At 36.4% G+C, this 71717-nt stretch overlaps 5 protein-coding genes and 2 long non-coding RNA genes across 8 annotated transcripts; 3 read left to right on the top strand and 4 right to left on the bottom strand.

The window, feature by feature from the left end:
- Positions 1 to 16719: 16719 nt before the first annotated feature.
- Positions 16720 to 20492, bottom strand: LOC127242388 (uncharacterized). Its single transcript, XM_051261908.1, has 6 exons — positions 20177 to 20492; positions 19845 to 19975; positions 19453 to 19615; positions 18842 to 19366; positions 18536 to 18723; positions 16720 to 17022 (listed from the first exon to the last, which is right to left on the bottom strand). Exons 1-6 carry the CDS (start codon positions 20490 to 20492, stop codon positions 16720 to 16722), a joined length of 1626 nt encoding a protein of 541 aa, XP_051117865.1.
- A 9771-nt stretch (positions 20493 to 30263) lies between these two features.
- Positions 30264 to 48494, top strand: LOC127242138 (phosphoinositide phosphatase SAC6). 2 transcript variants are annotated; one of them, XM_051261539.1, is made up of 21 exons: positions 30264 to 30469; positions 30553 to 30706; positions 30825 to 30908; positions 32564 to 32691; positions 32783 to 32874; positions 38544 to 38601; positions 38770 to 38826; positions 38919 to 38952; positions 39032 to 39112; positions 41112 to 41218; positions 41608 to 41694; positions 41782 to 41859; positions 41995 to 42065; positions 42140 to 42238; positions 43632 to 43731; positions 44953 to 45061; positions 45307 to 45379; positions 46343 to 46436; positions 46694 to 46786; positions 47517 to 47583; positions 48179 to 48494. In XM_051261539.1, the coding sequence occupies exons 2-21, from the start codon at positions 30559 to 30561 to the stop codon at positions 48307 to 48309; spliced, it is 1791 nt and encodes a 596-aa protein (XP_051117496.1). In that variant the 5' UTR covers positions 30264 to 30469; positions 30553 to 30558; the 3' UTR covers positions 48310 to 48494. The 2 variants fall into 2 exon arrangements, with proteins under 2 accessions (XP_051117496.1, XP_051117497.1); XM_051261540.1 differs by having other exon boundaries at positions 30264 to 30465.
- Positions 48413 to 49563, bottom strand: LOC127242139 (dehydrodolichyl diphosphate synthase CPT3-like). Its single transcript, XM_051261541.1, has one exon. The coding sequence runs from the start codon at positions 49561 to 49563 to the stop codon at positions 48688 to 48690; it is 876 nt and encodes a 291-aa protein (XP_051117498.1). The 3' UTR covers positions 48413 to 48687.
- A 2945-nt stretch (positions 49564 to 52508) lies between these two features.
- LOC127242108 (uncharacterized) lies at positions 52509 to 53489 on the top strand. The gene is made up of 3 exons (XR_007836694.1): positions 52509 to 52725; positions 52790 to 52829; positions 52894 to 53489. It is a non-coding gene; the product is annotated as an uncharacterized LOC127242108 (long non-coding RNA).
- A 7460-nt stretch (positions 53490 to 60949) lies between these two features.
- Positions 60950 to 63266, bottom strand: LOC127242107 (uncharacterized). Its single transcript, XM_051261477.1, has 5 exons — positions 63050 to 63266; positions 62752 to 62966; positions 62307 to 62666; positions 62107 to 62232; positions 60950 to 62036 (listed from the first exon to the last, which is right to left on the bottom strand). The coding sequence occupies exons 2-5, from the start codon at positions 62866 to 62868 to the stop codon at positions 61410 to 61412; spliced, it is 1230 nt and encodes a 409-aa protein (XP_051117434.1). The 5' UTR covers positions 62869 to 62966; positions 63050 to 63266; the 3' UTR covers positions 60950 to 61409.
- A 1586-nt stretch (positions 63267 to 64852) lies between these two features.
- Positions 64853 to 65854, top strand: LOC127242109 (uncharacterized). Its single transcript, XR_007836695.1, has 3 exons — positions 64853 to 65110; positions 65175 to 65214; positions 65279 to 65854. It is a non-coding gene; the product is annotated as an uncharacterized LOC127242109 (long non-coding RNA).
- A 221-nt stretch (positions 65855 to 66075) lies between these two features.
- LOC127242106 (probable serine/threonine-protein kinase PIX13) lies at positions 66076 to 70684 on the bottom strand. The gene is made up of 6 exons (XM_051261476.1): positions 70351 to 70684; positions 69305 to 69642; positions 68113 to 68248; positions 67898 to 68040; positions 67125 to 67248; positions 66076 to 66751 (listed from the first exon to the last, which is right to left on the bottom strand). Exons 1-6 carry the CDS (start codon positions 70442 to 70444, stop codon positions 66321 to 66323), a joined length of 1266 nt encoding a protein of 421 aa, XP_051117433.1. The 5' UTR covers positions 70445 to 70684; the 3' UTR covers positions 66076 to 66320.
- Positions 70685 to 71717: the final 1033 nt, after the last annotated feature.

The following is a 71717-nucleotide window of genomic DNA, read 5'->3' on the forward strand; positions in this document are numbered from 1 at the left end:
TAGATTTAAGTTCAATCTCCACTCATATTTGATGAACACTGCACTCCCCACTTTATGAAAAATATTTGCTACTAACTTCTTGCCATTTCATTCTTTCCAATATTATCCTTGTCTGAAACCAAAATCAATTTTGTTCTCCAATTTTTTTTGTGTTCAGTTTTTTATTTGAATCTAAATCTTAAGCGCTAGAGAGAAACAGATAAGACGACAAATGTTCGATTCTAGACTTCGATATTATTTTGGTGCAATAAATTTACGCGTTGATTACGGTGGTATTGTTAGGGTTCGCAAAAGAGGATCATTAATCTTTGTCAAATCTGATTTTGCTCTCGTTCTGTTGAAGATGAAGATCGAAAATCAGGTATGATTGATCATCTTCACAATTATTTGTATTATAAATAATTGTACTCTTGAAAAGAAATTTTTGTGATTGATTGATGTTTTTGTTTGATTTTTTGAGATTCTTTTTTAGGTATAGACAAAATAGTGAGGTTTTCCAACAATAAGATGTTTCGATAGAATGGTACACATATGAAAAACTTTATGGGGGTTGTTGCGATTTCAGGCTAGTTTGCGTGCATATATTTACGGAAAATCTTTTTCTGGTGTAATATACCTGTATTTATTAATAATATACCCATATTCTCTGATATTGTATGTTGTATTTGTTTGAAAATACCCTGATTTTTGTTGATATATACTACGATTATTGATCTATGAACATTGATATTAATTTCATGTTGCATATATATTGGATAATATTAAAATCTTGTTTTCCAACAGTGTATGTAGAAAATATTAAAATTTTGGGAATAATTTTACTAGAGGTTAAGGTGTGTTCTTTATGTTGATAGTCAATAAAATTGGAAAGAATACACTTTTTGTTTTTTTAATAGACACTTGGGATTTTTAAAGTTCATTCACGCTATGTTTCTTGGAGTCTACCATGAATATTGTCTTTGATACCTAGTGGACAACTTTCATACCCAGGTATGTGTAGAATATATATGTCATTAATTATGATGTGTAAAACAAGGTGATTATATTTCATATAAGTACTGTCAAGATATCTGATGTACAACAATAAATGATAGACGTCGTTTCCAACAAAGCTGGTTATGCTCTCTTATGGAATAATTTTGAGCAACATATAATGTATGTTGCAAAGGCCATGTTATTTGCCAAAACCTTATTGTACAATCGCAGCCCTAGTGTTGGATGCACTCAGCAAAGTTATTGCTTTTTTTTTTTTTAACCAGAACGGCAAAAAAAAGATGTAGTTTCAATCACATCATGTGAAACAGTTTAAAAATATATGGTCGTTGTGGTCGTCTAAGACACAATCGACAAAGCGTAGATATTTTTGGTTTGTCATCTTGTTGCTAGAATTTTGTTTTATTTTTGAAATATTGTACGTTGAACGTAAATATATGTACGAAACCATTATTGAATGATTTGTAAATTAAATTATATTCCCTTGTATATTGTTAGGCGTACAGAACTATTATGTTAGGGGTACGTATCATTCCAAACTAATTATTTTAAAATAGAAACAAAAGAATGTAAATTCACAATGAAAGTACGTTACAAGTCATTGTAGTTATATAAATATGACCATGAGTAATCAGTATTAACAACGATAGTACATTGCACATGATATTTTTTTATTAAATTCTAGTAATACTTGAGGTCTTTTATATCTCCTAAGTACTCTTTACAGTATAACATGACATATTGTGTACCCCCAGCGTTTATCTAAAATCACATTAACATAAATCACATTTATTTATACATGTATTTAATTTTTGCGATGGAGTTATTACAATTACAATATGAATATATTGTAACGTTCAGATAATATACTCATTAATACTAGAGGTATACATATCCAAGTAAGAGGTTGCGTTATTTTTGTATGAAAGAATTCATATTCGTATACAAGTATAATTAATGTAAATATGAGCATTTAAGTAATAATCCATAATTTGTCATTGATTGTTACTGTATCAAACAATTTCTAGTTGATTACATCATACCCATTTTCTCGGAAGTTAGCGTGCATTAACGGATTTTTCTAAAAGAACTTATGAGATCACCTATTCATGTATTCAAGGGTGGATGAAAATATCACTTAAGATAGATATGATATAACATATCATGTGGTAAACCATAGTAATAGATATTTTGAAGTTAGTGCATAACTGATTATGCATAATGTCCTTTGTATTGTGATTGTCCGTACAACCATATTTTAAAGTAGGAAGAAACTCCCAACAAGGAGAAATGTGTTATAATATATAATAAGTAAATGTTACGCATGGGATATATTGGACCCTCTCATCCTATGGTGAACATATTAGTCATTGATGTGTATATGAAATGTATCCATTAGTGCTTTCAGAATATTTGGTGAGTACAAATCTTCTCAATATACATCGAATATGTAAAAATTACTTCTAAAGCCTATTCTTCAATATGAGTACATTTAATCAATTTAGAAGTATGTAACTTAGTGAAATAGAGGAATAAATATCATAATTGAGGGTATGTGGCTTCTACTTAGAGGTCTCTCGACACCTAGTCATGATTGTGGCTAGTTTAGACGGTTATAGTTTGAATATATTATTGCAATTTCATCGAATATTGGTGTCTATCAACTAATACTATAGAAACGATCATTGAGATTATTTGTTTATGTATTCAAGGGTGGATGATAATGTCATATACGGTAGATTTGACCTAACATATGATATTTGACCTAACATATGATATTATGGATCATAGTAAGAGATTTGTCCATATCAGCATTTTGTAGACTCCGAAAAACATCCATAACGAACAAATGTGTTAGAACGTATAAGAAGTAATGATTATACATAAGATATATTAGGACTATCCACACTATAAGTAAGTATTTTTTTTTAATTGAGGTGTACATTGAACGTGTTCATCGATGCTTTTAGGACAGTATAGTGAGTATACATCTTTTCATTACATGTCGAATATCTATGTAGTTATTGATAAAGCTTATTCTTTAATAGAAGTACATGCATTCGTGTCAGAAATAATAAGTTAGTTAAATGAGTAACTTATATATACATTGGGGGTATGTTGTTCAAATTTCGGAGTTTCTCCATACTCAATCATAAAATTTTGTGCACCAAAGTATATGTCATAATTTTGTGTTTACGTACCTCCAATACCAAGATTCATACTTATAGAGAACCAAATATGTCATATGTTAAATTAGAAATTATGATAATTCTTAAAGTTTTTTACAAAACATAACATTAATGACTAACTACCCAAATTTGACTACTATATGCTTTAAACCTCAATTTGTTCCCAATTCATGCATAAAAATTAACATACAAATCCGATAAATGATAGTAGACAACCTCTCTAAGGTCTCTTGATAAAATATTCACAATAATTTTTGCTCGACATATTTTGGCATCATTGAATTTGGTAGCTCATCTACTAAGCATGTAGGTTTTCGTGTTGCATAAAATGTAACTTTCAGGGAACATACACACTAGTGACCCATAATCATGTCTCTCATATTGGGCCTGACAATATTTAAAATAAAGACATAATTCTACAAAAGTATATACAACACCAATTTAAGTTTATGACATAGATATATAGGTATATAACTTTCTTATAGAGGAACGCCAATTGAAAATAAGAGCACACATTATACAATTTGTTGTAACCAAAAGTATTTGGAGGTATTAACACACAATAGTTAAAACAAACAGAATTTTCATAAATAAAAAAATAGATACATAAACAACTAACAATATGATACATATGTCAACAAACACCTCAAGTACTTAAAAAGACACTTCACATAACAAATTGGCACCAACAGTATTTGAAAAAAAAATTAAAAAAATCGAACTCTACCCACCTCATATCGCAACTATTTTACTATAAAATTAAACTTAGCAAGATAAAAATGAAGATACTTCTATATACAATGATGTTATTTATAATTTAAAACACATCAAAATAACCTATATTTGAAACAATGGTGGTTTTCGATGTTGAAGTAAGTCGATTGGCACATAAACTTATACAAACCAACTAAAGACACAAGACAAAAATTCGAGTATATTACAAATTCGAAAGCAAAAAACTAAAATATCGATATTTTCAAATACAAAAATTTTAACTTAATTCTTGAACTTCGTTTGAGAAAGGAGACCCTCATCGATATTTTGAACAGACTGTGCACTTTTATTTTATCTTCTTGGTTGGTCTTTTATCTAAAAAACTTTCAATGCAGCGGCAGTGATAATTTCAAGAATGACAGCCGGAGGCGACAACCGGAAAGTAGGAGGAGAAAGGTTTATGAAGAAAAAGAAAGTTATTGAGATTGTGTGTATTTTTAGGTTCAAATATTTTTTTTGTATTTATTTTATAACGATTATAGTATATAAATAATAAATCAAGGTACATCACTTTGCAATTAAATTTGTATAGCACGACCATTTTAGAGTACGTAAGTAGATAATATATGTTTACGTAAAGTAAACAGAAGTATATAATATATTTATTACATAAACTCATTATTCATGGGCAAAATTGGTAGTAAAGAGCCATCTGTAAACATTTTACAAAAGCAGGGAGTGTAGTATCTTTATATAGCATGTGAGGACTGAATTTAAATGTATTTTATTTGACATTGAATCAAAGTCACCCTTACAAAAAGTCAAGAAATCAAATATTTAATGTAAAATAATATTTTTATATTTTTTACTCCGTACCACAATCTAAAAATCAATTATCTGATTAAACAATAAAAAATAATTTTTATAAAACAAAAATAAATGAAATACTCATTGCAAAAAGTCAAAAAATCAAATATTTAATGCAAAATAATATATTTTATATTTTTGACTCCGTACCACATTCTAAAAATCAATTATGTGACTGAAACAGAGTCATTCATTATCTTTAACAACAAATACAATTATTATAAATTTATTACTTTTTTTCAAAAATTAATTATCTTTAACAAAAATAATTAAATATTATCCAACATTTTTTAAAAATTTTAAATTTAAAAAATATTATCTATAAATATATTTAAAATTTATTAACAAATTATCATATTTTATTTATTATATTTTAAAAGTATTCATATTCGATTTTAAAATAGTAAATTTTATTGTTTAAATTATTAAAATTTATATAAGTTAATATTTAAAGTTAAAATATAATATTATGTAAAAGTATTATTAGACAATAAAAATATATTGAAACATATATAAATAAATAAATAAATAAATTATTTATATATATTATTGCATAATTAAAAATACTGTAAATTGTAAATAAATCTCAAGTCCCTCAAACTATCTATAAACTCTCAATTCTTTTTGTCTTTTTCTAAAATTGGATACATATATTTATATTATTTTTAACTCTAAAATGTCATCTTTACCCTCTATTGTTTATAAATTTACAAAATTACTAAACTCATTTCAAAATCTAATCATTCGGTTCTACATTTTTGTCTTCAACCCCAGCTTAATTTCTACTTCGACATACCGTCTTCGATCGAACCCGACCGTCTGACCTTCGCCGCCCACTGTCGCCCGCCGCTCGATGCTCGCCGTCTATTGCCACCCGTCGGACCATTCCCTACAATGGCTCATCGTCAAAAGTAAGTGGGTTTTAAGTTTTGTGTTATTCTACATTATGATTTTAAGTCAAAATATATCAATTCCTAAAGGATTGTCTTTGTTTTGTAGGCCAAATTTTTGTATAAATACTTATTGCATATATTGGACTACCAACTAGCCATTCCAAAATCGGTTATTATGTTTTCGCGCCAACGAGCCACGGGATTAGTGGAATGTGGAATTTTTGTATGCTTGTAGTGTTATGTACACGACACGAAGACACAAGGAGGAAAGGACAAGAAATAGTTGTCATTGATGATTATTGGGTAATAATTGCGAAATGTATTCTTAGTGCAGCTAAGCCTTGTTAGTAGAACCAAGTTTAGTAAATCGGTATTATAGCGTATATTATTATTCATCTTGTAAATACTTTTTTCGTTGATTAAATCTTAAATGCAATTTGTTTGTCTCTTTTAATTGTGTTAAAATTTGGTTAAACAGTGCCCCGCAAAAAATTTGTTAGCAAATTTGCTAAAATCTATAATATAAGGTGCTAAAATATATTTGTTTACAAGCTAAACATGTATCGAATTATGTTGGTTTCCGTGGAAAGAGTGCATCTTTATGCGATCTCGCGGGAACATGCATTGTTTCCGCGAAAACCAGCAGGTTTTTATTCTTAGCCATGCATTTTTAGCGGAAAAAGATCATATCTCTTCGAGCTCTCGGAAACATGCTCTGTTTCCGCTAAAAATAGTAAATCTCAATTTTAAGTACATGTTTAGGAAGATACAAGTGCATGTTGATTTCTACGTAGGTATTACTTTGGGCTTGAGTAGGTGTTGTCTTCCTTTATTGTAGGTACAACCCTTTGGGTGCCATTTTTTCGAGCCAATTCGACTCCCTTAATTCAATCCACCAATACTACATATAGAAAATAGTTTCTTTTCACGTGTCTCGTTAAATGTGACGATAGATGTATTATAGCATTGTGAACTTCCAATTGGCTTAAAATAGGACTTTCAAATATAAGAGAATTTTCTTGTAATTTATGGAGTATGTGTTTTTTGTTGAAGTATACGTATAGTTCCATCGGAATACGGTGTTGACACGCATAGAATATCAGTTTTGTCCGCGAAGTACACGTTTCTTCTAGTATAGGTACAGGTTTGGGAAGACACAAGTGCATGTTGATTCCTACGTAGGTAGCACTTTGGGCTTGAGTAGGTATTGTCTTCCTCCATTGTAGGTATAACCCTCCACATGCCATTTTTTTCAAGCCGATTCGACTCCCTTAACTCGATCCACCATTGCTACATATAGAAAATAATTTCTTTTCATGTGTCTCGTTAAAAGTGGTGACGGAGATGTTATAGAATTGTGAATGTCCAATTGGCTTGAAATAGGACTTTCAAATGTAAGAGTTTTTTCTTGTAATTTATGAGGTATCTGCTCTTTGTTGGAGGATACGTATAGTTCGATTGGAATACGGTGCAGACATGCATAAAATATAGGCTTTGACCCCGAAGTAAAAGTTTCTTCTAGGGCAGGTACAGGTTTGGAAAGACACAAGTGTATGTTGATTCTTACGTAGGTATCACTTTGGGCTTGAGTAGGTATTACCTTTTTCTATTGTAGATACAACCCTCTGCGTGCCATTTTTTCGAGCTGATTAGATTCCTTTAACTCGATCCACCAATGCTACATATAAAAATTAGTTTATTTCCATGTGTTTCGTTAAATGTGGCGATGGAGGTGTTATAGAAGTGTGAACACCCAATTGGCTTGAAATAGGACTTTCAAATGTAAGGAATTTTTCTTGTAATTTTTTGGGTATGTGCTCTTTGTTGAAGTATACGTATAATTCCATCGAAATACGGTGCCGACATGCATAAAATATCGGCTTTGACCGTAAAGTATACATTTCTTCTAGCACAGGTACATGTTTATAAAGACACAAGTGCACGTTGATTCTTACGTAGGTATCACTTTAGGCTTGAGTAGGTATTATTTTCCTCCATTATAGGTACAACCCTCCGTGTGCCATTGTTTTAGCCAGTTCCATATTTTTTTGTGCCATTGATATATATATTTGTATGTACAATACTTATAAGCCCTTTTACACATAGATATTCATCTATATATACATTACATCTATACTTGAGTAATATTTATAAACACACTTACTAATACCATATCTTGTCGGGTATATTCCTAATAGTTATAAACAATACTTACATATACCTTTATATGTACGATTACAAGTTTCACGTTTACATTTACATTTATATGTACAAAAATACCAACTTATTGTTATGATTAAAAATATATATTTTTTTATAAATGCATTAAATACATAAGTATAATATTTCCAAGCATGGGGTAAAACACTTTTATTCTAAGTAGGAGATACTTTTATTCTAGGTATTATTTGATCTATCTTTAGGTACAATAACTTATTGTATTATGTATAATTTATAACACTCTTTTGCTAAAAAAAATCTTTTCTGAAATAATAAACTTATTAACCAACACACCACTCCAGTCGCCCCATGTTGTTTCCATCCACCGGCGACGTCCACCCAAGCCCGCACCCACTATCGCCACTGCGTCACCCATCATCGCCCTATTCGCCGTCATCCCCGCCCATGGTCGTTGTCGATTCTTTTTGCAAGAGTATAATATGGACTACAAGATGGAAACGGCTATTCGTTTCAAGCGGTTTAGTAGCGACAGAACCATATCGCCCTTTGCCCAATACTTTCATGAATAATGAAGAACCAAATGAAGAGAAAGTGCCTACTCTGCCAACAACTCGTGTGCACAGAAATTCTGATAGAGCCTCCGCCAGAAAATATACAAGTAATAGCACAACTTCAGTGCAAACTAACACCGGACGAGGGTTGAACGACTGCATGGCCCGATCAATTCAATGGAACATGCTCAGATCTATTATGGATAGGATGAATGCATCTCACTTTTCGGATGAAGATGGAGCTGGGACTTCGTGTTGATTTAGTTTTATTGTATGATAGTTGTACCTCTATTTTCGTATTTTAACTAACTCGTGGTTATTTAAGAGTGATGATCTAAGGTTCAAAATTTAACCGATGGTGGTTTTATATATATATATATATATATGCATTCTACATGTTTTGATTCAAAATTCTATATGCATTGTATATGTTTTGGTTCACAATTGTATATACATTGATGAATTGGTTCTACATGGAAATATTGTTAAAAAAAATTACCTGTTTCTAGCGAAAAACTGTTTTTTCGCAAAACATACTGTGTTTCCACGAGCTCGCGTAAACATACCTTGTTTCCGCTGAAAACAAAGATTTTTTACAGTAAAAATATATGCATATAGGTACATCCGATTAATCAATGCATATAGGTAGAAATAGGTACTTTTTAACATTAAATATAAAAAAAGTATTTCTTCCGTTCCGTCAAATTTACTCTCACTTTCTTTTTTAGCATGTCCGCTAAATTTACCCTATTACTAATTTTAGCTAAGTCAACAAATCAACATTTAACTATTATTCTCAATTCAATACTTATCACTACAAGAAAAAATCAGTTTTGTAACAAAATTTTTTTGTCTCTAAATCTACTTTTTCCGTTACTAATGACATTAGAGACGGAATTAGGAATGAAATTACGTTAGCTACATGAACTTTAGGGACAGAATTCCGTTACAAATATATTATTTTTTTGTAGTGTATTTACAATAAATATCACTGCATTTATTACATTCTCCATTCATTTATTTAATTGCTAACTAAATTTTTAAAAATACCCAAAATTACTTTCTTACTTTTATCACTTTTTCAATAAAATATTTTTTTTCTTAATCTTCGTACCGGGTCAAATATTCTAATTTTTGCAGATGGAGAAAGTATTAAAATAAAGTATGTAAAAAATAGTTGAAAAAGTGGTATTATTTATCAAAGTATGAATAATAAAATTACATAGTAAATAAAGTATTTTAGAATGTGCATATATACAACTATAATTAAAAAAAAAAAAAGTGTTGGAAATTACTTATGTATTTATTAAATTAGGAATAATAAAATTACAGTGAATAAAATTAAAATTATATACTGTATAAATGAATTATACATAAATTTTCCGGACACTCAATGCAAACAAATTTTTTTTGACATTTTTTAGCTCATTTATTCTATGATATTCACAACTACTCTGTAAATTGATGCAAATAAGTATGGTTAGTGCATGTAAAATAATTAAACAATACATATTTTTATTTAATACAACATAATTATTTACTTTAGTCAATATATATAAAATAAGCAAATAGAATTATATCACGTGCATTCAAATCGGCAACCCCGTAATCTCAATGGATAAAAAAGAAAAAAATAAATTGAAAAAAAAAAATTACAATAGCTCACATGGATAAAATTGAATACCCAAATAGCTAATCTTAATTTGCAATTCAAATAAAGAATATTAAAAAAAAAATTGACCAAAATGATATCATAATCGTCCCATGCGCCTACATGGTGCCATGCAATTAAGAAAAATAATATATAGTTGTCTTTGAAATAATTATAAGAAAGAGATGCATTCTTAGATTTTGTTATTTGGATGTTTGGATAAAAAAAAAATTAAATAATTAATATATAGATTTATATATATGTATATATACAATTCAAGTGGATCATGTGACATCTTAACTAAGGTAGATTTGCTTTGGCAGATCATTCGATTTATGATTCTCAATTTCTATCAAATCATTGCATTTAGATAGAGACGAAATTGTAGCTCTATATATGAAATTGATACATGCAATTTAGAAAAAAAAAGGATGTATTCAACTTTTTTTACTACAAAGAAGCCTTTTTAAATATTTGATTATTTAATAATTCTTTTATTAAAAGAATATAATTATAAGAATATAATTTCAATAATTAAATAACTTTTAGGAAAAATGCTAATGCTTATTAAGAGAATAAAAGTTTATTCTCTTTAACACAAAATTTTCAACATATTTTTCATTAATATTACAAAAAATATATATATAATATCTACTTACACTTACATAATTTATATACTCTTCTACTCCCTCGTCCCTTAACAAATTATTCATTTTTCTATTTTGGTCTGTTCCAAATATCTATTTCTTTATTTAATAACTGTATTATCTATCTAACATTACAAATATCTTTACAACTTATAATATATTACACAAATGTCATTACCTTTATATCACACAATACTAATAAGGTTATTTTAGTCATTTATACTTTATTCCTACTACATCATAATATAATACTAATATTTTTAAAACTCCGTGCAAAAAGCAAACATATACATAGATATGAGACGAAGAGAGTATTTTATTATAGATGGTCAACAATTATATATAGATTAGTACTTCCTCCGTCCGCCTCTAAGGGTCACATTTACCATTTCCGTCATTGTACTTAACATAAAAAATATCTTTATATTTGTATAATTTTTTTGTACAAATGTCTTTCTATTAGTATTATAAGACACTAATGGAAGTATTTTTGCATATTTTTTCTTAATTTGTACTACGTATTAATATAATAATTAATATTCAAATATCAACACGCAAAAAGTAAATGAGACCCTTAGAGCCAACGGAAGTAGTATATTTTTTATATCATTGATATATTTATCTGTATTTAATATAAAAATCATCCCAAACTACAAATTTAAAACTAACACACCTTAAATTTAAAGAAAATAAAGCAAATTTTTTATTTAAGACATGTAAAAAAGAAACAAAAAATAAAAATAAAAATCCATATCATTAGTTTTAGGGTGAATTTGATTTAAATCCTTGTCAAATAAAATACATTTAAGTTCAGTCCCCATATTAAGATACTGCATTTCATGCTTCTGTAAAATATTAACAGATGACGACTCCCTACTACTCATTTTGCCCTTGAATAATGAGTTTATGTAATAAATATATTATATACTTCTTTTTAGTTTATGTAAACCTATATTATCTACTTACGTACTCTAAAATGGTCGTGCTATATAAATTTAATTGCAAAGTGATGTACCTTGGTTTATTATTTATATACTATAATCGGTATAAAATAAATATACAAAAAATATTTGAACCTAAAAATACACACGATCTCAATAACTTTCTTTTTCTTCATAAACCTTTCTCCTCCTACTTTCCGGTCGTCACCTCTGGCTGTCATTCTTGAAATTATCACCGCCGCTGTATTGAAAGTTTTTTAGATAAAAGACCAACCGAGAAGATAAAATAAAAGTGCACAGTCTGTTCAAAATATCGATGAGGGTCTACTTTCTCAAACGAAGTTCAAGAATTAAGTTAAATTTTTTATATTTGAAAATATCGATATTTTAGTTTTGTGCTTTTGAATTTGTAATATACTCTAATTTTTATCTTGTGTCTTTAGTTGATTTGTATAAGTTTATGTACCAGACGACTTACTTCAACATCGAAACCCACCATTGTTTCAAATATAGGTTATTTTGATGTGTTTTAAATTATAAATAACATCATTGTATATAGAAGTATCTTCATTTTCATCTTGCTATGTTTAATTTTATAGTAAAATAGTTGCGATATGACGTGGGTAGAGTTCGATTTTTTTTTTTTTTTCAAATACTGTTGGTGCCAATTTCTTATGTGAAGTGTCTTTTTAAGTACTTGAGGTGTTTGTTGACATATGTATCATATTGTTAGTTGTTTATGTATCTATTTGTTTATTTATGAAAATTTTGTTTGTTTTAACTATTGCGGGTTAATACCGCCAAATACTTTTGGTTACAACAAATTGTATAATGTGTGCTCTTATTTTCAATTGACGTTCCTTTATAAGAAAGTTATATACCTATATATCTATGTCATAAACTTAAATTGGTGTTGTATATACTTTTGTAGAATTATGTCTTTATTTTAAATATTGCCAAGCCCAATGTGAGAGACATGATTATGGGTCACTAGCGTGTATGTTCCCTGAGAGTTACGTTTTATGCAACACGAAAACCTACATGCTTAGCAGATGAGCTACCGAATTCAACGATGTCAAAATATGTCGAGCAAAAATTGTTGTGAATATTTTATCAAGAGACCTTAGAAAGGTTGTCTAGTATCATTTATCGGATTTGTATGTTAATTTTTATGCATGAATTGGGAACAAATTGAGGTTTAAAGCATATAGTAGTCAAATTGGAGTAGTTAGTCATTGATGTTATGTTTTGTAAAAAACTTTAAGAATTATCATAATTTCTCATTCAAAATATGACATATTCGATTCTCCATAAGTATGAATCTTGGTATTGGAGGTACATACACACAAAATTATGAAATATACTTCGGTGCTCAAAATTTTATGATTGAGTGTGGAGAAACTCCGAAATTTGAACAACATACCCCCAATAAATATATAAGTTACTCATTTAACTAACTTATTACTTTTGACACAAATTCATGTACTTCTATGAAAGAATAAGCTTTATAAATAACTACATAAATATTCGACATGTAATGAAAATTTGTATACTCACCATACTATCCTGACAGCATCGATGAACATATTCAATGTACACATCAATGGCAAATGCTTACTTATGGTGTGGATAGTCCTAATATATCTTATCTATAATCTTTACTTCTTATACATTATAACACATTTGTTTGTTGTGGATGTTTTTCGGAGTCTAAAAAATGCTGATATGGACAAATCTCTTACTATGATCCATAATATCATATGTTATGTCAAATATCATATATTAGGTCAAATCTAGTGTATGTGACATTATCATCCACCTTTGAATACATGAACAAATAATCTCAATGATCGTTTCAATAGTATTAGTTGATAGACACCAATATTCGATGAAATTGCAATAATATATTCAAACTATAACCGTCTAAACTAGCCACAATCATGGCTACGTGTCGAGAGACCTCTAAGTAGAAGCCACATACCCTCAATTATGATATTTATTCCTCTATTTCACTAAGTTACATACTTCTAAATTGAGTGAATGTACTCATATTGAAGAATAGGCTTTAGAAGTAATTTTTACATATTCGATGTATATTGAGAAGATATGTACTCACCAAATATTCTGAAAACACTAATGGATACATTCCATATACACATCAATGACTAATATGTTCACCATAGGATGAGAGGGTCCAATATATCTCATGCGTAATATTTACTTATTATAATTTATAACACATTTCTCCTTGTTGGGAGTTTCTTCCTACTTTAAAAAATGCTTGTACGGACAATCACAATACAAAGAACATTATCCATTGCTCACATCGTGTCTCAAACCATATTTAAGATTTTAAACAAACATTGTGCCTGCTCATGATCTTATTTGATTTTCGCGCACCTAGGCCTTTTTAGCTCATTTGTAATGATAGGTCCTCCTTACTTTTCTCATATCGCGTCTCAAACCATATTTAAGGATTTCTCTTTTCAAGTCATCTCTTGTGTACAAAGTCGATAGGCAGAAATTCGCTTGCCCTACTGAGTATGGGAAAATTGAAACGAATGGGGCACCAATCCTCACAAGTCCTATCCGTTGTTACTTAGTTTAACATCGATGTTCGCATTATTGAAGAAGGTTCGAAGGACAATTACTTGGTCTGGTGTTTTTATGTTATCTAACTTTACTTTAAAAACATATCGCAGAGCTAACGCAGCGGGGTATCACAAGTATCTCAAATAAAAACACATACTTCAGATTATGGTAGGCATACAGTAAAGAAAAATTTCACTTGTTGCCAAAAAAATTGTTGTATCATTGATAATTTGTTCTTTGTACAGCCCTTGCCATTTTAGAAACTATGCACATTGAGGAGGATCTTCCTTTATTTTCTTTTCTCGTTTGAGGGTCCTCGTCCTTGGGGAAAATTTTTCGTCAGCTGCCGCACTAGATCTTCCATTCTTTGGAGACTTTGAGCTGTGTCAAGCTGTTGTTCCATGAGGATTGCGTTCTGCTAGGTGATGGCTGAGAGTGCCTTCAAAATCTCTGTTTGAGATGCACCCAGGCTTGCAGCTCGAGTCTCCAGCGGCTCCACACACGCTTCTAGTGCGGCACTTGCCTTTCTGCCAGTGGCCAGTCCCTCAGCCAAATTCCTTGCATAAGTGTCTATCAATGTTTGGGTCATCAGGTATTGGCTGAGCATGGTTGCGTCGAGTTCATCCAGTCGTCTCTCTAAGGTGTCAAGAGTCGCGCAGAAGGCTGATGTGCCTGCCTCCGCGGGTGATGGTGACTGTCCCTCAGACTCAGCTGAACTGATGTCCATTGACTCATCTTCCCTCGAGAAATCAGGTGTTGGCTCAGGGGTGACATCCCTCAGGAACACCAGTTGCCTCGCTGCTACATACTCCAGTTGTTCTGCCTTCTTCCGCTCCAAGTATTTTCTGAATCGCAGCTAGAGTTGGATGAGTGGCTTCCAGTATTTGAGCAACTTGGCCAGCACCTTCATCTTCATCTTCTTTTGGCGTTCACGCTGTCGCTTCTGCTCTAGTTGTTGTATTGCAGCGAACAACTGAGCTTGTTCTTCCCGAAACTTTCTTTCCTCTTTATCCTCCTTCTCATCGAAGATCGTTTTGTCAGATGTTTTTTAGGCCGGAGTCAGAGTGTCTGCAGGTGTTCCAGTTGTTATTGGCGTTCTGGGGCTGTGTGGAGACACCTGCAGAATGTGAAGATTTGTTATGACTACCTCGACCCTTTCAGTTTCATTGGGAGCTTCAGCGGTTGCAGCAGCGGGGACCTCGGCGGGATACTCTTTGTAGGACTCCACTGTGACATTGTTCCCGCCGATGGTTTCTTCAGTTATAATGGTCTCCCGCTCCTCCTATGGTCCAGCAGCAGTAAGCCACCGCTACCGGCTGGTTAACGGGTGTGGTCTCATTGTCTGGTCCAGCAGCAGTTGGCTCGCCTGCCCCCTACTGGTTGAAGGGGACAGGTTCATTGCCCATCGGACTCTGCAGCTCGGGTGGCACCCCCTCCATTGTTGGCCTCGCTAGTGAAGGTATTTCGGGTTGAGCAGTGGATTCTCTGATTGTGATCCCCTTCCTTAGCTTGGAGAGCGGGATCATGTCTTCATGCGCTTCCTCTTCCACCGCTTTACCCTTCCCATTCTCCTACCTTGTCGCTCGCCGAGGGGGTGTTGGACTTTTTTGTAGTGCCTTTTTTATCCTCGGTTTTTTGACAAGCTCTGGAGCGGGGTCTTCCTTTCGCTTGGGCCTTTTCTCACCAGCGGCTGCCCCCAGAGCTTTTCCCCCTTATCTCTCATGGTCTGTTCTACCCCCAAATAAATCCTCCATTATCTCCCAAACGAAGCGGAGAGATTCCTCCTCCTCGTCAGCGGAAGTTTCATTGGAGATGGTTCGTTCGGAGACGGGCTCTGCAGCGGGCTCTTCCGGATTGGTTTGGGGTGCCATTTCTTCCCTTATTATTTCCCCCCTCCCCACAACTTTAATTTTTCTTTCTGTTGGAGGGGGTGTAGCCACTTGTGCCTTCCTTTTTTTTTTTGTCTGGGGATGAGGGTGAACCCCCTGGACTCCAGCCATGCCTTGTGGAAGACCGCTGGGAGCAGCGGCCTCATCTGTAGTTCTGCGGCTGGAGTGGGCAGGTCGATGCCTGCGCGTCGACATAGTTCCATTATCAGAGTCCCGTGACCCAACGTCCTCTCCACCTTTCTTTGCACCCAGATATCTATGCCAATAATCGCGCCCAAATAAACATCGGTTGTCTCTTCCAAAATGGATGTCTATGGTGTGAGTAGTAATCATTATTTGGCTTAACGACCACTTGACCCATTCCTTTTTCTCTTCGCCCACCGACCCAAATTTAAGGTTTCTCTTATCATACTCGGGGGGGGGGGGGTGGCGAAGGTCTTATATAGAGTCTGCAGTTCAAGCGAGCTGCAGGTCTCCATTGCCTGCAACCTATCCTCCATCTCCTGACTGGGATAGTGGTGTTCCTAACCTAGGACCCGGTTGATCTTTCGTGCTGAGCAGTTTACCCATCTTCCTCGAACGTATACATTTCGTAGACTCTCAGCTTGGCTCTAGTTCGCGTAGAATTCCCTCACCAGTGATACATCCACTGGATCACTGGGATTCTTGATCAACCAGGTCAGGCCCCACTCTCTCAGCCAATCGGCGAGCAGGTCTGAGATCTTCTCGGGGTCAAATCCTCTCTCATAGAGGATCCCCATTGCCTTCGCTTTTTTGTATGCCGCTGTTGTCTCGATGTTAATAAAATGTAAGGAGTCGAATTGTTTGGACCTTAACACGTCCTTAGCAGCATCGGCGGCGTTCTTCTTCGAGATCTTCTCGCTCCTGAACGGTTTCATCTTCTCTTCAAAGTCCTGTCAGGCAAGTTTGTCCTTCAGCTCCTTCAACTGAAAGTCCCTTAACTCTTCGTAGTTTAACCACCAGTCGCTCACTGGATACCTTTGCTCTGTTTCCAAAGTATATTCAAATCTAAGGTAATCCTCCGGGAACTCTGGGATGAACTTTCTGAATGGGATGGACTTCAGTTCTCTGAGCTTCCCCCAGTCCTCTGTCAGCTCAAGTACCTTTCTTCTTCTGTAATAAGCCTCCGGCGGTACTGGTTCCACAAATTCAGCCCCCGAGGTTGTGGTTACTACTCTTCGCCCGTCTGCAGATTTAATTCTCTGAATACTCTCTTAGACTTTCTCCTCAACCTTCTTGAATTCCCTGCGCAACACTTCCCGTTTGCCTGGAATATTTTTTTAACTTGTTCTGAACCTAGGGTTTTCAGATTTATTGTTTAATTTGAGAAGTTTATGAATCATGCCTTAATAGTTCTAAAATGCTAACATTCATATACGGGCAATAATTTCCAAAGTCTCAGTGATTTGAACCCTAACACCTCCCCCTCACAACGAAACAGAACACTACAGTGAGTGTTTCGTTGTGAAAAAGGGGAGAAAATCACATAACAACGCCAAACATACAAATTATTGTAAAATTGATCTATACAAAGCAAGTATATCAGTTATTATATCTAAATCTAGCAGATAACAGACTTAGATTCACAGAAATTGAAGCTATAAACATTTTCGCAATAATGAAGAACAGACAGTTTTCGCGAAAAGAATTTTAGATTCTGTGTTATTCTGCGTTAAATCAGAGAAAATCAACCATGAAATCGAAGTTATTGACTAAGGTTAACCTAGATCTTACCTTAGATGAAGATATTATAGGCTGAAGAATCAAGATTTTGAAAATTTTGTGTGCGGAGAAATGACGGTTACTGAAGCTTCTTGAGGAAGTTACTGTAGGGTAAAAGTGAAAAATGGTTATGGACTAGGGTATTTATAGAGTTACTGGCGCTCGTATGGAGGGGTAAAAGGAGCGCTGACTAGTCCACTTGCGTATTAGTATAAAGGTATAAGGGTGAGTTTTCAGGACGGGTGAACGGGTAAAGCAATACTTCTAAATACCTATGGGTGACACACAAGCGGTGATGAAAGTGGTTATGGGTGAGCGATACTGCTCCTCCAATAAGTATCGAGTGGGACAAGCGAAGCGATGATTGGCTTGGGTCAGGCTTAGTTTAGAAGTTAAAATTCTAACTATTTTTCTACATATACGAAACGTTAAACTACTTCTAAAAAGCAATAATCCTTACTATTTAAAGCAATAATACTATTCTACGAAAAGCAATAACTAAAGCTGTAAATTCTAACTACGAAAGCGATAAAGAAAAATTGTAAAACCTAACTATCAAAGCGGAAAGGGAAAGCTGTAAATTCTAACTAGGAAAGCAGTAAAGGAAAGCTGTAAATTTGACGTTTTCAAAATAGGGCTTTCTGGATATCCTTTATAATTCTATCACGGGACGAGTTTCTAAACCTCCACCAGATTAATATCTGCATCGGCCCGCTGCAAAACAGGCCATTCGATATAGGGTTTCAGTCTCGCTTCATTAACAAGGAAGGAATCGGTTTCTCTGGGATTGTCCACATTGTTAATTCTTATGGCTCCACTTGGCAGAACTTGTCTGACGACATACGGCCCAGTCCACCGCAATCTTAATTTCCCTGAGAATAAGTGAAGCCTAGTATCATATAACAACACCTCGGATCCCTCAGTGAATTTTTTTTTCTTCAACTTCCTATCGTGATAGAATTTTCATCATTTCCTTATAGAGTTTTTTGCTCTCATATGCAAGATATCGAAACTCAGTCAAATCGAGCAGTCTTTTGGTGTGCTTCTCCTTCGTGGGGAGAAGATCAAAGTTCAAATACTTGATAGCCCAATACGCGCGATGCTCGAGTTCCAGAGGTAAGTGGTACGCTTTTCTATACACAAGCCTGTATGGGTACATTTCAATTGGAGTTTTGAAGGCTGTTCTATACGCCCACAATGCATCATCCAATTTCCCTGCCCAATTCTTACAACTTTTATTTACTGTAGTTTGGAGGATGTGTTTGATTTCTCTATTTGAGACTTCCACCTGACCGCTTGCTTGTGGGTGATAGGGGGTAGTAAGATGTTGACGAACACCATATTGTTGAAGGCAAGTTTGCAGCGCATTGCTTACAAAATGGGTGCCTTCATCGCTTATGATAGTTCTGAGGACCCCAAACCTTGGGAATATGGTATATTTTAGGAATCGGATCACGGATCGAGCATTATTAGTAGGGAGTGCCTGCGCTTCGACCCACTTGCTCACAGAATCCACTGCCACAAGAATGTATAATTTCTCATTTGAGTTTGGAAAGGGACCCATAAAATCTATCCCTCATACATAAAAAATATCCACAAACAAGACTCCAGTTTGGGGCATCTCATCTCTCTTTGAGATAGAGCCCAACCTCTAACACTTGTCGCAAAATTTGGCAAAAGCATCAACATCTTTCTGTATGGTAGGCCAAAAGAAGCCTGACTGCAAAACTTTGGCCGTTGTGCACAGGCCAGCGAAATGCCCTCCTACATGGGACCCATGACATTCGTTTAAGATCAGCGGGATCTCAGATTCCGCTACGCAGTGGCGGATTATCCCATCTGAGCCAATATTAAACAAATAGGGTTCATCCAAAAAATAGTCATTTTCCAAACTGAGGAATCTCTTCTTTTCCCGTTGTACTGTATGTGCAAGAAACTATCCTGTAGTTAAAATATTTGCCAGGTCAGCAAACCATGGCTCCTTCGCTTGTACCAGGAACAGCTTCTCATCTGGGAATAATTCATTAATTCCATGAGATATGTCCTCTGCATGCCTTAACCTGCTGAGGTGATCTATCACATAGTTTTCCTTTCCCTTCTTATCCTTGATCTCTATGTCGAATTCTTAGAACAAAAGCACCCATCTGATCAAGTTGACCTTTGTCTCATTCTTCTTTATCAGATATCTGATCGCTGCATGATCTATATGAACAATGGTCTTGCTTCTGATGAGATATTGCCTGAATTTCTCGAAAGCGAAGATAATAGCTAGCAGCTTCTTCTCGGTTGTAGTATAATTCTTTTGGGCGGAATCTAATAATTTACTTGCATAGTAAATGACATCCAGCTTGGATTCCACTCTTTGTCCTAATACAGCGCCAACGGCATAGTCGCTTTCATCCGTCATTAACTCGAATGGCTCGCTCCACACTGGTGGAGAAATTATAGGAGTAGTGATAAGCTTTTCCTTCAGGATGAGGAAAGCCTCCTCACACTCACTTGAAAAATGAAAGTGAAAATCCTTGCACAGCAACGTAGTGAGCGGTTGCGTAATTTGATTGAAGCCCTTGATGAAACTGCGGTAAAACCCAACGTGTCCAAGGAAACTTCGTACTCCCTTCTCATTCGAGGGCGCTGGCATTTTTTCGATTACACTAATTTTTGATCTGTCACCCTCTATCCCGGAAGCTGAGATCTTATGGCCTAAGACAATTCATTCATTCACCATTAAATGACACTTCTCCCAGTTCAGCACGAGGTCAGTCTCAATGCAGCGGAGAAGTACTTTTTCCAAGTTATTCAGGCATCTGGAATATGTCTTGCCATAAACCGAGAAGTCATCCATAAACACTTCTATGCAGGAGTCCAGAAGATCATTAAATATATGGTACATGCATCGCTGGAAGGTGGCCGAGGCGTTGCATAGCCCGAACGGCATCCTCCTATAAGCGAAAGTACCATATGGACATGTAAACATAGTCTTCTCGCAGTCCTCCGGCTTGATGGGAATCTGATGGTAGCCTGAGTAGCCATCGAGAAAACAGTAGTATTCGTGTCCTGCGAGCTTCTCCAGACATTGATCAAGGAACGAAAGTGGGAAATGATCTTTCTTTGTTGTAGCATTCAACCTCATGTAATCGATGCATACCCTCCATCCAGTGATAGGTCTTGTCATAAAGACCTCCCCCTCGTCGCTTGTCTGCTCGATAAAGCCTCATTTCTTGAGAACCACCTGGGTTAGGCTGACCCACTGGCTGTCACTGATAGGGTAAATGATTCATGCATCGAATAGCTTGATTACCTCATTCTTTACCACTTCTTGCATATTTTCATTCAAACGCCGTTGAGGCTGTCTGCATGGCTTTGCATCAGCGTCCAACCTAATATGGTGCATACACACCGCTGGGCTGATTCCTTTGATATCAATGATCTTCCATGCAAACGCCGCTTTCCTCCTTTAGAGAAGCGAGACGAGCTGAGCCTCTTGATCCGGCAGTAGTGAGGCGGAGATTATCAGCGGGTAAGTCTCCTTCGGGCCAAGGTATATATATTTGAGGTGCTCAGGTAACTTCTTTAGCTCGTCCTTTATGCAGGCATCGCTTGTTGGTTCTCTCTTGACTTCCTCAATAGACTCAGTGGGAGCTGATCTTTCACCGCTTGCCCCACTAGAATCCACGACAGCTTCCAGCTCAAGCGATCCATTATCTAAAATTCCTTCCAGAGTTTCAAGTGTTATACAATTCTCAGAATTTGATAATTCATTTAACTCATTGATAAAATCACAGTTTTCTTCTTGAGGTTGTCGCAGTGCTTCGTTAATGGAAAACGTGACTCTATCACCACCAAAGCTCAGTGTTATTTCGCCTTGGGCGACGTTAATGGTTGCTTGAGCGGTGGCTAGGAAAGGTCTCCCTAGTATGATTGGAATTTCACGATCTTCGCTCATTTCCATTATAATGAAATTTGCTGAGAAGAAAAATTTGTTCACTTGCACGAGTACATCACGGATAATTCCTTTCGGAAGTCTTATTGATTTATCAGCAAGTTGAATTACAGTTCTACATGCTTCTAATTCATAAAGCCCTAATTTAGAGAAAAACAAAAATCGCATAAGATTGATGCTTGCTCCTAAATCACATAATGCCCTAATCGGCTCTAAACTGCCTATAGTACAAATAATGATAAAACTCCCAGGATCGCTTAATTTCTTTGGGAGGTCCTTCTTAAATACGGCGCTGCACACACTTTCCAGCTGCACTGCTACCACTTCGTCAGGGAATGCCCGTTTTCGATTGATGATGTCTTTGATGAACTTAGCATAATGTGGCATCTGTGACAAAGCATCAGCAAACGGTATAGTAACTTTAAGACTACGGAAACTATGCACAAACTTATCAAATTCCTTGAAATTGTCATTCTTCCCAAATCTGGTAGGAAAGGGAGCCTTAGCCAAGGGCTGAGCGGGACCCTTCTCCTTCAGTTCAGGCACCCGAGCGGCTGGTATCGCTCGTGGCTAGGATGGAATTTCTTCCTCAATTGAAATCTGTATTTTTTCATCCTGTACAGGAAAGTTAACAACAATAGGGGTAGATAAAGAATTAGTACCTCTGTCTGACAAGGGTGGCGATTGCGTCTGTTTTCCTCCCCTTGTTTCTATGGCCTTCGCTTGGTTTGGGACAGTCTCGACTGTCCCAGGCAGCATTCCTTTCTGCTTCAGCTATCTGCCCGACCTGGATCTCCAGTATTTTGATCGAGGCAGATGTATTACGTTGGAACTCCTGATTTATGCGCGCTCTGTGTTCTTCCAGAGTTCCTCCAGACTCAGCGGTGCTTGAGCCGCTGTGGGAGGTTGGGCAAAAAACAGGTGCCTGCTGCGGAAAGTGGGGGGTTTCGAAGTACTGTTGTTGTTGTGGATAGAATCCCCCTTGGTGATATTGTTGTGCAGCGAACTGTTGTGGTCGTTGGAATTGTTGCTGAGGACGCGGTCCAGCGGGGTCTTGACTATGCTCTTTTTGGTACTGCTGGAATTGAGGGGCATTTCTGCTAGCCATATAAAAGACCTCCGCTGGGTTCTGAGCCTCTTCAGATGAGCACTCAGCAACCTGCGGGCTTTCTTGGTCTGTATAGGCGCATTCCTCAATTTACGTGGCCTCGTTCATTGCCTGTTTCCCTTTACTATCCAGGTCCTGCTTCACGAGCTTAGACAGCTCTTTAACTTGGACAAACAAACTGTCTATCCGTGCGTCGTGAGAAACTAAAGCAGGGACCTGGTACAGACCCCTTGATGACTCTGGCCTGTTAGTCTCTGGCCAACTTATCAGATTGGCTGCCATTCTTTCGATTAAAGCCCTCACTTCTGAGGCACAGCGCCCCATCAGCGAGCTTCCTGCCGCTGCATCTAGAGACATCCTCAGTTCAGGCTTGATTCCTGAATAGAAAATCTGCAGCTCCATGAAGTCCAGAATCTCATGATGAGGGCAGTTGCGGAGCAGTTGTTTGTAGCGACTCCAGGCTCTAGGAAGGGTCTTGTCATTCGCCATCTTGAAACTTAGTATTTCATTCCTCTGATGAATGGTTTTTGACACAGGATGATATTTACTCACGAAGACCTGCACTGCTTCCTTGAAGGTGACAGGAATGGGATAAAGGCTATCAAACCATTTCCTGGCTTCTCCTGTTAAAGAAAAAGGAAACAAGATTAACTTCGCAGCGTCCTCCGTGATGTCGTGCGATTTGGAGGTGGCAGCGATCCTGTTGAAGTTTTGTAGGTGCTCGTACGGGCTTTCGTTGAGCAACCCATGGAATTGACTCTGGCTCGCCAGGCTAACGAGCGCTGGTTTCACCTCGTAATGGCCAGAGCCTCTGGGCGCAGAACTTGTAATAAGTGTATTATCCATGAGGGACTGATAGTGAATTTCCATGGGGACTTCAACAAGCGGGCGATCAACAACCCTGTGTCCCTCAAGCCTCTGGTTAGGCTCAGCAGTAGGTGGGGGAGTGATGACAGCGGGTGTCGCAGCGGCGTTGGCAGCTTGAGCTGCTTAGGAAGCAATGAATGCTCCTTGAGCAGCTTGGGCTTTCTCCACCTGAGCAAGGTGCGCTTGTAGCCCAGCCATTCCCTGTTGAATGCTGCCGAGGGCTCTCATGAGCTGTTCCTCGGTTGGTGTCAGTGTGTGGGAACGACAGTTGGGACAATAGTGGGGATATGGAGCGGCACCTCCTTCGACGATGTAGATGTGGCAGAATTCGAGGAAGTCCCAACGGCAGTCTGGAAAGTTGGGACGACACTAGAGGGAGCAATGGCGTTTCCTTGGTTGGCCATGATTCTTTCTCTGGTTAACTCTCTGAACAGACGTCTCTGTGAGAAAGAGCGGGACTCGTGGAACGGTGAAAACGCTTTGGACCCCTATATAAAGATGGCCACACCAAAATAACAAGTTAGAACCAGAGTTAGTAAAAAAAAAGCAAAATTACAAGAATTAAAAGTAATTTATGGCACTTCAAAAGATCTTAACAAGAATACTTTTCATGAGTTTAAAATCCCCGGCAAATGCGCCAAATTATGATAACTAAAAATTTTGCCATGATTTATGCGTACACATTCACAGGGAATTTCCATTCGAAGAAAATAATGTGGTGAATTATAGAAAGTGAGCAGATATGATAAAAATTTGTGGTTGTAGACCCTGAGTAGTTATCATAATTATTTTACTTTTTAACTGGTGAGTTTCCAAGTCGAACACAGAGATTTTAAGTAATGAATTTCAAATCAAGTACAGATCTTATAAAAGCGGCAGGGAATGCAGTAAGGGACCCGCTTTGCAGCGGATCAAAGTTTTAATTCTACGGAAAGCGGTAAGTAAAAGCGGTAAAGTGGGCGGAGGCGAGCGGAGCGGAGGTGAGCGGTGGAGTGCCAGTGATGGTCGAGCGAACGGGACATGAGCGGATGACACAATGTCTATATGTATATATATTTAAGCGGTAAAGAGTGAAATAGAGGTGTTGTGTCTAAACTGTGCATTACTTAATGGCTAGACTTTCCTGGATGAAATGAGTGAGTGGTGATGGTGTTTAAATGGTCATATATATAATACAGAAGCAGGAGAAGGAGATGATGGAAATATCTAAACCATATTATAGAGAATCCTTATTACTGGTATTTGACCTTAAGGGATTTACAACAAGACTTCAATGACACCCAAAATTGGAACATTATAAGAAAAAAACCCTACTGTCACTAGGAATTTCTGCGACCTAATAGACCAGCCTATGCCCCATTAATTATTCCAAGTTCTGCCTCATTGGTGGCTTTACCCTTCTGTTACATCTTTTTAATCAAAATTGAGTTCAAACCAGTAGTTAAGCAGGTCGACAAGGCTCCCGCGTGCTTAACTACATTGAATTACCTTGAAAATGCTTGTGGCGAAAGACAAGGATTAGATAAACAATTCTTCTATGCTCTAAACCAGTGAGATGACATTCTTTACAATCAGAATTTATATAAGTGTGAAAAAGTATGAAAAAATTGGGGATGAAGAATTGATTGATATTTCATTACTTACTAGTAAAGCTGGAAGTTCTAATTCTACAAAACTGTAAATGAAAGCGATAAACTACACTAAGTAAGCAGTAAAGTATTGGCCAAGGGAGAAGGAAAATCCCCACTACCTTGGCACTCATGTGGAGAACTCCCTTACAGGGTTGGAGCTCTCGGAGAACAGGAAGACAACTAGAATGCACGGAGAAGTAATCGCTAGTATACTCTAATCGAAGTATATCTACATACAGATATCTGGCCCTATTTATAGCAGGTGGAAGTAACGGTTGCAAACAGTTACAAGGCGGTTTCAACCGCTAGGCAGTTAGGCAGTTGATGACAGTTATTCTGTTGAAGGAGTTGATGACCATAACACCTAGAGTGCTTGCTTCGCTTGCATGGGTTTGTAAGGGCGAATATCTTCCTCGATTGCCGGATGACTGGAGGGCATCACCGCAGCTAGGTGGGCTTGCTTGTGCTGGCTGGTAGTGGCATGGTTGAACTGCTGCAGTTGGGACACTTAGTCAATATTTGAGTTAAGTAGTCGTCACTCTGCAACGGTGAGTGTCTAGGGCGTCGCTCGCGAGCGGGAGAGGCTGCCACTTGTCTCTCTTGTCTTAGTTTTTTTGGGCGATGGAATCACCGCTTGCGAGCGGACATGACTGTCGATTGAATGTACTCATATTGAAGAATAGGCTTTAGAAGTAATTTTTACATATTCGATGTATATTGAGAAGATATGTACTCACCAAATATTCTGAAAGCACTAATGGATACATTTCATATACACATCAATGACTAATATGTTCACCATAGGATGAGAGGGTCCAATTTATCTCATGCGTAACATTTACTTATTATATATTATAACACATTTCTCCTTGTTGGGAGTTTCTTCCTACTTTAAAAAATGCTTGTACGGACAATCACAATACAAAGAACATTATGCATAATTAGTTATGCACTAACTTCAAAATATCTATTACTATGGTTTACCACATGATATGTTAAATCATATCTATCTTTAGTGATATTTTCATCCACCCTTGAATACATGAATAGGTGATCTCATAAGTCCTTTTAGAAAAAATCCGTTAATGCACGCTAACTTCCGAGAAAATGGGTGTGATGTAATCAACTAGTAATTGTTTGATACAGTAACAACCAATGACAAATTCTGGATTGTTACTTAAATGCTCATATTTACATTAATTATACTTGTATACGAATATGAATTCTTTCATACAAAAATAACGCAACCTCTTACTTGGATATGTATACCTCTAGTATTAATGAGTATATTATCTGAACGTTACAATATATTCATATTGTAATTGTAATAACTCCATCGCAAAAATTAAATACATGTATAAATAAATGTGATTTATGTTAATGTGATTTTAGATAAACGATGGGGGTACACAATATGTCATGTTATATGGTAAAAAGTACTTAGGGGATATAAAAGACCTCAAGTATTACGTAGAAATTAATAAAAAATATCATGTGCAATGTACTATTGTTGTTAATACTTATTACTCATGGTCATATTTATATAACTACAATGACTTGTAACATACTTTCATTGTGAATTCACATACTTTTGTTTCTATTTTAAAATAATTAGTTTGGAATGATACGTACCCCCAACATAATAGTTGTGTACGCCTAAAAATATACAAGGGAATATAATTTAATTTACAAATCATTCAATAATGATTCCGTACACATATTTACATTCAACGTACAATATTCCAAAAATAAAATAAAACTCTAGCAACAAGATGACAAACCAAAAATACCTACGCTAGAGCCTTCTTGCAACTTTGTCGATTGTGTCCTAGACGACCACAATGACCATATTTTTTAGACTATTTCACATGATGTGATTGAAACCACCTTTTTTTTTCGGCCTGGTTGGAAAAAAAAGGCAATGACCTTGCTGAGCGCATTCAACACTAGGGCTGCGATTGTACAATAAGGTTTTGGACAAATGGCATGGCCTTTGCAACATATATTATATGTTGCTCAAAATTCTTCCATAAGAGAGCATAACCGGCTTTGTTGGAAACGACGTTTATCATTTCTTATTGTACATCAGATATCTTTACATTACTTATACGAAATATAATTACCTTGTTTTACACATCATAATTAATGACATATATATTCTATACATACCTGAGTGTGAAAGTTGTCCACTGGGTATCAAAGACAATATTCATGGTAGACTCTATGAAACATGGCGTGGATGAACTTTAAAAATCCCAAGTGTCTATAAAAAACAAAAAGTGTATTCTTTCAAATTATATTGACCATCAACGTAAAGAACACACCTTAACATCTAGTAAAATTATTCCTAAAATTTTATCATTTTCTACGTACACTGCTGGAAAACAACAAGATTTTAATATTATCCAATATATAAGCACATGAAATTAATATCAATGTTCATAGATCAGTAATCGTAGTATATATCAACAAAAACCATAGTATTTTCAAACAAATACAACATACAATATCAGAGAATATGGGTATATTATTAATAAATACAGGTATATTACACTAGACTAAATTTTCCGTAAAAATATGCACACAAACTAGCCTGAAATCGCAACAACCCCCATAAAGTTTTTCATATGTGTACCATTCTATCGAAATATCTTATTGTTGGAAAACCTCACTATTTTGTCTATACCTAAAAAAGAATCTCCAGGAATCAAACAAAAACATCAATCGATCACAAAAATTTCTTTTCAAGAGTACAATTACTTATAATACAAATAATTGTGAAGATGATCAATCGTACCTGTTTTCGATCTTCATCTTCAATAGAACGAGAGCAAAATCGGATTTGGCAAAGAATGATCCTCTTCTGCGAACCCTAACAACACCACCTTAATCAACGCACAAAATTATCGCACCAAAACAACATCGCAGTCTAGAATCGAACATTTGTCGTCTTACCTGTTTCTCTCTCTCTCTCTTGGGATTTGGATTCAGATCGTTTTCTCTTTAATCTTGCGCGAAAAAACTGAACACACAAAAAATTGGAGAACAAAATTGATTTTGGTTTTAGACAAGAGTAATATTGGAAAGAATGGTACGATAGGGAGTTAATAGCAAAGATTTTTATAAAGTGAGGAGTGTAGTGTTCATAAAATATGGGTGAGAATTGAACTTAAACCTAAAAATAAAGATAGATATTTAAATCAAATTGTCCGGTAATTTTAAGAATTTATTCTTAAATAATAATTCTAAATAAAAATAGCATATTTATATATGAAAATAATGAATTCTCAAGTAAAACAACGACAAATTTATAAATAGACAATAAATAATAAATATTAAATGATTAAATGATTAGAGTATTTTACTTTATTCAATTGCATTCAATAATATGTAGATTTACATATAGTTTTAAAATAACAATAAGATATATGATGTGTTTTTTTAGGGGAGTTAAGGGGAAAATTGAGTTTGGGTTTGGTTTTTATTTGAATTTTGAGATGGGTTTGAATTTTGTTGTTTCTTTTGTGTTTGGGTTTGGTTGGAATTTAAGGAATTTTGATGTGTATTAATTTGATGGATAATGAATAAAATAATATAAATGTGTATTAAATTTAATTGATAAAATTTATATTGTATGATTTGATTATGAATTTATATTATACCCAATATATATATATTTAAATTTTTATTTATTTGTATTATAAAAAAATTTATTCTCTACAAAATGACATATATATTGTATATATATTTTTTTCATTTAATTATAATAATATTAAAGAATATTTTAATTTTTTTAAAAAAATAAAAATAAAAGCATGCACATTGTCTACATATTGGTGGACAATCCAAAATTTAAAGTTTTGGCTGTGCAAGCTCTGCAAGTATTTGTATAGTAAAAACCCCAAATTTAAGGTCGGACAAACACTCCCATAGATTTACATGTATCTAAAAACTCTTTAATACTCCCTCCGTCACATATATTTTGGGCGAGAATTTAGGTAAAGTATAATTAGTAGGTAATTAAGAAGTGTATTAGTAAAAATAATTATTATTTAGTAAAAATAATTATAGATTAAGATTAAGATTAAGATAAATAAATAGTTTAATTAAAATTTAAAAAATTATAAAATTTAAAATTTAAAATGTGATTAAAGTGTATAATTATATTTCTAGAAAATAAGGACATATTATGTGGGATGGAGGGAGTATTTAATATATGCTTTTAATTTATTTTAAACAGCTTGTCATATCATTTATATAATGAAATTTTGAAAATTTCAAAAAAATTCAAGGCTTTCTTTAGATAAACTTTTTTTAAAAAAATTATAAATTCTAAAAATAATAAAAAATTAATGTGATGAGGAAAAAAATAAATTTAACATGCTTTTCTTGAAAAATTGATTATTATAATAATAATAATAATAATTATTATTATTATTTTAACATTTTGTAAACAAAACCCAACAAATATTAAAAAATTGCAAAAATTTGGATAGGTTGGATGCTATTTCAATATCTAGCTAACTATACAATACAATATTTTTTAAATTGTTGGAGAGGAGTATAATTTAACCCATCACAATTCAATATAATTTTAGAAAAAAAAGAAAAGAAAGAGTACTAGTATATATATATATATATATATATATTTAGCCACATAATGTTTTCTAATGAGGTATCGAAGGTTTGATAGACATTGGAGATTTAACAATAATTAATTGAAAATTATACATCATTAAAATAAATTATTTAATTATATAAATTATTGTTTAAAATAAATTACATGTGAATACTTATTTGTGGAATTAAAAGTTAATTATTACATTGGGTTTTTTTATGAGCAAAAGTTTTGAGGAGAGAACAGCCCAAGTTCTGCGGAGTTTCTGTTAGTTTCGTTTTGTGACTGTCCGCACATGCACATCATTAATATCCTCCTCCAATTCCAATTCCAATTCCAATTCTTGCGTTCCTCTCACTCCTTCAAAAAAAATTGATTTTTCTTTTTTAATTTTTGAATTTTCAATTTCATCGTGTCTTCCGCAAATCTGAAGAAATCTCTGATCTTGTAGGTAAGGCTGATTGAACGATTAATGATTTGGGTTCTGTCGTTTCTTGATTCGCATCTTCTTGATTTGTCGCTTCTTCTTTCCAGTTTGTAATGATGGACAAGGCGGATCCAGGATTGAAGCTGCACACGAGAATGAGGCTGTGGGAATTCCCTGATCAGTACGTGGTGGAGCCAACGGACGGTTCCTCGGCCTCGTTTCTGGCGATCAGTCGCGTCGACGGCTCCATGAATCTAATTGGTGATTTCATTTTCTGTTTAATTTGATCCCCACTTTTGTTTTCGATGGCAGCATTGTTTGTGTTTGTTGAATCTCCGACTTTTATTCCCATTTTATTTCTTTCTCCCCTGCTTTGCAGATGAGATACCTCTTTGCAACTCGCTTCGTGTGCCTAAAATTCGGACTATCTATGGTGTCGTTGGGATGCTCAAACTTTTGGCAGGCAAGCTATTGAGTTTTGATTAGTTTTTATCTATGTACCCACCTTTTTAAATTGATTTGGAAATTTGTAGATATTTCCTATTTATTCATTGATTTATGTGGCGTGTTACATTGTTCGTCTGTGCACACATTGAATGAATTTAGCGCTGAGGATGTTTGTAATGATTGTTAGTCTGCATAGCTATTACTCGCACGGAGTGTTTTCAAAATGTCCTAATTTGCATCTTGGTTGCTAACTGAGCTTACTTTGCATTTTCCATTCCCATGTGTATTGTTGTGTTTCTGATGTTTGCATCCTGATTACTGATTCAGCAATGTGCTTCTTGGTTATTTATACTTGTGATAATCACTGTTTGGAAGACAATGTCCTTAACATCCTTAATGCTACAATTCTTGAATGGCATAAACTTAGGAGCAGTGGGAGCTTCCGGAGGAGATAAATTTGAGTGTTGGATGAATATGACTTTAAACGAGGACTGGATTTTACCATGTGTATGTAGATTAATTGTATATTGTACATTATCTTTTTCGTTGTTTTCATCCTTGAAGTTGTCATGAAACTTGATCATATAATGCCAAAGTAATTGGGTTTCTTTCAAGTAAGTCCAAGAACTATAGTTTTTAGGCATACCTAAACAATGGCATTGCTGGCGTATATGTTAACATGGGTTCCTAAAATTGGACGCCTCAAGTCTTTAATCAACAAACTTCACCCTAACAAGTTGAATTATGTTTCAGAAGTGTATGTATTCTTGTTCCTTTGCTACTTCCATATTACCACGAGTAAGGATTTCAGCCAAATGCTTGCTTGTTTGGTCCATGAGAATAAAATATCCAAAAATTTATTCCTCAAGCTGTTTACAGAAAACATTGAGCAGTCATATGGTTTAAGTGAAGGTGAAAGAAACTAAAGGTGTGCTTCTTTTCAGTTCCTATTCAGTTTTTTACTATTTGAACTCCATGTTCCCAAAAAAAAGCTACACTTTTTTTCTCTCACACAACATCACATTCAACATTGTATATATAAAAAACCCAAATCTCCAAACTTAAAAGAAACATTATTTAAGAGTTTGTACCCTTGTGTATTTATTAATATTTTTAACTATTCAATCTATCATTTTCCCTAAAAAGAATATCACATTCAACATCCATTTTCTATTCAAAATATTTCAACCTAAAAAATATGAGAACCAAAATACAAAGCAAAAGCAAAAACACAAAAGAACACACCCTAAATAACCATTTTTTAAAGTTCTTCCAAGGACGGTTGGAGGATGTGCTAACAGTGTTTGAAAGAAAAAGTGAATTCAAAAAATTCCTAGAAGTATTAAGCCAAGATGTCCATTGAAGTTTGTTACAGAGCAGCAGTTGTAAAGAGATTTAGAACTGAATAGATACTTGAATGATTCAGGTAACCTATGGTTTAAATTTGTTGCGACATGCTTTGCAATGATACTAGCCTTGTGCAAGGTGAAATATAAATTCTTCTATACTGCTCTGTGGCACTAGCAAAGGGAACCTTACCTGTGTGATATGTTCAATTTTCATGAAAGAGGATCTTGTAATATGCTGGCCTGAACTTTCCGTAGTCCTTAGTTTTTATTCTGGTTCTGCTTTCTATATTTCATGATTTAATCTTTTTGTTTACCTTTTCAGGGTCATACTTTATAGTGATAACTGAAAGTGAATGTGTTGGTTCTCATTTGGGTCATCCCATATTTAAAGTTACATCAATGAAAGTTTTGCCCTGTGATCATTCTCTCAAGAACTCTCCAGAAGAACAGGTATGCTATTTGAAAATCTCCATCTCACTTTTTGAGCATAAATAAACTTTATAATTCCTCATCTTCTGTAACATGTATCTTCTCTGAACAGAAAAAGACGGAGAGTGAGTTTTCTCGCTTGCTAAATGTAGCAGAGAAGAGTCCGGGTCTGTATTTCTCCTATGATGTGAATATAACTCTGAGGTGAAGCTTACTGTCCACATATTCTTTATTATACTTATGCTGCTCTATTTTAATAAATGTGTTGCCATCATGTAGAGCTTTCCTAGTATGTTCATGGATCATGAGGCAAAGTTATTAAACCCAAAAAACCTCTTTATATTAAAGATGACTAATTGATATTTTATCGTATAACATATCTTGATGAAAATGGTTAGGTGCTATTTGTATATCACTATTATAGGTGTGAGCATTCATAATGTGATATGATCAGCAAACAAATTCCTCATGACTAACTTGGTTGGAGTTGAGTAACCGACTGTTATTCAATTATTCTTATGATTATTATGACAGGAAATATAATCATCATCTAAATACAAGCATAGTTGACTAATTGTTGTATTTGATTTCAAAGTTTAACAAATCTGTCATAATAATTATAAACAGTATTTTCTGGTAGAGTAGAGGAAATTTTGATTAATTAAAGTAGAGATGAAAGATAGCAGCAAAGTGAGAAAAGACGCTAGGTATTCCAACCTGGAAAATACACTATAGGGTGTGTTTGTTTGAAGGATTTTGGTGGACTTCTACTATTCATCCCATTTTTCCCCCCAAAAATATCAAATCAAACACCTATTTTTTATTTTTTATATTATACTAAAAATCAATTTTACCTTCAAAACATCACATCAACCCCTATTTATATCACATCATACAACTATTAAAATTCAAAATTTTTACTATTCAAATCCCAACTCAAAATCCAAACCCCCAAACAAACACACCCTATGTTTACTTTAGAACTATGTTTAGCAAAAACTCCCCAGCCTCATTTGAACTATGATGATATGCTGGAAAATGATGAAAGGCAACTTTTCTATCAAATGATGGACCTTGTTTACGTTATAAATTAGCTTCCAAGGAGGGGAAGAACCTAAGATTCATCCAAGGGCATTGATGAGTTGCATTCAGCAACTATTGTGGGGAAGGGGTCTTGATGACTTTGTAAGATTGAATCTAGTAGAGCGCAATGGCAAGAATTTCAGCTACATTTGAATTCTCAATGCCAAATATTTGGAGAGAATGAAGGGGAAGTGCTTGTGATGATCCCTAGTGACTGCACCTATACCTTTTTATCCGGCTTAGCAGAGCGTGAGCCATCGGTGTTTTTATCCAGCAAGCTGGGTTTAGAGGATTCTGCATAGTCTTGAGTTTGGGTATTGAGGATATGTGGAGGTGTAGAGATGCCTTGAATATTGTTAAGCTTGAAAGACAGAATATCTTCATTGGGGAAATGAGCTCTGTACCGTTCATCAACTGTGGAATGACACAGAAAATGACCAAATTAACCTTGAATTCCTCGTTAAAAACAACTTTGTTGTGTGACTTTCCGATTCCAATGAAATAGCTCTACACAGTCTCCCCGTACCCCAGGATAGGTTTTAAAGCTTGCAAGAAAGTTCCATTGGTAGACAAAGACATTAGCATCCTCTTAACTGACAAAACTTTCCGAACGGAAAGATTGTTGTAAAGAAGTTTTTAAATAGAAGCTTTTTGAGGGGCATTTCAAGGACAAATAACTTTTCCATGGGGGTCAGGTTGAGTGTCCAACGAAATGATCGGAAAGAGAACGAGCTATTTGGGGTTTTGCTTCCAAACAAATCCATCTGAGTTACAGCACGATAGTAGCTGTGAGGAGAGCCTCATTATAGATTTCCTAGACCTCAATCTCCAATCTCAAATCAAGGGGATGGGGTGGAAGTGCGAGATATTGAAGGGTGACAAAATCTTTTGAATGAGGAGAATTGTTAGAAAAGACATCCCCGAAAAAGTGCAAGATATCTTCTTTGAGTGTTTCCTAAGAACATTGGTGAAATTTAAGTTGAATCCACCAGTCCTGGGGTTCTATTTCAGTCGCATGGGGAAAGAGCCTCTAAAGGGTCTTCGGACAAGACTCAACCAAAACATTGAAACAAATTTTGAAACCTGCGATGGAGTATCCTGGATTATCGAAGATTTTCGAGAAATACTGAAAAAGTCCATGTTTTTTCTCATCAACAGAATTCAGCTCAATCTCCACCACACAAAGAGAAATCATATTGTTTGAGGTCCGCGGCAGCCTATCTCACCAATTCATGATGAAAGGGGAGATTTTTGCCTCCCATGTAAATTCATTTTGCATTCTTAATTCCAAATAGAGGATGTGCAAGAGACATAGTTGTCAATAGCGCACTATAGCGGCACAATAGCGGCGTAGCGTAGCAAAAAGGCAATCTGCTGCTACGGCCGCTCCGCGATTCCGCGTTTACGCAATAGCGGTGTAGCGGCACTCTGCTACGTTACGCTATACCACTATTGTAGCTTATTGGATTATTTATTAACACGTAAATACTTGAAATCTTACTTTAATCTATAAAATGTATGTTTTTTATTATAATATAGACAAAAAAAACATTTATTTTAAATCTTAACTAAATTTTTAAATTCATTCCGAAAAAAGAAACAAATTAGAAAGTCAAAAATTGTAAGATTTGATTTATATCAAGTATAACCAAAATTTGTTAGATCATTATGGTAACAATGATGTGATTGGTCCTATTGTTTTGAATGATTCCAATGAGTAGTTAATTAAAGAAGTTGATAATTGTGGAGGATAAGTTAGTTTTTCACCATGATAATTTGACTAGGGGAGTTGTTGATGTTAATAGGTCTGCTATCTACACTAATATACAAACATCAATGAGAAAGAAAGCTATAGGTACTTCTAGCTCTAAAAAGGGAAATGATATTATACAAGGTGACAAACATACAATTGAATAATTGATGAGATTGAAGAAGAGAAGAAAAGATATATTGACAAAAGTAATTGAGCAGTGAGGATGATGAAAATGAGGAAGAAATTTTTTTATCAGATTTTGAATCTGATTAGTTTTGATATATATGTATTACACAATAGTGATCTAATTGTTTTTTCTTATATAACTATCTAATAGTTATAATCATATATATATTCACTTTTTATTGGTTTGGGTGATAATTATAAAATTAATTTATAGGTTTTTCTTATGTATTTTTTATATAATTTTGTATATACAATAATTATATATATATGCTTAAATATTTAAATAGCGGTCACACTGCTATCCGCTATTCCGCTATAGCATTTTAGATATTGACCGCTACGCACCGCTATCCGTGATTGACAACTATGGCAAGAGATAACCTCACCCCGTAAATCTTGTTTAATGGGGCTTCACGATAGTATGCTTTCCGAATTCATTGTCTCCAAGAAATGATCAATGTCTGCTCTAAAGCTACACTAGCTTTATAACCAATCCCAACCTTCGATGGTCCTTCAATTTTTATTTTTTTTGTCTTTTCTTAGCTTGAATGGATTTTGACTCTGAGATGGGTAGGAATTATGCACCATAAGATATTAGAATTCAATCCTCTAAATTTTAGGTCTTCAATCCAATGGTTATAGAATTCAAAGGTTTTGAACCAGCAGATTCATTCACTAACTTAAGTCAGATTGGGCGGTGGTCCGATGCAAAAACAATTTTGGGAGCATAAATTTCACTAGAAATCAGGAATTTGTCAATACTGCTTAAGAACCTGAGCCTATTTCCTATCCAAGTAAAGCTGCCACCTTGCAGAGGAAGATCCAAAAGGCCTAGATCCTTAACCAATTCCCTGAAACTGGTAGTTCATTAACACACTTCCCAAAGAGATTCTTCAAAGAAAGGTAACAAGCCAATCTCTATTAACTGTTTTAGATTATGCTATTACTTATTTGAAGAGGTTTAATAATCATTTAAAATGCTCAAATAGAATGAAGAATTAAATAAATTTAGTTTTTCCAATTGATCTCTCATTTTTATTGTTATTGATGTTCTAAATACATTTATTATTGATTTTTCTAATCTATGTTTACATTGATTATTAAGCATTTTATATGTTAGTTATATCAAGTCTATATCAATTATAAGGAGTTATATACCAATATTTTTATTTTTATTTTCAAATGACATTAGAAGAGGAATATACAATACTTACATTTTACCCAAGACAAAACAGTTGTTGATACAAAAAACATAGTAGAAAGACAACGTTTTATGGGTTAGATAAATTATCAAAGGAAGCTATATATATATATATATATCTTCAAGAGAAAGCATAATAATCATATGCATATTCTGCTAAGTCAACTTAAACAAAGGCAACTGTATTTTTTCACTTGCACTACAAGAAAAAATTAATATTGAATTTCAAGTATTATATTGAATGTGATGACAAAGATGTCGATACAAACATAACATACTAATAATTAAAAACTTAAGTACTAGAAAATAGATAACAATAAAAAAAAAAAAAAATTGAATTGGGAGCATAATTATTTGCCTGCAAATATTTTTCATGCATTAATTATTTGCCAAAAGGAAAAGCTAGTGCCTCTCTTGTGAGATACCTAATGACATGAAGCTCAAAATATCATGCTTGAGATGTTTTCTAAATTATTTTGTTAGCCTTATCAGATTTTGTCAACATTATTTTCTAAATTATTTTTCTAGCCCCATCAAATATTTTCAATCTTGGTGACTCCACTATGCAATATAGCGAAATAAATTCTCTCTTAAGAAACATCACATATAATACTATTATCTATTTAAAATATATATAAAAAATGATATTCTTTTCTTTTTTTTTTCCATGCAAAAGTCAAATTTAAAATCCCCCTAAAGATCCAAAACAAAAAGAATACAAGCCCCTGGATTAATATATGATAGAGAGCATAACTTATTTTGATGGATGTATCACATTTATAATGAAGAAAAGCATGGGATTATATGTAATGATAATCAGGAATCGTGAACTAAGAAATATCCGGGGGTTGCTTTATTTTCTGGCTCGAAATAATTTTTGAAGGAATTTTTGTGTGTTCATTTGAGACTGTATGGCTTTGAGGAGTATAACAATTCCTGATTTGGTGAAAAAATTATAGATTAAATCCACCTTAATCTGTCAATAGTATAATTTTTTGTTGTTACCATGGTAATGTCTCAATGATTTGATATGTAGTCTCTTGTATGTTGGATCGTTGGTTTGAATCCTCTAGGTGAGTCCATGCATCTTATGGCCTTATGAGCATGTATTCTTTAATAAAAAAAAATATTTAAAAAAATTAAAAGTAATATATAGTTGTTGCTATAGTTCCCATATGTCTCCTAAATTAAATACTTAAAGGAGGAAAATATTGGTCACTGGGAACAAGTCTGTATGATTGTCCTTTATGGGGGACAATGCTATTGACAACAACTACCAATGAGTTCACCTTTCTTGGATATTGATGTAATCATGGTTATTGCTCTTTTTGACTAATCGTAATGTATCACTTCCATTTTGTAGATTTGATCTTTTGGTATGAGGAAGCTGATTCTAACCATCAGCATTTTGTCTCTAGGAGGTTTTATTAGTCCTTCTCAATAGTGCATTATGACTGCCATCTACTATCTGAAGGATGCATAACAACTTTCTTGCTTTATTAATATTTTGTTGTTGAGACCTTCATGTGACTAACACCTTGATAAAATAATTATCCCAACCTAAAAGCTAACCCTTTCTTTTATGAGGAAAACTGGCTTTCCAGATTTTGATGTTTACTATATACACACTTTCTTTGAATTGTTTTGCAGTGTCCAACGGCTGCATGATTTAGGTGATGAATCAAAAGTCCTTCCTCTTTGGAGACAGGTATGTTTTTGAATGTATAGTGGTTAGAAAATAGTCTATGCTTAAAGCTTACATAATCATAACTTCAACTTCGTGTGTACTGTTTGTTACTCAGAGTTGAAAAATTACATTTGTTTCACTATTTCCACTCATGTAATCAATTTCTTTCTTTATAAATTCTTTCCTCAGGCAGATCCACGGTTTCTTTGGAATAACTATATGCTAGAAGTACTTATAGATAACAAGGTAGGCTCTCTGAATGAATCACAGATCCAACCTACCTGATGCAGTGTCATTTAGATGTTTCAATTGCTGAATCTAATTATGCCCTTGTGCAGCTTGACCCTTTCCTACTTCCTGTCATGCAAGGCAGTATCCTTATGAATGTCATGTTTTTCTTCATCTCATGCTACAAGTCTTATACACGAAGCAAATTCTTAACATTCTTTAGGTTTTCATAGCTTTCAAACTGCCATAGGCAAAGATATACTCGATGTTACGCTGATTGCACGAAGATGTACAAGGAGAACAGGTAAGTCCTTACTCAACTACCTGCTTTCTTTGTTTTCAATGTGTTTTCCTCCCTTGTCACAGTATAATACTTACTAAACAGGTAAAAAGCAGAGTGTAGCATAATGCTTCTATGCAGTATGTCTTGGACAAGGATTAGCCTTTCCACTATGATATGTTTTTAGCTATCTTGCATGTGTGCTTTGATCATGGGACCATCTTGCTGCATATATATTTACATAATTAAGGATGAAACCTGTGCATATACTTGTGTTAGGCCTATCATCAAAGTTTGCATGTACAATTTTGTATGTTTTCTCGAGATTGGATTCTCTTAATGGTCATATATTCAAGTCCTTGTGCCAGGTCTTTTCCCATGTTTACATTTACATTTAAGCTATCTTTGGTTAGAATTTGAATGCATACTTTGCTCTTGCTATAATTGTAACAATCTCGCCTCTTCGCAATAGTTCCGTCTTAGTATGCTTTGTCCACATTTGCTCACACTTGGCAAAACCTTCCATGAAGTTATCTTTTCAAAAGCTACTTTAGAACAAACATGTTTAGTTTAGTGTTGTTGGTGAGCTCCCCCAAAGAATACTACATTTCTCCCTTCTCTTTTGCTTGTTTTTCTTTTGGTACAATTTTTAGAAGTTATAATTTTGATAGTTTTTTTCTTTTAATTATTATTTTCCCCTACATTTTGTTTAGATATTTTCATAAATTGTATTTAGAAGGGTGAAATGGAAAAAATGGGTGTAATTAAAGAAAAGTTGCAGAAGTTTTGGGACATCTCAAATTAGAAATAATAGGAAAAGATTTGGGATGGAGGGACTAGTATATTATTGACACGAGTAGTCATATCAATCTTCTTAAAATATTCTCAAGTATCTAGTTTATTACACATCCCCACTTAAAAAATGTACTTTAAAAATGTACTTATTTATCTTTGCTCTGATAGGCTATTTGCTAGTTTATGTAAGTTGTTGATCCCACATATATACAACTTATATCTTTTAGTAGAGAAATAAAACCCTAAGCATAAATAGTTAATTCTAATCTAAATTCTCCCAATCCCAAGTCTGTTGTCAGGCTGTGGGTAGAGTTAGGTCTGGTCCTGGATTTTGTAAAACCTATTCGGGTTGGGTCTCGGGTCCTGTCCTATCTGACTGAGGTCATCTCAATCTGTAACACACCAGCTTCACCACAGTGGCCAATTATATATTTTGATTATAGCTAACCTCACAAATCAATATGAATGATTCTCAATATCCTTTGTTGTTAGTTGCGTGCACTTAAGGAAATTTCCTTGAGGTCACCCATTTTGAAGCTACTTATTGCAAAAATAGAGTTATTACTAGTTGTCTCCTGAAAAGGAAAGTACACCTTATGAACACGAACAAGTATCATCTTAATATATTTTCTATTATTTGGTTATTGCAAACTCCCGGATGATAAGTTTTCAAACTCTTTTCATAAAGAGTTTAAGAGTTCTAGAGACAATATACCAGCTACTTGGTTACAGTCTAACAATTATGGATGATCTATGTATGCCTCCAATCTTGAGCTTCAATTGAGTGTTAGTGTGATTTCCTAAGTTTCTAACCACTAAAGCAATTATGGTTTACTCAATAGTGATCAAGTTTCACACTTTTTACTCCTTTTCCTTGTGACAATCCCAAACTGAAGTTGCATCTCCCGAGTTGAATTTTATTTTTGTTCGATCAACTCCCGTTTGTAGATAAATAAATAAATAATGTGTATCCCTAACAGCTTAAGCTTTTAGGTGAGACGGTCATTTACATCATCTAATATGAACAATGGTAAAATATATTCACTTTAGTGACTGTCATTATTCATTGCATGAAAAATAACAAGAAGGTAAAGTTTGAGACGAAGTTTTACTTTATCAACTCATTTAAATATCTGAGGGTAAAGTTACAGTCATCAGTTTTGGGATATATTACAGCATCTGCTTAATATTTCTACTCCAGTTTATTTTCATTTTCATTGTTTTGAAGGCACTCGAATGTGGAGAAGAGGGGCTGATTCTGATGGATTTGTTGCCAATTTTGTGGAAACTGAACAAATCATACAATTGAAGGGATATACAGCATCGTTTGTTCAGGTGAACATAACATGTGCCTGTCTCTAGAAGAGTAGCTCCAACTACTTACACCTGCCACCAAATTAGTCTAAATGTTTTCATACTTACATAAATATTTAAGTTGGCCCTCTTTTTATCATGTCTCTTGCATATATATGATGCATGGTTGGCTTGAGTTGCTAGATAACCATGTATCTGATACTAGAGCATAGGTATCAATTTTCTATCACGAAAAAACAAAAATAAAAAACTCAATAAAGTTAAAGGCAGAAGTTATGCTATTGATTGAAATATATGTGCTAAATCAGTTTTTCCAAAGTCAATTATTATTTTATTTTATTTTTCAACTGTTGAAATGTGCTAAATCAAACTTATGCACACTTATTGTTGATTCCCATTCTCTCTTTTAGGTTCGGGGTTCAATGCCCTTTCTTTGGGATCAGATTGTTGATTTGACATATAAGCCAAAGTTTGAAATTGTGAAGCCCGAGGAAGCAGTGAGTGGTTTTCTGGTTGTTCTATTGTGATTGCATTCTAACACAAAGTATATGTTTTCTGACTGCACCCTATACACATCTCTGCAGCCTCGTGTAGCTGAGCGACACTTTTTGGATCTAAGGAAAAAATACGGAAATGTTATTGCAGTGGATTTAGTTAACAAGGTATATTAATCTTTCTTTGTGCTTGCAGATTATCATAACAACTTTATAATTTGCAATTTGTTTGACATTCATTTTGTTTATTATCATGATTGTTAAGTTGGCATTCTTGATCATATTTTTCTCAACTTCCAACAGCATGGAGGTGAGGGACGCTTGTCTGAAAAGTTTGGAAGTGCAATGGAAGCTGTTGCTGGTGACGATGTGAGGTAGACTTCCAATCTGATCAATATTCATTCAATGATTACATTAAATCTGGCTAATCTTCTCCAACAATTTGCAGATATCTCCATTTTGATTTTCATAAGATATGTGGACATATCCATTTTGAGCGCCTTTCCATTCTTTATGAGCAAATTGAGGATTTTCTCATTAAAAGCAGGTACGGAAACATTTTGAAAGAGCATGTTGGTTTCTCACCTGATTTGAACTTCATGCTTTTCCCATTTGTATAAAAATTTACTGCTAGTATTGTTTTAATCCAGTTCGTGAAATCAACTTATTTGTTTTTGGAATGCTAGTTAAGGTGTAATTCAGTAGCTATTTATTAACATACTTGCCAGTATCGTGGTATTTCCATCCTAAGTTTTAGAAGAGAGCTTTTACTTTTATTTTATATTTGTTTTCTGTACATAAATTGCCAGGGTATGGATGCTATCTTCACCCAGAATTGATCATGCAAAAAAATGACTATAAATTGCTCAAGCCTTCAAAGTGAAAGATAGAAATATATAATTGCACTAGGGCAGCTACATCCTTAAAGATTTTTGAAGAAAATGAGCATTAGTCATTGACATTCTAATATTTTGTGATGGTATAGTATACTGTATGTAGCATAGCTGATTCAATGAACTGTGAACTAGCATCTAGAGGTATCCCTTAGTTTTTGAGGCGTACCTCAAATAATGTGACATATAAAGCTTAATTTTTGTCAGAGCAATGTACTATTGAATCTTGATTGTTGAAGTCACTCGGAATTAAAAAAATTATGTTACGCGAATAATTCTGTCTGCCTACAATAAACCCACTGTCTCCTTGCACATAGAATCAGCACATTTTTATATAAAATATGATAAAAATCCAAATTGTTTGTTGTTAAATGTAAGGGGTCAATTAAGGCATCTATAATACACGCAAGATGCGAAGATTGAATATATATATATTTCCTATAGTCCTGTAGGAATATATCCAATGTTATTACACTGGTATTGATTAATTATTCTTTACAATATTCCACTTTATTTCATCTCAACTATTAATAGTGTAGCAGAACAAGGAACTTCAGTGTAAATGCATTTTATTTGCATTATGTTCTTATAGTGTCAGTACCCGAAATTAATTCATATTTATAGTTACAAGCCTATTTTCTTATGCTGCCCCTGTTCTCTAATGAGTGCATTTCTTGTGGCACTATATACAGGCAGTGTTTAAGCTATTTTAGGCTTGATTAGAAGTAATGTGAGCGAGAATAACAGGGAAGTGGATTAGAAAAACTGGAAAAGGAAGGAGTCAAGTCTAGGATTGTGAAATCTTATAGTCGCATGTGTAATAACAAATATTTACATGATGGCAGGATTTTGAGCACTTGAATGTCAGCAAATGACTAAGCTGATAATTGAGATGGTCCTTAGGCGCAGTTGAATATAGTAGTAATTTCAATGTGGTTTGCCAAGAACAAAGGGTTACTCACGTGGTTTTTAATGATTCATGATTCAAATAACAATTTGGGTTAACTTATAAGGGTTACTCATTGCATTATCTTCTGGGTGTTATAGGTATCTCTTGTTAAATGAGAAGGGGGAGAAACTTGAAGCACAATCAGGAGTCGTGCGGACCAATTGCATTGATTGCTTGGATCGAACAAATGTCACCCAGGTTTATCTTTTCTCCTCCTTGTTATATTGTGAATCTGTGAAATTGTTGCATGTAACACATCACAGGCATGTGAAAAGAAATATTGGACACCTACTTTCACAATCTCGATAATTTCTTTGGCCTTGTATTATATTTTACATCGAATCAGAAAACACATGAGTTCTTTGTCTAGCCGGTAAAGTATCAGAAATAGAAATCGATAGCATGGTTGCTACATATTCTGGATTGGAAATGTAACATGTTAATTGCCTACACATGGATGCAAACCAAAGATGCATGAAATAAATGATCTATAATGATCACTTTGGAAGATATTATTTCTAGATTTTTAATTTTAATTTTAAAGGTCTATTTCACTATTTCATAATATATTATCCTCTTAAACAATTTTGAATCTTCAAGAAAAAGAGCAATAGATTAAAATGCAATTGTGGGATAGAAAGGCCATGGGTTGTGACAATATTAAAACTGTAATTAGCATATATCAGATTAGATATAATTTTGTTAGGGAGAATGGGAGATTAGTCGTTATACATGACTTTTATTTCATCAATAAATATTATATATGATTTAAAAAGCAAAATACTTATTTCATATTTCTATTTCTATTTGTCACATTTGAAAAAGATAGAACATGGCTTTTATCTCTTATTATCAATGCCTAACGGTATTCATATTTCTCTAATCTCAGTGGTCTAAGTTGACACATTCATTTTTCTTGAGGACACTATTAGATCTAAAACAAATGATTTTTACATGTCTTCTATAACTTCTCTCACAGTTTTACTATTTTCTGGTTCAACCATAAACCCTTAACTATAATCTGGTAATAATTTGTCATCTATCACACAAAAGTTAAATTCTTGATGACCTATATATCATAGATAAGGTGATTTTTGTCTCTCCGTGTTATGAGAATGATTATGCATGCATGCCATGAAAAAGTGGATAGACTGTCTCCTATGGCTTTTTTCATGGATAATGTGTGACTTCATTTTTTGTAGTCATTATTTTCCAAGTCGAATAGTTCAATAAAAATTCCCATGTTCATTTTGAAAGGATTTGTCTACATAAAATCTTCTAGTATGTTTAATCATAATGAAAACTAGAGTATATTTGAAAGTAACTATTTGAATAGTTAACATTATATCTTGTATATTATATGCGTATATCATCATCTCTTCTACTTCACTTTCTGATTTCTTCTCCATTTTCCCCCAGAGCATGATTGCTCGTAAGATGCTTGAATTTCAACTTCAAAGGCTTGGTGTTTTTGATGCTGAGGAAACGATCAGCTCACATCCCAATTTTGATGACAACTATAAAATTCGTAAGAACCAACCAATCTTTAAAGCACATTTCTCATATTCTTATTCTTTTTGTATTTTGGTTTTTGTTGTTTTCTTGGTGTACTAGTTGTTGGATTTGATGTTTTGTACGGAAAATAGGTATGCCATAATTTTGCTTCACCTACTATTTAGACACAAAATGTTTTCTGCTGGAATATGGATGATGTCAAATTTATTCACCTATTATTCTTCTTATGCATTTTCATATCTCCAATTCTATCTTCAGTATGGGCCAACCATGGGGATGACATTAGCATACAGTATTCTGGTACTCCTGCATTGAAAGGAGATTTCGTCAGGTATGTATAATATATCTTTTACTTAGCACATTGAATCTAAAGATGGTGGGTACTTTGAAGAAATTAATTATGTCAACAATATACTGTATCTCTTCTGGTAGAATTTGTAGATACATGTAGTTTTGCCTCCATAATAAAAACAAATAATATATCTTAGACTTTAGAAGCTGATCCTGATAATCAGGAAATACTTTAGTAACTAGTACTTTGGGTCTAAGAAACAAATCCTTATTTAAAATTAAAATAATTTGTTGAATATCATGATATAGAATACTTTGTTGACTGCCAAAGTTTGCTAACATCATAGGACAAATGAAGTTCTGTAGAATATACTAAACAGGAAATAAATTAGTGAGTAAATGTCGACCGACAAAATTGGCTAACATCGTTTTGTTTTTGTTTTTTTTCTTTCTTATTCACTCTCTCTCACCCTAAAAAAATGATATCCGACACTTATTTTCCATACGAAATATCATATCAACCGACATTTTCGATAAAAAAACATAATAATAATAATAATAAAATTAAAAAAAAAATAAATCAAACATTAAAATAAAAGTCACCAAGTAAACAAAATCCCCACTCTTTCTTACTAATAGAACTATTTGTCTAATATGTCTACATATTACATAATTGGTTAGCTATCCATAGATGAATACTATATATTGCACAATGTCCAATGGTACTAGTTATTTCCTTGCAGCCCGAATCTAATAATTTGTTAAGTTTATTTTTCACATTTTACAACAAATAACTTGTACATGCAACTATGAATTTCACCATCACTTTTAGAGAATCTCAATGTAAATTGTGATTCAATTCTTACACTCTTGGGTTTTGGTTTACAAACAAAGAGAATAAATTTATTGTTTGAATGATTCAAGTTTATACTTACTAGTGAATGCATAGATTATTTTTATTTTATTTTATTTTCCTTAGTTTGAAAATATCTTCCTGACACAGGTATGGTCAGAGGACTATCCAGGGGATTATAACTGATGGTTATAATGCTCTTATGCGGTATTACTTAAACAACTTCTGTGATGGCACAAAGCAGGTTTGTATACATTCACGCCCTGATACCTAATCAATAGCAAATATATAGAAGCTCCACCTAGTTGGTCAACTATCACTGGCTTTAGCTTTTCTTCGTCAAACATTGACTTTGTTATAACTCAAGGGATTTCAATTTTGTTTTTCCTCTGTTTCTCTCTAGCTTTTTCCTTTAGTTATCTTGTTCCCAAAATAGTTGCTTATCTAGTTTCCTTGTTTCATTGAAATCCTGATAAGTATCTTTGTTTCCCTTTTTTGAAGGATGCAATTGATTTGTTGCAAGGACATTATATTCTTTCTGTATCTCGAAGCATGACTCCTACAGCAGAGAAAGGTGGCATTGAAGCTATTGCTGTGAGTAAACATAGTAGTTGGTAGCTTTCTTATGTTTCATATGCCTTTGTGTATTTTCTAAGATCCAAAATGAGCTCTTTGCTCTTCTAGATCATAATGTTTCAAAGATGCTCATGAGATTAGTATGCTCAAATGGAAATTTTAATCCTAACTGTGTTCACTTAGTGTTCTAGTATTACACGTACAATATATTTACATAATAATAAAAGTCAACAAAAACTCACAAAACTTCAGCCCTTAATACTTTTATAATTCCCCATGCTTCACAAAAAAAAACACTAAACCAACATGCACATAGTAAACGTGGTATTAATACTAGAGTCCTCATTTTATTTTATTCAACGATGGGCTCAAAAAGTTTTCCTATGTGTTGAAATAGCTGAAAATTGAGGATTTCTTTAGTGAAAATATTTTATCTATAAATATTTGGTGATTATATCCTATTTCTTTTATATTTTTGTTCTTCTCTTTCCATTATCCGAAAAGACAGATACAGTTGTGAATAATCTGTGGGTTTCATGTGTTTGTAAAGTGATGGTCAAAAGTTGTAGAGGCACATTTTGTATCCGCATCAAATTTTGAAGATTTACTGTGCAATCTTTATCTCAGACAGATCTTGTCCTTAATATATTTTTGTTATTAGTTGCCCTAGTGAAAATTGATTGATTGTATTGCTTCATGCCTGCAACATTTTAAAGGACAGATTGATGTATACTATTTCATTTTGCAGTCCTTTCCAGCGGCCCTTGCCCTAATTGTGACTGGTTTCTTCTTTGCAATGATGTCACTTCGAAGAGGTCAGTACAGTAGGCACTTACGCTAACATCTCTTTATGTGGTATTCTTGCATGTTCTTATTTATTAGCTGCTAAAAATATCTGATGTTTACTTTACTGAATGTAAGGGGCATTATCCCAAGTTAGTTTGGAAGAATGATATTGTAGAATATTGAAAAAACACTTATGGATCTTACAAACAGCAAAGTACATTTTTGAACTATCACTTTGTGTGAAATTAATTGTGCTCTTTCTTTCCATCTGAAAGGAAAATCGTTGGGGATTATACAAGTGTGATGGGGATCTTCTTATAAGCGAAACATGATTGCTTTGGGGCTGTTTAGATTTAATTTCGAAATTTGTTGCTTTCTGTGCTCCTATACAGAGACTTTACTTAACATCAATTTTCATGCTGTCTTATTAAAAGTTCCAAACCTTAGTAATGCTTTTAATGGAGCTTATATTCTTCCCCCCCCCCCCCCCCAAGTTTTCCCGAGCCTGGCAACATTTGATATGGCATTGGCTAGAAATATTTCATTTTTCGTTGGCATTTCTCAAAAATCTCACAGTAATGCCTCTTAAAGCCCTGTTACTGATCCCCTCCTATTCTTTTGCAGTTCGATATGATTGGTGGAACTTGTTATTTTCACTCATGTGGGCTGGCATGAGTGTAGCGGTAGGAGCGTTCGTGAAGGCCAATGGGCGCGTATTCTGCAACCGCCCCCGCCTGCACCAACCTAGGCGTTGATTCTGTCTTGAAAGTTTGCATAACATGCCCTGCCATTCTACACCGTGCTGTTTTTGTAGCGCACTATTCATTCCTTGTGAAACCGAGTGGTCTATTTATCGTATTTTGTATTTTTTTTTTTTTTAATCTCTTTTCTACTATGGATCTTCTGTTCTTGTGATTCAGTATTTCCACAATTATACATATAGGTGTGATGAACAACAGTCAGTGTTTGTTACCTACAATACATTGTAATTTATGAATAGGCAATTCCTTACAACATTAGTTTTATGTTACCAAACGCATGTTCTTTGAAGAAAACATTACCTTAGACATAACATACATACATTTGTATTTCCCTCAAAGTCTGCTGAAACAGGAACTGTACGTATTCCATCATCAAAGCAGCTTTTTCCTGTTCTCGAAAAACGGATACGACCGTTGGAAGTTGAGCACGGCCCACACCAAATGGCGCAGCCCGATCTCCGGCCAGAGCGCCTTGGGCGAGTAGAGCAAGCAGTTGGTCGTCTGCCACAGCAGGAAGTTGCTCAGCCTCGTCTCCCCGGATGACCTCACCAGAATGTCTGGATCCGGCGCCACACTCATGTACATACGTCTCTCCACGTCCGACAACTTTATTATATCCCTAGTCTCCTCGCCATGATCATTGACCTCTCCATTTTGTGCAGCAGCAGCGCTGTTCAATGGCCCGGAAATCTGTGACGCCTTGTCCTGGCAGGACTCGAGGGCGGCATGCAGAATCTCGTCAGTGGACGTGTAGGGGGCGCATATCATGAGAATGGAGCGGCTGTTGGCGGCGGTGGCCCTCATGGCGTCCTTGGCTGCGCGCTTGACGGGGTCGCTGAGGAGGTCCAAGTTGCCGATGAAGTAGACGCGCACGCCGTACTGCCTGACGACGCTCTGTTCGCGGAGCAGGCCCTCGATCTTCTCCTGCATGAGGTCCATGACGCCCTTCACTTCCTCGGGGCGTCGCTTGTAGTTGTCGATGCTGAAGGCGTAAATGGTGACGTACTTGACGCCGAGCTCGTAGCAGTACTTGAGAAGGGACATGAGGGAGAGGAAACCGGCGTGGTGGCCCATTCCCTCGCCCAGATTCCACTTCCGGGCATACCTCCGGTTGCCGTCCAGAATCACGGCGATGTGGCCCGGGATCGGCCCCACGGATAGGACCCGGAACAGACACTTGCGCATGAAGCTCATTGAGCTTCCGATCAGCCTCCCGACACCGCTGCTCTTGCTCGCGCTCTCCTCCATTAATAGAGCTGCGATGCAAATATGCAATGTACGATTAATGGTTTGTTAGGGAAGATATATGCAAGAAGCAATGTGTCATTCATGCATTCTACTCCCTCCCTCCCCAAAAATGAAAAAGATTCTGACATAATTTTGGCGGATGAATTTTGCATTGTAACATTGAAATGACAATGCTTTTGAGTATAACGTGCAATAAAATTGAGTTTTGCCAAAAAAAAAAAAAAAAAACTATTTACAAGCTTTAATCAAATCTGACATATCCGTATGCATTTCATTAAATTGGAAATTTTTTCTAAAATTTGACATATCTAATTCTTCTAGATACAAAATTTGGGGCATGTGTATCAGCACACGTCATATATGCAAATAGTATACATTAATATTACAATACAACACATGTTATGTATAATAAAGACATGTTCTGTTTTTTAATAAGTACTATTGTGTATGATGTATGAGATTATAGCATATGCTGTTAGTAATATTCTGTGTTGTTGAGACTATAACATATGTTGTATTTGTATTATATTAATATATACAATATGTTGTTTGTAATAATAGAAAAATCTTATTAGGTGCTATTTTAATGGATGTTAAACCCCAACAACATATATATATATATATATACACACACGCGTGTATAAAAGAAAACGAAGAACTATAAAATAGACACAATTTTGAAAAAGTCGTGCATTATATTTTTAATGAATTTTCTTCAAGGTCACATTTCTAAAATACTAATTTGAAGAAAGAATCCATAATTTTTAATAGAGATTGAGGTTTCACTGCCTATTATTACATGTATTGTGTTATAAAATATTTTTTTCGTCCGTCAATTTAATGCTCAATTCCTTAGTAAATTACGAAGGAAATTAACATAAAATTAAAGGACAGAAAGAGTATCTTTTAAGGAAGAAAAAAAAGAAGAAGACTGCGAACAATCTAATAAACATACGAGTTTTCAAAAGAATTAATTATATGAAAAAGTTATCTAAAATAATTATTCTGGCATGGATTGGATTTGAAGAATAATAAGCTAACAAAACATATGATCGATAAAAGCAATATGAATTTATAGCATAATTAACACGCTAACCTGGTCGAAGAGCGAATAGATTAGTCGGGAGAAATAAGGCGGGAAACTTGATACCAACGGCTCCTTAAATAATTAACTAAGAAGCTTTTGGAATCATTTGTATTTGTCGATCTGATACTTTCACAAAGTTTGTGTGGTCTTCGACTTGTTCGTCTTTCTACGGAATCAATCAAACTCACACAAAATAAAATAAAATAAAATAAATACAAGAATTAATTTCTTCCTTATTTAATAAAGAATATTATCATATATATATATAGAGAGAGAGATAAGAAATGAGCTTGAGACTATAAACACATACAAGTGTCAAAGATTAACACCAATGACAATGTACTAAAATTTCCAAAATTTCATGCTCATTGAGATAAATAAGATCAAGAGATGATCCACCACAAATGTAGTAATCATTCTTGAAGAAACACACATATCTACACAAGTGGATATGTGTGTTGAAGATTTATATACTATCTACGTCTTATAAAATTATATTTTTTATTTTTTTATTTTTTATTTCTTCTGTCTTATAAAAATATGGTTAATTTCACCTGAAAAACTAGAAGACGTCAGAACTATGACCTCACGGTCACGAATTCATCCTCAAACCATCAAATCATCCTTGTGAAACAAGTGAGTATATTTTTATAAGATGGAAAGAGTATCATTGTATATGTAGTGTTGATTTATATTATTTTAAATATATTGTTTACTATACTTTCAAGTCTACAATTTATTTCAACTTTATTACTATTTATTAATAATATATTATTTTTTCTTATAAAAATAGTATATTCAAATGGCAATGCAACTTAAAAAATCAAAACCAAACATACTCATAATCTCTCGGTTCTATTACAAAACTTTTATTCAATATTTATTTTTCATTCACCATCCAAACATATATCATTTCAATACATATATATATATATACACACACAAAAATGCATATACAAAAAATCTTTTCAATATTTTTCTTTGATACTATATTAAATAATCATCTCAACTACAAATTAAGTCTATCGTTTATTTATTTATATATTTTGAAGTCAAATAACAAAAATTAATTGCTGTATATGTTTTTTAATATATTTATATATAAAAAATGAATGTTGATATGCTATGTTATTGGAGGAAATTTTTAGAAAATCACAATATATCAATAAAAAAAAAATATATATATAAGGAGATAAATATACTCGAACATATACCAATTAATTATATACATATTGTGATTATTATTTATTAGTGTTATTGCTGTATTTAAACAATAATACATATTATCTTAATGAGTTGATTTCTAGAATCTGTTTTTCGTTCACAAGTGGCTATTTCAAGATGAAAACGCTATTCTTTTTACTATTTATTTATTTTTGTTTGTCAATTTGTAGTTTTCCACAATTCAGTCAATATAGAATACACTAGAAATTGAAATTGAAATTATTATTGCATGTCAGTCCAGAAAGAAAGAGATCGCCGATGGTGTTACATTTCAATTTGGTGTCACAAAATAAAATAAAATGAATGGTATAGGAAAAGTCTTGGAAGAGTAGTACAATAATTACCTACAAAAAAACAAATATTCCGTACGTATGTTAACAATGAATTGAACATATTTTTTTATTTAGAGCATTTAGATGATTTCTTTTTGAAATATAAAAATTATTTTGGTTTAACTGTATATAATACTAATCAAGTTTAATCTCTCAACATATTTTGATCAATTTAAGTCTCTTTTAAAATTAAATTTATTTAATGGTACTGTTGTAAATATATTAAAAATAAATAAATAAATACATTAAAAAAAAAAAGAAAAGTATCAACAATTTAATGACACAAATTTTGTTGTATGTGTACAGTTTACAACACTCAAGAGTTTTCAGCAATTGATAGTGTTACGTACGAAATTTAGAATTAGGTTAAAAGCCCAAGGTAAAAAGAAGAATGGGCCTGGCAATAGGGTTGATTGAACTGGCTGAAGGACACCGTGAGGAAATCAAGGAAAATAAATTTATTTATTTATTTCTAAGGAAAATACAGGACGGAAAGACCTCAGGACGGAAGGTTCTTAGGTCGGTAGGTCCTCAGGACGGAAGGTTCTCAGGTCGGCAGGTCCTCAGGACGGAAGGACCTCAGGTCGGTAGGTCCTCAGGACGGAAAGACCTCAGGTCGGAAGGTCTTCAGGTCGGGAGGCCCTCAAGATGGAAAGACCTCAAGTCGGAAGGTCTTCAGGTCGGGAGGTCCGCAAGACGGAAAGACCTCAAGTCGGAAGGTCTTCAGGTCGGGAGGTCCGCAAGACGGAAAGACCTCAAGTCGGAAGGTCTTCAGGTCGGGAGGTCCGCAAGATGGAAAGACCTCAAGTCGGAAGGTCTTCAGGTCGGGAGGTCCGCAAGACGGAAAGACCTCAAGTCGGAAGGTCTTCAGGTTGGGAGGTCCTCGAGACGGAAAGTCGTCGAGATGGGATATCCGCAGGTCGGGTAAACTGTAGGTTGGATAGAAGGCGGAGTCGGACAAACGCGGAGGCCTTTGATCAAAGACAGGGGGCGGTTGATATGGAGGTCGGCCCAAGTGGGGTCGGGCGAAGAAGTAGGTCGGACGAAGGACGAAGTCGGGCCAAAAGAGCGGAAGGTTTGTGGTCGGCTCAAGGAGTGAAATATAGGGAATTTTGGTCTGCTGGGGACACGTGTCAGCATGAGAAAGGTTGGAAGACGGTTGAGAAGGAGACGTTGTAACCGTTCGGGTGACGGTTTTCAGTACGGTTTCCCAGGGAATATTTAAGGTTTGAATCATCATTTGGCAAGATATCTTCAATCAACTTCAACAAAGCAAAGTCAGATTTGGGGATCACCACTTTAAATTTCAGTCTTTTATTTTCCAATTTATTTTCTGTACGTTACAGTGTTTAGAGATTCCTAATCTCAGGCACTAATTAATCAAGTTTAAGGATATTTTCTATATCTTTGAATTTTACTTTATTTTTGTTGAAAAAATACATCAACAAATTGGCGACCACAGTGGGAGCAAGACAAAATTGCTCATTCCAATTCCGGCGATAATTTCATACGTCTTAGATCCGGCCGAATCATCGGAAGGGTTATGGCAGGTTCACAACCGCAAGCATCTTCGACACCGGTGGGAGAATCCGTTCCACCACCCATTGTGCCAAATGCCGGGGAAATCCCACAACCACCAACTGATTGGTGGTCTTATGTTCAACAAATGAACAACCAGCATACCTTGGTTATGCAGAATATGTTGCGTGAGCAACAAACGAACATGTTGCGTGAGCAACAGAGTCAGTTGCAGAACATGATAGATCAAGCACTGTCAAGGGTTAGTCTTCAACCCACTCAAACGCCACCAGGAGTGTCACCGTCCAGACCACAGGCAAATTTCGCAGGGCCATCATTCGTGGATAGTACATTCCCAAGTGCCACAAATCCCAACCGAATGGATAGGGGAAAATCTCCTTTGACTTTTCCCAACAATGTTCCACTGGGACCAAGGGTTACCAATCCGCAGCCGAGCAATACAAGGGAGGACAGGCCTGAAGGATATATACATGATCCTATTCATATTCCTGTGCAGGATCCGTTCCATGTTCCTGATCATCAACGCTTTCATGTAGATCCTGACGAGATTGCACATATATTAAGGGATCAGTATGGATTAACTCCTCAGATGGCTAACCGCCCTGCATATCAGAGACCTTTCCCAGAAAGGATCATTAATGAACACCCTCTCCCAAGGAATTTTCGACCACCCGACTTTCATGCATTCTCAGGGGAGGACGGATCTTCCACCATAGAACATGTTGGTCGGTTCACAGCACAATTAGGAGAAGTTGGCAATAACCCTTTTTATAAGTTACAGCTGTTTGGTTTATCTCTTACTAGAACGGCGTTTTCGTGGTTTGTAAGTTTACCTCCAGGACAAATTCAGACATGGGAAGGACTGGAGATGGCATTTCACGCTAGATTCTTTAATCCTTTACCAGTTGTTTCTTTAACTGATTTACTTGAATTGAGACAGTATCCAGAAGAAACTGCTTCACAGTTTATAGAAAGGGTGCGATTGATGAAGGGACGATGTCCTACGGTAATCAGTGAGAAAGAGATGACCAATTTAGTGGTCCGGAATATGCATAATCGTTTGAGAAAGGCACTCACTGCCCTGGATGTTGAGGATTTGGCAAGTCTTGCATCCAAGGCAGGACGTCTAGAGTCTTTGTTCAGAGAGGAAGATCAGCATAATAGGCGTAATAGAGGCCAACATATGGCGAGTATGGGAACAGAAACATGCGACTTTGATTTTAATCAGTCAGAAGAGATGGCAGCCGAAATCCTTTCTGGAAAACCGTATGTATGTCCTAAATTGAAGCCAGTACCAGGATCTGAAGGAAAGGAGCAACCGACCTTTGATAGTTCGAAAGCTGATGAAATCTTTGATATCCTACTGACTGATGGGCAGATCCGTATTCCAAAGGGCCAAAGACTTGCCACTAAAGAAGAAATCAAAGGGAGACCATATTGTAAGTGGCATAATTCTTTCACACACACTACAAGTCAGTGTACTCATTTTAGGAAGGAAATTCAAAAGGCCATCAAGACAGGTCGGCTCAAATACATCACTCTAGGTGTAGACCAGCAACCGTTTCCGAATGTAACAACGGCAATGATTGACATCCAACCAAGTTCGGAAACAAGGAAAAGTTCGGCCAACGATGGACAAAAAGGGGAACGAAACCAGCCAAGCCCCGAAACAAAAAAAGGAAGTCGGCCAAACAGCAGCCGACCGGAAGAACGACTCAAAGTTTGTGAGAAACCAGTCGCTGAAAAATGGGACCATCCAGACGGTTCTTTCAATGTGGAGGTGAAAGAAAGGGCGTTAGTTCGTGACCACCCGACCAGAAAAACAGGGTCAGTCGGGAACAATTGGGCTCGAAATAAAAAGCCTTTGCCAGTTGATATAGACCCTCGTTTCCCGGGTATGAATCGTACACAGATTCGTAATGCCAAACGCAGGTATGCTGCAAAGTATGGGAAAAGAGGTCCTTCAGCAAAACAACTAACCGACGAACAAAAAACAGCCGACCACTTGGCAGGAGATCAGTCCATTCGGATCTTTACAGAACAAACGACCAACGAGCAGGGAGTAACCATTCAGTCTCCAGTTGGTCGGTCCAGTCGGGTCTGGTCAGGAAAGCAACCGAATGACGGATTAGGCGCTTCCGACCATACCAAAAGAAGTTCGTCGGGACTGGGGAAAGGTAAAGGAATGGCAGATGAAATAATTAAAGGTTTTAGATGCCAACATTGTGAACGGATCAACATCAATCCATCTCTGGAAGACTTCTATATAGAATCTTTGACGCTTCAACCTCAGAACAAGACGAAGGAAGAAGTTATAACTACAGAGGAAAGTTCAAGATCTGTTAAATCTCGTCTGGGACCACGAATCCCTTGTCGAATGACAGAGATTAATCAGATGAGTGATGAACCGACGTGGGCGAGTCTGGTAGATGAAACTATGGACGAACCTTTATGGGCTTTCTTGGCAGATGGTGAATTAGAGGAGACAGAGGGGGCAAAGACCTCAAACTCTGAGCCTCAACCGGAGCCACCTTCGATTGTGTTTCCTCCTATTCCAGAGCGTGCGATCTCCCATTTGAAACCTCTGTATGTTAATGCTCACATTTGTGGGAAACCAATTACAAAGGTTTTCGTGGATAATGGAGCAGTCTTTAACGTTATGCCATTGAAGACTCTCAAGAAGCTAGGGAAAGGAATTCATGATCTGTCTCCTGTGGAATTCGAAATGACAAGTTTTACAGGGCAGCCGACTAAGCCTGAAGGGATGATGGTTGCCACCATTGAAGTCGGACCAAAGAAGATTTCCACTGTTTTCTTTATTGTGGACGCAGATACTACATATTCTCTCTTGCTGGGAAGAGACTGGATTCATGCCTCTCGATGTGTGCCATCAACCTTGCACCAACAATTAATGTTCTGGGAAGGAGATCAGGTCTTCAAAATGGAAGCGAATGACAACCCATTCGATGTATCAGAACAAGTTGAAGAGTCAGTGTTTTATGCCAGTCCTTTGGCTCCGATGTCTCAATTGTATATGGCCAGGGAATACCCAAACAAGGGTTATAAAGTCACTGGCCAGAACTCGATGTTCTATTAAAAGAACACCTTTATTGTATGGCTCATGATAAAGCCACACCCATTCCCGTATAATTTGTTTGTAATGGAAGATACAAGCTTAGAAGTATGTAGTTCTCTTATTAATAAGTTCTATTTAAAGCAGTTATTACATAAAGCAGAAAATAGTAAAGAGATTCTGGATGTTCACCTCCAAGAAGATGAACAATTTCGTTGGCCCGACTTATTAGAAAAAACAGAACCAACAGCTTCATCACAAGACCCATTATTGGAGTTTAATTTAGGAACCGAATTGGTTCCAAAAGTGATCAGGTTAAGTGGTTATTTGTCTAAAGAGCAACAAACAATGATGCTCGAAGTTATTAGAAACAACATTGATTGTTTAGCATGGGATTATTCAGAGATGCCTGGCTTGACAAGAAGTCTAATAGAGCATCGATTGCCCATCAAAGAAGGTTGTAAACCTTACAAACAACCTCCAAGGCGAATGAGTCCAGATCTGATGCCTCAAATCAAGGAAGAAATCCAAAAACTTCTCAAAGTGGGTTTCATTCAACCTTGCCGTTATGCGGAGTGGCTGGCTAATATTGTGCCAGTGGTCAAGAAAAATGGTAAGATAAGAATATGCATCGACTTCAGGGATTTGAATCTAGCTACCCCTAAGGACGAATATGTGATGCCTATGGCCGACATGCTGATAGATGCAGCAGCAGGGCATAAAATCCTTAGTCTGATGGATGGTTATGCAGGTTATAACCAAATATTCTTGGCAGAAGAAGACGTTCCTAAGACAGCATTCAGATGCCCAGGGGCTTTGGGTATTTATGAATGGACAGTCATGCCATTCGGGTTAAAGAATGCAGGGGCAACTTACCAAAGAGCCATGAATTCAATCTTTCATGATTTAATTGGCAGATCTATGGAAGTGTATATTGATGATGTTATAGTTAAATCTGCCAGTTTTGACGAACATTTGAGAGATCTTGAAGAGGCATTTGAAAGAATGAAGAAGTACAAGTTGAAGATGAATCCAACCAAATGTGCTTTTGGAATATCAGCCGGGAGCTTTCTAGGATTCTTAGTTCATGAGAGAGGAATTGAAATTGATGCCAATAAGGCTAAAGCCATTCTTGATAGTCGGCCACCCAAGACGGTTAAAGAAATCCAAAGTCTGTTGGGTAAGGTGAATTATTTGAGGCGTTTCATTTCTAATGCTGCTGGCAAGGTCAGACCCATTACTAAATTGTTGAAAGCTGGAAAAATTGCCTTTGAATGGGGTCCCGACCAACAGACGGCTTTAGATGCTATCAAGCAGGCATTGGTTCACCCTCCAGTCTTGATGCCTCCTAAACAAGGTCGGCCACTCAAACTTTATTTGGCTAATACATATGAAGTGGTTAGTTGTTTATTGGCGCAGGATGGTGATGACGGGAAGGAAAGGGCAATTTACTATCTCAGTAAAACCCTTACAGGACCAGAACTGAATTACACTATGCCAGAAAAAATGTGTTATTCATTGGTCTTCGCTTGTACTAAACTCGAGCATTATTTGCTGCCCAGAAGAATTGAGGTCATATCAAAGGTGGATCTCATCAAATTAATTTTGCAGAGACCTACTATGAAGGGCAGACTTATGAAGTGGGCCATCAAATTGGCTCCTTTTGATCTTCAACATTCCCCGTTGAGGGCAATCAAGGGACAAGCAGTAGCCGACTTCTTAGCAGAATTTTCACAAGTCGGGTATTCTCTTTGTGATAGCGTCCGACCATTTAGTTGTTCATCATATCTGGATAATCTACAGGTCGGATGTGTGCCTTATATAAGTACCAGAACATGGTTGATGTTCTTTGATGGTTCTACCTCTGGAAACAAATCAGGGGCAGGGGTCTTTTTGCAAGGACCTGATGGTCAAAAGATCAACTTACAATTACGATTGGAAGCCATGACCCATAATTCGGCAGAATATGAGGCTTTAATTTTGGGTCTGGAGGCTTTAATAGCCAGGAAGGTCCAGTCTGTAATCATAAGAGGGGATTCTCAACTAGTAATCAACCAGGTAAACAACCAATATGTTTGCAATTACCCTCATCTTCGCAGATACAGGGACATTGTGGGTCGGTTACTGACAAAAATCTCAGAAGTAATAATTGAGTTTATTCCGAGGAAAGAAAACCAACGTGCTGATGAATTGGCTCAAAGGGCATGTAAAGGAATTCTGGAGGATATGTGGTCGGAGGTCAAGTCGGGCATGGAAGAAAAGACAGACCCAATATGTGACCGAATGGTCGGGCAAGAGACGGTCGGTCAGGAGTCCGACTGCGAAGTTACGGTCGGGCAAGAGACTATCGGACATGACCCCGACTGCGAAGTTACGGTCGGGCAGGAGACTATCGGACAGGACCCCGACTGCGAAGTTATGGTCGGGCATGAGACTATCGGACAGGACCCCGACTGCGAAGTTCTGGTCGAGCAGGAGACTGTCGGACAGGAGCCCGACTGCGAAACAGTGCCCGATTGGAGAACAGAGCTTATCCTGTATTTACAGAATCCTGGTGCGAGTGTTTCAATTGCGACACGATTGAAGGCTTTACGTTTTCAATTGATAAATGGAATTTTGTACAAGAGATCATTTGAAGGTTTACTTTTGAAATGCTTGGGATCTAAAGAAGCTCTAGAGGTAATGACAGAAGTACATGGTGGGATATGTGGAGCTCATCGGGCAGGTCTCAATATGAGATGGGCCATTCATCGCTTGGGTTTTTTCTGGCCAAAGATTTTTGAAGACTGCATACAATTTGCCAAAGGCTGCCAGGAATGTCAGAGACATGGAAACTTAAACCATTTGCCAGTAACCGAATTGCAATTCTTGGCAAAACCATGGCCTTTTAAATCATGGGCTATGGATATTATTGGGAAAATACATCCTGCTTCATCGAAACATCATTGTTTCATATTGGTCGCGACTGATTACTTTACCAAATGGGTAGAAGCAGTTGCTTTGAAAAATGTGGATCAGAAAGAAGTTATAGACTTCGTTTTGAACCAAATTATTTACAGATATGGTATTCCCCAGTCTATAACAACCGACCAAGGCTTGGTCTTTACAGGGGAAAAGTTCTCTAATTTCTTGGCAGAATTCGGTGTTCGGTTACATCATTCTTCACCTTATTATCCCCAAGCCAATGGACAGGCGGAAGCAGCAAATAAGATTATCATTGGGATTATAAAGAAGATGATTGAAGGGAACCCAAGAAAGTGGCATTTGTTATTGTCTCAGGCTTTATGGGCACATAGAAATACCAGAAATACGGCCACAGGGTTCTCACCTTACCAACTTACATTTGGCCAAGATGCTGTTTTACCAGCCGAAATTCGAGTATCATCTGGCCGAACAGAATTTACTGATAGTGATCTTACAAAGGAATACCAACAACTTATGTTGCAGCAGTTAGAAGATTTGGATGTTAACCGTCTCCATGCAATAGATCGAAGTGTGAAACAGAGTGAAATCAGAGCAAGGAGTTACGGAAAGAAAGTTCTTCACAGGACATTCCAAAAAGGAGACTTAGTCTGGAAGACCATTCTTCCTACATATAAGAAAACTGATCAATTGGGAAAGTGGTCACCGAATTGGGAAGGACCTTACATTGTTCAAAAAGATATTGGGAATGGCGCTTTCATTATTGTAAATCATGAAGGGAGAAGAGTACATGATTGTATTAATGCTAAATATCTGAAGAGGTATTATCCTGCCTTTTCAGATAACAAGACTGCCTGAAACAAAATATTATTCAGAACCCATTTGTGGGGTTCGAACCTACGGAAAGGTTCATTTCTGTTAGTCATCGTGTAGTTGTGAGAAATTTTCTGCCTCTGAATCAGACTTTTCATCCCAGTGAGTGGATATTAGCTCTGGTTCTTCCTCAATAAGATCTTCCAAATCTGGTCGGTACCTTTCCCATTGGCTTTGCATTTCATCTAAATCTTGATGGGTACGTGCTTGCATGTCTGTTAAGGCTTGATGTTCACGATCAACGATGGTCCGCAATCTTGAAAAGACTTTTCGTTGATCGGAGAATATGTTATCCCAACCAAGATCTGGAAGTATGGTTGCTGCGTGATTTTCGATCATTTCCATGTGATGATGAAGATCAGGAATGCGGCTAAGGATGTCACGAAGAGGTTCATACCCCTCAATGACTTTTTCCATCAGGCGGATGACGCGATGAATGGTTCTTCTTCCTCGTTGGGAGAATCGGAATTTGAAGTCTAGTTGCTTGAGTATATGTAACAAGTCTTCTGCATGGCCTCCAATAGGGTGATTACCTACAAAGAAGGGTTGAAGAACACCCTCCCAGTTGCTTGATGGAACATGAGGTCGGTCATTCGCCATGTTTGTTAACACTTTCAGTGTTTTGATTTTTAAAATATGCCTGGGAATGTGTTTCTTAAAATGTGAGAGACAGTGTTCTTTTAAAGAAGGAGTTTGGTTCGTTTCCTATAAAACTGGGAATTGAAAGGTGATCCTTGTTTTGAGAAGAAAGAAAAAATGGATTACTAAGTCAGTTGTTGTTACAAAGGGGGTAGTATTACAACAATGCCCCTAGGGCAGTTTTTATGTGGGTCCATTTGATTTCATCCCTGGATAGCCTTCTGGTATTGGCAGCCGTCTGATATCTTATGATGAATTGGGATCGGGCTTGGGTTTTCAGCTCTTGATCCAATTCAGCCTCATTTTTGGTATACTTCTCAAGCAGACGCTGTTCATTGGTAATTTGCTTATCCAGGGTAGACTGTTCTTTCCTCAGCTCCCGTAATTCTGCCTCTTTTTTCTGAATAGCTTCATCAACTTGAGCTTTCGTGTTAAGGAGACCACCCAGCCTTCCAGTAGTCTGCTGGAGGGATTCTCGGGTCTTAGCCAAAGAATTCTCCAGCGCTGTTTGATCGAAGTCGGGCTGGGGGGTTTCGGCTGACAGGAGTCCAATGACTAATACTTCAGTCTTGAGCTCTGTAAGTCTTTCCATCAGCCGATGCAGAATGGGGACGGCTGGTGATTCCGTTGGAGTGTAAAAAAGAAGGCCACCAACCGTCTGAATGAGCTTGTCCAATAAGTCGGACCTTAATTCGGACAGGGGACGGTTAATGGCCTCAGTGAACACAGTCTGGGCCTCCGCTGGAACCGGAACAGTCGATAGGACAGCTAAGTCCGAAGGCCCCTGCAAGTCCTACAATGTCAATAAATATTCCAAGGGAGTTGCAAATTTGTTCGGAGAAAATATGTGGTACCTCTGGGCGGACTGCTGTCAGTGAGGGGGGCAGCAATGAGGTCGGTCGAGTAGGGCAGACAGCTGGTATAATAGCAGCCGACTCGTCGGCTGCTGCGAATGGTCGCTGAGGTGCCGACCTGGGTCCCTATGGAACGTGGTATATAAAACAGTTAGTGTTTTCTGAGGGAAACATTGTGGCATGAATTGGTGTAATCTTACCAAGTTTACAGAAGTCTCCGAGTCGGATGAAGAAACTTCTTCCATTTCTGGAGGTTGGGCTGCCACAGGTGGTTCTTCTGCCTGCCACTCAATTGCTAGAGGAAGTGCCGCTGCTGGCTGGGCGGCTGCAGGTTGGGCGGCTGCATCTAGAGCCACTGCAGCCGGGATCTCTGGGGCACCTTCAATTTCGGGATCAGCAGCATCAGGGATGTCGTTTTGAGGGTCAGCTTCGGCGAGGGCGGCTGGTTCTTCCTTTGACATGGATGAGTTTGATGCCATGTATGGTGGTCGACCCATCTGGGAAGTAGTCCCCTCGCTGTCAGAAGAGACCCCTGCTGCTGATTCGATGGGTGAAGGTGTCTGTGGAAAATCATGAAAATGTTTGTTGTTAACTATATCAAGGTTGATCATTAGAATACTAAGGAGTGGTGATGAGAGAACTTACTGGTTCTGTAGGCACTGCTGGTAGAGATTGCCTCCTGGTCGGGTGCCTGGCCCGACCGCTCCTCGGTGTGGGAGGAAGAATTTGCCTCCTCGTCGGGTCCTCTGCCCGACTGCTCATTGGCAAAGTGAGAAGTGGAGTAGGGGTTTGAAGAGGAACTGCCTCAGTCGGGACCAAAGCTTGGTCGGCTGGGGGTGGCGTCGGTTGTGTGGTCGGTGCTGTCAAGGTCGGTTCTGGTGAATGATAAGTGAAATCAAAGTTAAGATACAGTGAATTGGTTCACGGTTTTAAGAAAAATTACCTATTCGGGGTCGGATCCTTGCTGATGTTTTCGTAGTTCCAAGGTCCGCTGGTGCTTGCTGGTCGGCCCCAGAGGTCGGGGGTGTCGGCAGCCGGGACGCCTTCCTTTTTCGCGTTGGAACAATAGACCCGGTCCCCGGGGCGGCTGCTTGTTGTTGAGTGCTAGTATGTCTAGCCGCCCCTAGAACCAATCCTTGGGGTGGAAGAAGTATGTTCAGCAACCGACCTTCATCAGGGGAAATCAGGGGCCATACAACCGACCACCATTCATTGAAGGTATCTACAGTCTCAGGGTTGGAGCGGAAAGGAATATAAGAATTGGAAATTATGTACGTGGTGAGCTGGGATATATAAGAAGGGATTGAATTAGGTAGGACTCGTCGGTCAGGGCTTTGAAAAATTATTTGCGGACACGCGACGGGTCCAGGGATACCTTGGCAACAGCCGAACTGGCGCGCCAGGAATTGAGGTTCATAATTAAAGGTGTAAAAAGTTTTCTGCCCTTTTTTATCAAGTTTTTTGCTACTGAAAAGAGACCTGGGTTTGAGGGCAACGTCCCAGGCAAAAGGATAAGTGGAATGAGGACAAGGCTCAGGAGTTGGAAGCGGATTTGGTACTGGAAAAGGCCAAAAATGGTCGGGAGCATAGCCCGCATATTTTTTATACATAGAAAAGCGAGAGTTACTGCGGGTATCTGTTAAAACTGCAATTATTATTGGATCGGAAGATTGGAGGTTATTGCGTCCTGAGCAGAGTCGGTTAAGGGCTAGTCCCAAATGTTTTTCAGCTGTTGGCATAGTGGGTGGAGATCCTAAGTTAAACGCGTTGGGGAAGTAGAGTCGGAACCAGAGTTCTAAAAACCAAAAAGGACCCGACGCGGCAGTGTCTAATTTCCTATTATCATTATCTGTTAAGCGGAGGCTAACTCTAGTGAGTCCTTCAAACAGATTGGCTAAAAACAGGGTGCCAAGAGAGAAAAACCGACCTGACGCGATATGAATGGCTAGGTCGAGATGAGAAGGAAGAACACATTTGGAAGGGGAAACAATGACGTACCTACAAAGCCAAAAAAGGATAAAGGCAGTATGCTCCCGGTCGGTTACAGGGGTCCCTGGAGCCCCTTGCTGGTCGGTTGCGAACTTTGTCCAACCCCATTCCTTCACACCTTGTAAAGACCACCCTGGATGGTCTTCTGATGGCTCCTGCCCATCTAGGGCTCCCATTACAGGGTCTTCACCCACGACTGGGAGATGCGCGATCATTGCAACGTCCATAAGAGTTGGGCCAAAGGGGCCCGATGGGAAGAGGAAAGTCCCATTTTCCGCATTCCAGAAGGCAGACATGGCCAACAACACATTCTCATGCAGATTGATAGGCATGGTGGACAGTAATATTGCTTGGTCGATTTTTTGGGAACGCCATTGGGTCTGGAAGTGTTCTGCTACCCGTCGATACCAAGCGCGATACAGATCTTTTGGGTCTGTGAGATGGGTCTTGATGCTGTCTCGGATGCGAACTGCTTGGTAGTTGGGATTGTTGATAGCCAAGACGTTGCGAGATTCCAAAACTTCCCTCATCCGATTTGAATCTTCAGGAGTAGTGCAATATGGACGGATCGTCGGAGTTAGTACTTTCGAGGCTGAAAATGGACCTTCTGGAAGGGTTCCGTCGAAAGGAAGGGCAGGCATGTATTGATTCGCCATAGTTAGAATGTTTTGGGATTGTGATTCACACAGGCTTGTATTGCGAAGAAGGAAGTTTATCAGGAGTGTTGTAGTAACTGGTGCAGTTGCTAAGGGAGTTTTTCAAGAGGGTAGTGATTTATGAACTTCCAAACATTGATTGTTAAATGGCGTTTGAAAGTCCCTTGGCGGCGGGCAAGTTGTTACGTACGAAATTTAGAATTAGGTTAAAAGCCCAAGGTAAAAAGAAGAATGGGCCTGGCAATAGGGTTGATTGAACTGGCTGAAGGACACCGTGAGGAAATCAAGGAAAATAAATTTATTTATTTATTTCTAAGGAAAATACAGGACGGAAAGACCTCAGGACGGAAGGTTCTTAGGTCGGTAGGTCCTCAGGACGGAAGGTTCTCAGGTCGGCAGGTCCTCAGGACGGAAGGACCTCAGGTCGGTAGGTCCTCAGGACGGAAAGACCTCAGGTCGGAAGGTCTTCAGGTCGGGAGGCCCTCAAGATGGAAAGACCTCAAGTCGGAAGGTCTTCAGGTCGGGAGGTCCGCAAGACGGAAAGACCTCAAGTCGGAAGGTCTTCAGGTCGGGAGGTCCGCAAGACGGAAAGACCTCAAGTCGGAAGGTCTTCAGGTCGGGAGGTCCGCAAGATGGAAAGACCTCAAGTCGGAAGGTCTTCAGGTCGGGAGGTCCGCAAGACGGAAAGACCTCAAGTCGGAAGGTCTTCAGGTCGGGAGGTCCTCGAGACGGAAAGTCGTCGAGATGGGATATCCGCAGGTCGGGTAAACTGTAGGTTGGATAGAAGGCGGAGTCGGACAAACGCGGAGGCCTTTGATCAAAGACAGGGGGCGGTTGATATGGAGGTCGGCCCAAGTGGGGTCGGGCGAAGAAGTAGGTCGGACGAAGGACGAAGTCGGGCCAAAAGAGCGGAAGGTTTGTGGTCGGCTCAAGGAGTGAAATATAGGGAATTTTGGTCTGCTGGGGACACGTGTCAACATGAGAAAGGTTGGAAGACGGTTGAGAAGGAGACGTTGTAACCGTTCGGGTGACGGTTTTCAGTACGGTTTCCCAGGGAATATTTAAGGTTTGAATCATCATTTGGCAAGATATCTTCAATCAACTTCAACAAAGCAAAGTCAGATTTGGGGATCACCACTTTAAATTTCAGTCTTTTATTTTCCAATTTATTTTCTGTACCTTACAGTGTTTAGAGATTCCTAATCTCAGGCACTAATTAATCAAGTTTAAGGATATTTTCTATATCTTTGAATTTTACTTTATTTTTGTTGAAAAAATACATCAAATCAACAGATAGATACACAAAATCACTGACAATTTATCATTGAAAAACAAATGAAACTGAGGGTCACATGTCATTAATTCAGTCATCCTCAAGTACAAAAACCAATATAATACATATGTATGTATGTATGTATGTATGCATATTTTGTCAGGAAAGAATTGAACAGAAGAACAATGAAATTCCTTAGCCATCAAACACTGTAAGGAAGGAAGGAAGGAAGGTTACAGCAATTCTTGAGTTGAGGTCAGAAGAGTTACCACCATAACAAGTAATCTGATCCGATGTCATCTTTCCGTTTTCGAGCCATTGGACAGAGAAGACCTCCGCGAGTGTCTGTGTCTGCTGGGCGAATGGTTGGACGAAGATAAATGCGTGGACCGGCTCTGGCTCTTGGATTCTTTGGGCTTCTCCATAGCTGCAATCTGTTCCAATGCCTCTGTAACTTCTTTCATGGATGGCCGTTTTCTTGGCTCGGTTTCCAAGCAGCGAAGGGTCAGCTGAGCAGCTTGTACTGCTGCCTTGGATGAATATTGTCCTTCCATCCGCTGGTCCACTAAGAACTTTAGCTTCCGTCTCTGGGAGAGGAGGGGCTTCTTCCATTCCACTAAATTCTGCTGCCCATTCTGCCGTTTTGAATCCAGTGCTCTCAAGCCTGTCAACATCTCCAGAAGCACCACGCCAAACCCATACACGTCGCTCTTCACATATAGATGACCTGTTGTTAAAATGTTGGTCAGGAGCTATGCATTTCTTGGATTTGGTGCAAATCAAATTTTGAAATCCATCTTATAATTTAACTAGAAGAACTTTCCATTCTTGTTGATTAGTTTAATCGTGTAACACTTTGAGCTTGTCGAAGAAAAAATGAAAAGCAAGAGCACTAATGGAACTGTAGGCCTCATGAAACATTTTTCAGCAATCATAACCATGGCTAATCTTGAATAACTAAAAGTTGTGGTCTATGATGCAACAAACTTTAAATTATGAGACTCAAACAAAATTTTCGGAAACTTTAGTTAAGCCATAATCTTGATTTGATATCACAATTGTTGATGTGATGCAAAATGTGGAATTTAATAGCCACGCACCTGTTGCAATGTATTCAGGTGCAGCATAACCGTAAGTTCCCATAACTCTGGTTGTTACGTGGGAATTCTCCCCAGATGGCCCCAGTTTAGCTAAGCCAAAATCAGAAATTTTCGCATTGTAACTCTACAAAAGCAAAGAAAATCTACATGATGTTTGTTCCTTTTAAGTTAGATCTCTAGATAACATTGTCAGCATATTGAATTGTCACGCCGGCAAGCTTAAGCTTTAATATATCATTCAACTACACAATCTGAAGACTATATTATCTTAAATCACTGTTAGATTACAGAAACCAGTTCATTAACAGTTCAGGTTACATTTTCAGGCTCAGGACAATTATAAAACTATATTACTATTATTTAGCTAACTAATTAAGATTACATTCAGGAAGTCTTATATGTTCAATATATTTTCTAATTTGGTTCAAGTATTTTTATTTTCATTTACAAGAAATTGTCTTCTAACAGAATACAAACTTATAAAATCAATTTCTTTAGAACAGTTTCTTCAAAAACATATATATACTCATAAATATTTCAACCACTACTTCTCAACTTAATTTTAATTTTTGTTCTGAATTCACCACATTAGTTCAACTAATATAGTGTGAAATCAAATTGCAACAAGCTACCACTAAATCAGAAAAGAATCGACTCAAAACATAGACATGCTCATCAAATTAACTAACCACAAGCATGGTGCAGACCATTGCCATCGAGGACAAGATAAAGCCAGACTTTGAAAATAGGAGAATTAGATCGAAGATTCTTACCCCATCAAGGAGAATATTGGATGCCTTGAAGTCTCTGTAAATGACTTTCCCATCAGAAATGTGTAGAAACGCCAGGCCCTTTGCCGCTCCTGTAGCAATTTTGAGCCTCGTATCCCATGATAATGGTTCGATGGCAGCAGCTCCTGCATGCCCGAACAAGTAAGACTAGGGCAAGCAGGTTGTTGTATCATACACGTTGTGAAGCGAGATCTTACTTCGGAAAAGATGGTTTTCAAGGCTGCCTTTCTGCATAAACTCGTAGACCAGCAACAGTTCTTTATCTTCCCGACAGTATCCCAAAAGCTTAACCAGGTTCGGATGCAACAGCTTTCCCAAAAAGTTCACCTCTGACTGCATTCCATAATTAAGGAAAGAAAATCAGTGATCTAGGAGAAGAAATGTGATACACAGTTGTAGAGAGTAATTAAAACAACAAAGTTTGATTGCAATAACATAATCAAGAAAACAACAATTATCTTAGTATAGAATTCAAAAAATTCTTAAGTCTGTGCCAATCATGACTTTCATATCCAGCCCGCCCAGCAACATGGTTTGGTCTAAACAACCAACAGGCATTCGTAGTTTTACATCTGTTTGGATATTTAGAATCAATGTCAATAGAGGCAAAAATAGCATATTTGATGCTGTGAGAAATATCCATTTCAATATTATCTTCATAAGAACTTTTTCTGTTTTTTTGTTTTTTTGTTTTTCTTTCCCTGCCATTGACAAGAATTTCAATTCAAGGGTAAATTGATGAAATTTAGTCAGGCAAAATGCTTAAGCATCAAAACTAAATTGACCCTACTCAATCTTAGGTAATCTGAAGGTGGAAAGTGAGCTTTTGCAATGTCATTTAATGCTATCCAAGCGAATTATGGTAACGACAAAGGAACTTGTAGGCCTAAAATTGCTATAAGTTGACATTAGGTGACACAATGTTAAAAAATGGATATTTCTTGTATGATCATGTATGTTATTTTCCCTTATTTGATTAATTACAAAGTTCAGCCAATCCACTTCAATGGCATATCAGTACACTTGCTAATATATTAGTAACCCAACTAGTGTGGAATATTTAGTTCAAATCCTACTATTCAATATTATTGAACAAAAAATGTTTCTTAGCTGGTAACCAAGTCTACTAGATATAGAAATAACAGATACATAGGCTAGTTAATTCTACTTGGATCCCATGATAAATATATCTTCTTTTCAATATTTATTCATATCCTAATAAAATGCTCGATGCATTGTCAGTGCTAAGAAAAAAGGCAAATATATCAGAGCCAATCCCTCCATATGTTATTAATTGTTCCTTGCAAAAGACAAGGGTCATCCTTAAATCCAGGGCATGCAATCATATTTAACAAAACAATCTCATCCCAGCAATATCGATGAAATTACCTGCCATTCCGCAAAGCCCTGAACACTTTCATGATTCAACTTCTTAATAGCAACCATCATTCCGGTCCCAACTCTAGTCGGCATGAGTGTCTTCTCATCTACCCACCCCCTATACACAGTCCCAAAACCCCCAACACCCAACACCATATCAGACTTGAAATTCTTTGTAGCTAACTTCAAGTCAGAGTAACTGTAGGTCTTTAAGTTGGAAGTGGGCAATATTTCACCCGTCAGACTTGTTCCGTCGTCACTCAAAGCAGCAGAAAACCGGCTGTGTCCACCGGCACTGCTGCTCGTCACCGACAGCCCTCCCCCATTGCTATAATAATTCGACGTTCCTAAAGTGTAGAAAATGCAAAAATCAAAACACCATTTCAGTAAACAGTAGCAGATATCACTGTAAGTGTTATATAACAAAAGGCATCTCCTCTTCCACTGTGTTTAGCTTTCGGAGTTTGTTTTCAGCCATCTATAATCACAAGAAGTAAAGTGTTCTGAAAAAGTTCCCTTGCAAAGGCACAAAATTTTTAATTCAAGATCAGATTAGGGGTAGGAAAAAGAAAACTCAAGCAAGATTTATGTACAACGTCCACAAGAAGAAAAGCATGATAAAAGATATTTATAAAAGAGTCTCCTCTCCTCTCCTTTCCTCTCCAAGTCAAGTTCCTCTTAAGAGAGGATTCTTCAATAAGGCAGATGAATTGCAAATCAGAAAAATCTTCTTGTAATTTGAATAACACTCATCACGAAGATGAATCGAATCAATTCCATGGTTTTAACAGCCATTAAATAACGGATCAACGTTTTAATACAGCCAGGCAAACAACGACCGCCATAGAAAGGGTATGAACATGAAGGCACGAATAAGGAAAGCCAACCAACCTCAATTAAAGCTCTATTCTATCTTTTGTTTTTTTCCAACAAAAAAATTGTGAAATCCGTGAACAGAAATATCCCCTCCCAGCAACAATAGAATTCAAATTCAAAATCACAATCACAATAAAAAGCAGCATTTATTCAAATAAAGTGAATGAAATGTTCTTCACCTGGAGTGGACGGCTTGGTGGAGCCACTGGGAAGAGTAGAAGAACTAGGTCTTGTGCTGTCAAGAGTAAGTCGAGATCCGAAGCAATTCCCCATGAACAATCAATCAATCGGAAGAGCGTAGCAGCAGCAGCAGCTCCTCCGGATTACAATTGGCTTCTTCCGTGAAGTGAGGTGAGGGTTTGTTGGTTCGTTCGTCCTCCCCTCCCGTGATGGAGTCACTTGCTCGATCGGCCGCCAGTTGACTTTTGGAATGTAGTGGAGGGTTGGGTGGTGCTTGGAAATGTGGGTGGCGTTTCTTTCTTTTTTTTCTGTTATTTATCATCTCATCAATTCTTTTTCAACCAATCATCTACATCTATGTCTGCCTCTGTGCCCGCCATTAACAGACCAATATTATTTATTTATTTTCTTGTAGCTTGTTTATAATTAATTAGTAGGGTTTGTTTGGTAGGGTTTTCATTACAGGTGTTTTCACCAATTCTGTTTTTTCTTTCTTAAAAATATTTGACACAAATGTTAATCAATATTGTAGACACTAAAAATATATGTCTAAAATCAATTAAATATCATGTATTTTGGAAGAAAATAAAATTCCAATAAAATAAATATATGGTATTTAATTATGCACATATGTTAATTTTTGTACAATAAATATAAACCATTAATGCAAAATTTGTTTAAAATGGAAGATATCGTATAAATATTACGTGCATAAATAGAGCCATAATAAATTTGGCGGCAAAATAAATTAATCTTGTCAATAAAGGAAGTATATAAATTAATATCTTCCAAACAAGGCAATGATATAAAGATCTTGTCAATAAAGGAAGTATATAAATTAATATCTTCCAAAAAAGGCAATGATATAAAGATTTTGGCGAAAAAGGAAGTGCATAATCAAATCCGTCAAAAAATGGAAAACGGCATCCGATGAAAAATGAAAGATTATAAAATCTTTCCATCCACGTGGCACTATTCGAAAAGGAAGCCAAGGCCACCCTCCCCTATAAATAGGAGCCTTGGCCAATTCATTTACACACCGAAGTTCATTTGAAGACTCGCGCAAGGGTAAGTCTCTCTAGACTCTCTGCAATGTTCTTCATTGTTCTTCGTGTCCTTCGAAGCGTTCTTCGTCGAAAAGTCACTAATTTGGACAAATGATCCAATATTGGTTGACGAATCGATGAAGTTAACGTTCTTCGTCGTATGTCCGAGCCGGATGAAGGATCAAATCTCTCAAAGCCACCGAGGAATCCATCAAAGCCAAGGAAGAGCCTCCAAAGTCGCTCCCAAAGCTTGAAGATGTTCGTCGCGTTCTTCATAAAAGGCGCAAACCAGGCCCTCTTCGATCCAAAAGTCAAAGGGA

The sequence above is a fragment of the Andrographis paniculata genome, unplaced genomic scaffold (genome assembly GCF_009805555.1).
Source record: "Andrographis paniculata isolate CXL003 unplaced genomic scaffold, ASM980555v1 Contig86END, whole genome shotgun sequence".
Classification (NCBI taxonomy): Eukaryota; Viridiplantae; Streptophyta; class Magnoliopsida; order Lamiales; family Acanthaceae; genus Andrographis; species Andrographis paniculata.

Coding starts and splice junctions, on each gene's coding strand:
- LOC127242139 (XM_051261541.1), bottom strand. CDS start 49,563: ATGGAGGAGAGCGCGAGCAAGAGCAGCGGTGTCGGGAGGCTGATCGGA.
- LOC127242388 (XM_051261908.1), bottom strand. CDS start 20,492: ATGCCAGCGCCCTCGAATGAGAAGGGAGTACGAAGTTTCCTTGGACAC. Junction 19,616..19,844: donor CAGATGAGAAGCTGTTCCTG/GTACAAGCGAAG, acceptor GGTCCCATGTAG/GAGGGCATTTCGCTGGCCTG. Junction 19,367..19,452: donor ATGCCCCAAACTGGAGTCTT/GTTTGTGGATAT, acceptor TTCTTGTGGCAG/TGGATTCTGTGAGCAAGTGG.
- LOC127242106 (XM_051261476.1), bottom strand. CDS start 70,444: ATGGGGAATTGCTTCGGATCTCGACTTACTCTTGACAGCACAAGACCT. Junction 68,249..69,304: donor AGGGCTTTGCGGAATGGCAG/GTAATTTCATCG, acceptor TATGGAATGCAG/TCAGAGGTGAACTTTTTGGG. Junction 68,041..68,112: donor TGAAAACCATCTTTTCCGAA/GTAAGATCTCGC, acceptor TCGGGCATGCAG/GAGCTGCTGCCATCGAACCA.
- LOC127242107 (XM_051261477.1), bottom strand. CDS start 62,868: ATGAGCAGTCGGGCAGAGGACCCGACGAGGAGGCAAATTCTTCCTCCC. Junction 62,667..62,751: donor CAGCAGTGCCTACAGAACCA/GTAAGTTCTCTC, acceptor GATTTTCCACAG/ACACCTTCACCCATCGAATC. Junction 62,037..62,106: donor TGACAGCAGTCCGCCCAGAG/GTACCACATATT, acceptor TAGGACTTGCAG/GGGCCTTCGGACTTAGCTGT.
- LOC127242138 (XM_051261539.1), top strand. CDS start 30,559: ATGATGGACAAGGCGGATCCAGGATTGAAGCTGCACACGAGAATGAGG. Junction 46,787..47,516: donor GTGGCATTGAAGCTATTGCT/GTGAGTAAACAT, acceptor TTCATTTTGCAG/TCCTTTCCAGCGGCCCTTGC. Junction 47,584..48,178: donor AATGATGTCACTTCGAAGAG/GTCAGTACAGTA, acceptor ATTCTTTTGCAG/TTCGATATGATTGGTGGAAC.